This window comes from Anabrus simplex, chromosome 6, assembly GCF_040414725.1.
Source record: "Anabrus simplex isolate iqAnaSimp1 chromosome 6, ASM4041472v1, whole genome shotgun sequence".
Classification (NCBI taxonomy): Eukaryota; Metazoa; Arthropoda; class Insecta; order Orthoptera; family Tettigoniidae; genus Anabrus; species Anabrus simplex.
In genome coordinates this window covers 151,140,731-151,212,819 of record NC_090270.1, presented here as the reverse complement: position 1 = coordinate 151,212,819, position 72,089 = coordinate 151,140,731, and the positions used below count along the sequence as shown (strand labels likewise).

At 41.0% G+C, this 72,089-nt stretch overlaps 1 protein-coding gene across 1 annotated transcript; it reads right to left on the bottom strand.

The window, feature by feature from the left end:
- Positions 1-23,481: 23,481 nt before the first annotated feature.
- On the bottom strand, positions 23,482-58,735 carry LOC136875593 (uncharacterized). Its single transcript, XM_067149135.2, has 5 exons — positions 58,652-58,735; positions 57,059-57,136; positions 49,077-49,211; positions 43,006-43,119; positions 23,482-23,686 (listed from the first exon to the last, which is right to left on the bottom strand). The coding sequence occupies exons 1-5, from the start codon at positions 58,677-58,679 to the stop codon at positions 23,643-23,645; spliced, it is 399 nt and encodes a 132-aa protein (XP_067005236.2). The 5' UTR covers positions 58,680-58,735; the 3' UTR covers positions 23,482-23,642.
- Between the last annotated feature and the right edge of the window lie 13,354 nt (positions 58,736-72,089).

Below are 72,089 nucleotides of genomic sequence, written 5' to 3'. Positions count from 1 at the left end.
GTTTAACTCTCGGGAAGGTTCGAAACCTTTAATATGTAACCTACCACTTTTAAAATGTAAATTCCTCTTCTGCCTATGTAAAAACTACAAATCTCTTTAACTGTAAAGCGGGGATAGAGAGCTTTTCCCTCTCGAGCTCCCCTTCATTTTGAAATTGAGGTGACGACGTTTTCATAACCGTTTCTACGCTTCCTTAATGTATTAAAGTTTTCTCATACGGGTCACCTCCCTAGCTTGGGATTAGCCCCTGTGTATCGGCCTAGAGCCATTTAGGTTTTAAAAAGTGTATTTGGAGTGCAAGTTCACGCCACCAGTCTTCTCTGTACTTTGGGCCAGTAACTTAACCTGATGTTTTATTTTCATTGCGAAGGCCCTGTAGGTTGGGTATAAATACCGCTGTTTCCTTGTGTGCGTTGAGGGCAGATAGAAGTGACATTCGTTGTGGCCTTTGATAGGCTTGAACTTTGAAAGCGGGTCTGCTCTTTCCTAAATTTGATCTCTGTGTGCTTCTAGGAGGCTTAACATTGTAATTAGGAGCAATGGCATAATTGAGGAAATAAGTGCGCTTAAGTGCCACTTTAAGCCATTCTGGACATACAGTTTTTATTCCACTTTCAAAGTGAATTTAACATTTCTTGACTGGCCGTGAATCGAGCCCAGAACTCCGTGTAAGAGGAAAGTACCATTGGGATGCCAATAATAATAATAATAATAATACTAATAATAATAATAATAATAATAATAATAATAATAATAATAATAATAATAATAATAATAAATTGTTGTTTCCCTTCTCTCCTTCTTATTGTTATTATTACAGTAGACGTCCCTTTCCACCGTTCGAGTAAACCAGGGAGTTCTAGCTCGTCTTACAGGTCGACAATATCATGAAAGTGAGCAGACGGCGCATTATTACATGGCTGTATGGCACTTGTATGAGTTCCAAGGAGGCAATACAATCTCCGAGATGTGTGCAGCTTCGCAGAGGAGATTGATCGAGCTTTCCTTCTGCACGTGTTGTTCTCCTCTACATCGACCACTAAGTTCTAATTCTCAAAAGTGAGGGCAGTAAACTCCTCAGTCGCTTGTTTCCTAATCTTTACACACGCTCTTAGAGGCTGCGTGCTCGAAGTAACAGATAGAGGGAGATGTTTCTGGAGTAACAAGTGTTAAAACTACGTAGGAAATGGGAGACTGTTTAGCCTACTCAGTATAACTGATGAGAAGAGAGCTCAGTTAGAAGCAAGGATAAGTAACTAAAAGAAGAGAGATTTTTAAGCCACATCCTAATGTATCTAAAACCCATTCACTTAGTTTTAAAGAAAGATGCAGGAAAATGCTTATAACCGATTACAGTAGATGTAAGCTATACCGCTACTGTCGAAGATTATACCCTTAACAGAGCAATCATCATCTATCTGGTGTAAGATGCAAAGCATATCTTCTATTTATTTCTTTATTTGTTTATTTATTTAATTATTTATTTATCTAGGTACTTATTTAATTCATACGTTTGTGTAGCGAATGCTGCAACAGACACAGTGGTTCGGAGATAACGAAATATGACACTGAAAGGAATGTCAGGGTGATAACCTGACTCAGCGAAATCCTATTAGGACATCTTTTTTAACATGGTTCTCTATGAATTAACTTCGATATAAATAGATCATTATAGTCCCATAGGTATGTGACGTTTTAAAGAAAAAAGATTGTTTTTAAGTCTTTGAAGATATTTTCACAAAAAATAAATTAAATCTTATTTTAACTCCGTAACTTCGAAGCAACAAATCTTCAAAGATTTATACTGATTGAAGAACTAAAGAACAAAAGAGAGACGGAAAAGAAAGAGAGCAAGGAAAGAGTCATGTCTCGCTACCAACAGAGCTATCTTCAAGTATTAACTATTATTTTTTAATTCTAAGTATTACATTGAAATAACATGACCAGTACTGTAGATATTGTGATAATCCACACATATAGAATACATATATCCAAATATTCAACAAGCAGGAAAGTATCATGATATTCTATTAACAATTATGTTTAATAAAATTAAGCTAAATATTAGCCTTGGAAGGTCTTCATAAAACAGATGCATGTAGACAAATATAAAACAAACATCTATATGTTTGCAATGCAAAACTTGTGCCATTAACAGTTAGGACCAGTAGAGAATTTTTTGCTCGACAACCATGGAACGTGTTCGGTAGAACAATTGCTCTTCCCTCATGTTAGTCGATTTCGAACTGACGTTCGCCTCAGCAAACAATTCACTATCATCTTTTATACTATTTATTATTTTGTATAGAAATGTTGCTAATTAAGTTATCTCTTATTACAAAGGGTGCAGAAATTACATTTCTAAGGTATATTTTTGTAAGACTCTTTCCTTCAGTGCAGAACTTTAGCTTTTTATAGAAAAAATTCGAACTAATTACTTCTGAACATTTTGAATATCATTAGTTTATGTATTCCAGACAACATATGATAAGGTTGTTATAGAATCGGACAGAGGTGATCAAGAGCTAAATATAACCATGTCTTGAACTGAAAATAAAACTTGTCGATGGGTAATGTCTCTTAATGAATTGATGGCGCTTGGCATGCCGTAATAAAGGATTCCGTTATCAATTTGTTATTTTTGTTACAATATTGGATGTCTCGTTGCATCAGAGGTTCAGTAACTGTCCTGGTGCGCAAAGTCGTGAAGACAGCCTAATGCTTGGTAGGCTTATACCACGTCATACTTCTTGGTATATTGAAGATATCTATTGGGTCAGTCAGCCTTCGTCTGACAAGATAACGACTCACGAATCATACAGGATGATCAGTTGAGTAACTAGTTACAAAGAAGGGATATTAAATATCCATAATATGGTACTACTCAATGGTGTACTACACCCAAAGATTTTGTTTTTATGTCGATTGAGTGAATTTTCATGATCATTGCGGTGAACCGTTCTTCATTCCCTCCTTGCAGTGCAAGTTAAGTCTGCCGTCATACTTTATTTGAACTCTGACGATGGCTACGTTGAGAAACGTAACATATCTCCTGCAGAACGTCTCCTGTTCCTATAATTCTGCTATCAAAAAGGCTTTTCATTAACAGCTAATATTGTGGCACGTCAACTACATGTTTTGGAGATTTTAACGAAATCTATAACATTGTACAGTCGCTGATAAAAAGAATGAATGCAGGGTAGTATGTAATTTCCTCGTAAGTACACTTTCACCGAGCTCGATAGCTGCAGGCGCTTAAGTGCTGCCAGTATCCAGTATTCGGGAGATAGTAGGTTCGAACCCCACTATCGGCAGCCCTGAAGATGGTTTTTCGTTGTTTCCCATTTTCACACCAGGCAAATGCTGGGGCTGTACCTTAATTAAGGCCACGGCCGCTTCCTTCCCACTGCTAGTCCTTTCCTATCCCATCGTCGCGATAAGACCTATCTGTGTCGGTGCGACGTAAAGCAAAAAGAAGTACACTTTTCTGACAGACAGTTGAACATTCAACGTAATGTGAGTATCCACAGGTTTTGTATCTACATGGGAGATTATTAAATAATATTATACCAGGTGGCTTGCGAGCGCCGTACTTTCTACCTACAAATGTCCCGCATGCACTATTGATGCATGGGATGCCTAATAACATGTTTTCGAAGGAGCCGTACAACGTACTGTATTGTGGATGTGGTGAAACAAACATCAGTCATTTTACGTACCATAACAGGGTGCATTTGTAAATACGTTGCTGAACACACTAGCCATTGCCGATATCCAGACAGCAAATGTAGTGCTGCTGTACACTAGTACATACACCAGCCTAGTACAATGCCGTCGTAAACGAGGTTTAATAATACAAGGGATTGCATTAGACGGGTAGCGCTGAGGAACATGCTGCGAGCTACCGCCCGGTTGTTATCTCTTCATATTTTGGCGTAACCTGCCTGCTGGCAGTAGTGCCACTGTGAAAATCAGTTATTAGATATCCCATTCATCATTTGTGCATGCGGGACATTTATAAGTAGAAAGTAGAGCTACCGCGAGCCGTCTGGTATTTTAATAATAATAAAAATTAATTCCGATAAAGTGTTAAATGTGAGAAACGTACAATACCATGCATTCATTCTCTGGTTTTTGGTGATTATACTTTCCCAACCATGTAGTTGGGTACGCTCCTTTTCAGGCTTTTAAACACTTCCCAGCCTTATGGAGGTGCAATTACAAAGTTGTTATTCATACAGGTTCTATCTAAATGTCATTTGCATTATAAATTAAATATCGGGCCATCCACTTCAAGGACTCGAAATTTCTAACGAAGAAGTTTGTCTGTACATAAATGTTCTCAGTAAATGATATATTTCCTCGTGTAAAACGCTACGTTACTCTACATTTATGAACTATATCAAGCTTGCTGTTGTGTTAAGACATCAGTAGAGACGGGAATTATAGGAACGAATAGGTTAGAATGCAAAATGTTTGAACAAGGTGCAAGTATTATCGAGCCGCTCAACAACTGTGTAAGATGAGTTGCATAAATTTTAGGGGTTCTGATAGTTTAGATCGCTAATATTTATGCAAATCTAATTGCAGGACCGTCGTGCAGGTAGAAAACATTTGTGTCTTGTTCAAACACTTTGCATTCTAACCTATTCGTGCCTATAATTCCCATCTCTAGACATCAGTAATCTCCACGTCAGAAAAGTACTGAGTAAACCGAGGTGCAAGCGTCAGGGAATATTACGTGATAACTTGTAGCTGCAATTTTTAAATACACACGAGAAAAGAAAATAATAATTATATTGTAGAGTCCAATAACTTAACTCTTTTTCGAAATATTGCTCGTCTAAACGTCAAAAGAGAAAGAGAGAGAGAGAGAGAGAGACTGAATGGAGAGAGGAGTAGGAGAGATTAAACTCTAATCAATGGAGGTCACCTTGATGTGGTACAGGTCTGCCTTAATTAACACGTAGTTGGAAGTTGAGAAGTGGGAAAGTGTGAATCACCTTGCAAACCCTTCACACGTGTTGCAGATGACAACAGATGAATACTAATACAGTGGCAAAAGGCCCTGTTATCGTCCATAGCTTGTCCTGTCGAGCTCAAGGCTCTACTGAGAGAAACAATATTCTTCTTCTGCTGCTTTCCCCCACCTTTGGGGTCGCTGGTGCGAACTATGTCACACATATGGATTTGTCCCTGTTTTATGGCCAGATGCCCTTCCTGACGCCAACGCTTTGTGGAGGGATGTAATCACAATTGGGTGTTCCTGTAATGCTTGGCAGCGTAGTGTGTTGTGCGTGTATGAAGAGGGGAGTGTTCGGACAAACACAAACATCGAATCCCCGAGCCAGACGAACTAATCAAATTGGATTGACATGCCCGACCCGGCCGGAAATCGAATCCGGGACCCCTGAACCGAAGGCCTCAACGCTGACTATTAGGCCAAAGGGTCAGACTGAAAGAAACTGTTATTGAAATTACATTTAAAATACAAAGAATGTTGTTGCTTGTTTAATAAAAACATATTTTCATGGCCGATGATCTAAATTTCACAGCAATAGAAGCAGCTTTTGGGTGTGCTTAGGCCGTGTGCGTTTAGGGAGTTTCATCCAGACGTGCCATTATGATCATCAGTTCGATTGGCATCCCTCCAAGATTCTGCTTACCGAGCTCGATAACTGCGGCCAGTATCCAGTATTCGGGAGATAGTGGCTTCGAACCCCACTGTGGGCAGCCCTGAAGATTGTTTTCGATGGTTCCCCATTTTCACACCAGGCAAATGCTGGGGCTCTACCTTAATTAAGACCACGGCCACTACCTTCCCCACTTCTAGCCGTTTCCTGTCCTATCGTCGCCATAAGACCTATTTGTGTCGGTGCGACGTAAAGCAACATGAAAAAAAATCTGCTTATCAGTTGCAGGATGTTGTCAGTGATATTGTTAAATTTGTCTTGTATAATTCTATGTTATTAGCTACCATTGGTCACCATTGGTCAGATGAAATATCGAAAATTGTGCTAAATATGCAAAATATCTCAATAGCTTCGGTCTAAATCGATCAGAAACTACCCCACGCGTTCATGGGGAGTTAGTCCAAGAAATCTGCATCAAAACGTGCCAGCTCAAGAAAGCAATAGCGTTAGCGCAGCTGGTCGTACAGTCCAGCACTCCACCGCGCCTGTTGGACCTGTGGACTGCGAGTCGCTGCAAATGACGAAGCTGTCGCAGGGGACTTCTCGCAGACCATCTCTGAGTACCAGCAGCTCGTGATGGATGATCAGGTCCGAGCGAAAGTGGTCCGTCCGACAGCCGAGTTTGACAGAATTCGGGAAGCTAAAAGGAAGCACTTTGGTGTTGTGGATAACGAATATTGTTTCATTTCAGTCAGAAAGATGTAGTAGGCCTGTTCTGCGCCAGAAACCTTGCAGCCATGCCTCCGATACAGCCCATTCATTATTCCTGCTGTTTAACGTCGCACTGACTTCTGATTTTGTGCAGTGACGGTTGGAAAGTAGTGGCTGGAGCCTGAATTAAGGTTCAGTGTCCTTAAAATCCGGACATGAAAATGAGACACCACGGAAAATGATGGCTGCCGTCAGTGTCACTCGAATTCAACCTCTCTCGAATACAGTTTACGGTTACATGATTCGTACTATGTAGCCAATTGCTCGATCTCCTGTTTCTGACCTGGGAAAAGTTATAAATATATCTTTTATCAATTACTCATATAATAAATCATCTCCAATAACAAGAATGTGTGTGTTCGTCTCTCACTTACCTGTTACCGGTTTTAAGAACCACTGTGGTTGCCCAGATAAGGTGTTCCTTGGCTGGCAGTAAATTTATTGACATGCGTTTCTTGAATTTAAAGGGTGGGGGAGGTGTAACTCTATGGGTAAACATGTAATTTTTAAATTATTTCTTCGGCGTGTAATCTAGTAAAATGAATGTATCCACTACTTCAAAAAATATGTCAGTACATGTTCGCCCTAATTCAAAAACAAATGCAAATATCTAATGTTTTCATGATAATGCATTTTATTTATATGAATAAAATGCTCTAGGCTGCTTACATTGACACTAGTCATTTTAATTTAAAAATTAGCATTATATTCTAAAAAATATGAATATGCATGATAAAATATTTTCTAAACGAATATGTTAGCCATTCTGCAGAACATTTTTGATAGGTGCCGTTATCATATTTCCAGCAGAGGAAACATGAAATACTCCATGGCTTGAAGTATTTATAGAGCAAAACCCATTTACCAGGAGGAAAGGAATATGCAAATTTAAACATTTTTACAGCCATTGAAAATCTGTCCATTATTTCATGAATGGCAATAAATGTATGTTGCTTATTGCTTGTTGTTTAAGGAGGTCTAACATCTAGGTCGTCGGCCCATAAATGTATGTTAGGCATGCAAAATGTTGTTTAAGTAGCACCGGCACTTCTAGTTTTTAAACTATAAAAAACTCATATTATATTAAATTTAAGATAGGGGGAGGTGTTCTTTCTTCCTTAAGCCGTGTTTAAATACCTCAACCCTTAACACAGCGGCTGATGACCTATCTGTGTTACTATACTGGCTTATTGGACTGTTATTGGATTTCAGATGTAAGGAAAATAATAATAATAATAATAATAATAATAATAATAATAATAATAATAATAATAATAATAATAATAACAACAACAACTTGGTTCTGGACGTAGAAGTGCTCATGGTTTTCTATTTGGATATTTGTTATTTAAAGGCAATGTACTTGATCTAATAATATATCATGCTCTTTGCCTTTACAACCCACTAACTACTTTTACGGTTCGGAGACGTCGAGTTGCCGGAATTTATTCCAGCAGGAGTTCTTTAACGTGCCAGTAAATTTACCGACACGAGGCTGAATTATTTGAGCACCTTCAAATAGCACCCGATTAAGCCAGGATGGAACCTGCCAAGTTTGGGTCAGAAGGCCAGCACCTCAACCGTCTGAGCCACTCAGCCCGGCCCAATCCTATGTGGAGAGATGTAATCACTATCGCGTGTTTCTGTGATGGCTGGTAGAGTAGAGTCTTATCCGAATATGAAGAGGAGAGTGTTGAGACAAAGACCCAGTCTCTGAACCAGAAGTATTAATCAGACACGACCAAAATCCCCTACCAGGCCGGGAATAGAACTCAGTACCCTCTGAACCGAAGTACTCAACGTTAACCATTCAGTCAAGTGTTATACATCTGTTATGTTTATTATATTTTATTGTTATAGTTTACGTTTTTTAATTCTCTGCTAAAGTACAGGTGAGAAGTGTTCAGTGCAGCTGTTTATTTTGCCTTGTGATTAAATAAATAAATAATATCCGAAAGCTTACAGTCTGCCTCTGATTCACAGGGTGAGCTGAAAATTAGTTGCACATAACCTCGAGTTAAAGAGATTCCACTTTGACAACTCATCTCACTGTCACACGGATTTCTCGCAAGCACTGATCAAGAAGGACTTCCGACGTCAGCGTCGAGGCCTTCAGTTTAGATGGCGTGGTGTTCAATTTCCGACGAGGTAGGGGATTTTAATCAGATTTGCTCAATTCTTCTGAATTAGTGACTTGGGGGGTTTGTTGATAGGGGCTGTCTCGCCGGGGCGGTAAAGCCATGCTCGGTTCGCCCAGAAGGACGTGGGTTCGAATGTCCGTCAGGAAGTCGTAAAATTTAAGAAATGAGATTTCCACCTCCGTGGGTGCACATGGCCCTGAGGTTCACTCAGCATACACCAAAAATGAGTACCAGTTTAATTCCTGGGGGCAAAGACAGCCGGACGTAGAGCTAACCACTCTACCCCATCAAGTGCCGAGGTTACGGATAGTGGAAGCCCTTACCTTCCACCCTTCCAAGGGCCTTCATGGCCTGTACGGAGATGACTTTGCTTTTCTACACTACACACTACGCTATTAACCACTACACGTAGGTTTATCTCACTTCATACCCGAACCGGTAGAGAAAAGAGATGAAGGTTGGACATACATCTATTTATCTATCCATCCTCCGCAGAAACACGCATTAGCAGACAGATCCCTCCGCAGAGGGTTGGCGTTAGGAAGGGCATCCGACCGCAAAATAGGGCAAAAATTAACACCAAGTGCCGACACAAATAAATTCTAAAAGACCAGGAAGGAAAAAAAAAGACTGCTGATACTTAGAGTTGGTCGTTTATAATGCAAAATACTAAAGATACTAGTGGACCCGCGCTGCTTCGCAGCATTCATTATAAATAGATCAAATAACTCGTCTTGATATGTCTGTCGTAGTCACATTGTTCACCTGACCTTTTCAATAGTAACATTTAGTACCGGTACAAAGTAACTGATTCATTCTTAACGTAGTTTATAACACTTCTCTCGGTACAGTATTCACTGCGCTTTGACCATTCAGGCGTATCTGGATCTCAACATTTTTACATGATCTTGCTCGAGATACTGCAACCTACAATTATTTTTTTTTGCTAGGGGATTTATGTCGCACAGACACAGATAGGTCTTATGGCGACGATGGGATAGGAAAGGCTTAGGAGTTGGAATAAAGCGGCCGTGGCCTTAATTAAGGTACAGCCCTAGCATTGTCTGGTGTGAAAATGGGAAGCCACGGAAAACAACCTACAATTGGTCGTGACTGAATACTGGTTCGAGTAAGTAGACACCCACTTTTTCAAGAATTTGTCTCTGCGCTTTATTACTGGTAATGGCCATACAGAAGGCTCGTCGACTTGATACCTTTCCGTCTGTGTGTACGTCGATGTTTCCTATTGGCAGCATGTAAGTTGTTAGGAAATTTCTGCCACCTGTTGAGTATTTAGAAGCTGAAGGAGGTCAGAGAATAAATGAGTACTGTATAAAACACAGCATAATATTCGTCTATTATCAGAGGAAGTGTATACCCTCTGGCTTGACAGGTAGTAATCAAACATGGCTGCATACAATGATATTACTAAGGATGAAAGTCACATATATCAGGATATTAATGAAAGTGTTGATCGCTTAGCAACCTTCTGTATTGCGGTTGGGTTAGGCCTTCGCCTGCAATTGTTGGAGTCATCATTTATTGATTTGATTTCATGATTACTTAAAGCTGGCTGATCTTAGAGACCTATCAATGCCTCATGATTCAAAGGTAGGTATTTCCGGAGAGAATAAAACAAAAATGAAGCAGATCGGTCCAGTAGAACGGGCGGACGGATTGTTTTAGTAAACTCTTTAAATATATAGGTTGGAAATAAAAATTATGCTACAAAATACTTAAAATATAATTTATTTATATATATAAATCCTACGTATAACCCACTCGGTGGCTGTGATCGTTAAGGCGTGAAGACTATATAGTGTCACACCGTGGTTAGCCGGTTCGAGCCCTGTTGGACGAAAAAATGTTCACCATCAGAATATTGGCGAGCAACTTAGGAAACGTGGTGGTATACAATATCTAATAAGTAAACTACGTACCAAAAGTCTGGATTCACTATCAAACCTCTTTCCAGTGTGTAAATCGAGTGCCGGGCGAGTTGGCCGTGCGGTGCAGCTGTGAGCTTTCATCCGGGAGATAGTGGGTTCGAATCCTACTGTTGGCAGCCTTGAAGATGGCTTCCGTGGTTTCCTATTTTCACACCAGGCAAATGCTGGGGATGTACCTTAATTAAGACCACGGCCACTTTCTTCCCATTCCTAGGCCTTTCCTATACCCTCGTCGCCATAAGACCTAACTGTGTTGGTGCGACGTAAAACAAAATAGCAAAAAAAAAAAAGTAAATCGAGTGAGGGCATATGGAGCTGTTTATGTCAATTCGTCCGTCATATGGAGACGTTAACTCTTTGGTGTTACCCTCTCCCTTCCTACTATCATATATCACGTCATCAGTTTCACCCCACTGACTTCTCTGACGGGGTTGACGTCAGGAAGGGCATCCGGTCGTAACAGTTCGTACCTGACCCCATAGAGAAACGCAACAAGAGTTCTACATACATAATTACCACCTAATGTATGTCCTTATCACCAGCTACATGCATGTTCTATGTTTTCGCCTTCATTGGATTATTTTCCAAATTCCTCTGTTAATGCCATATTCTATTCTTCCTGGTTTCTTTCATGCTCCGTTTGATAACTTAAAATGAGTGTTAAGTTCTATTTCATCTTCAAGTCTGCGTATATGCTTCCCATCTGCACATTTTTATGTGATTTATTCTTTTACAGTCTCTTAGTAGGAAAATGCTATCGAGGGAGGCCAAAAACACGTTCTTCTTCATATAAATAATTTGGAGAAAACTCATCGTAGGGACAAATCAGTTGTAAGACTGAACACATGGTGACGATGGTAGTAAGGTGTTCCACTTTCCTATCAATATTGCATAAAATGCATTGCTGTTTCCCTATTTTCTTGTCCTATGGCGATATTTTTGTACATTCTTAAGAACCAGGATATTGTCTCTCTCATTTCCCTTTCAGTTAACATTTAGCTACGTTTTGTTAACCGAGCTCGATATCTGCAGTCGCTTAAGTGCGGCCAGTATCCAGTATTCGGGAGATAGTAGGTTCGAAGCTCACTGTCGACAGCCCTGAAAATGGTTTTTCCGTGGTTTCCCATTTTTTTGCTATTGGCTTTACGTCGCACCGACACAGATATGTCTTACGGCGACGATGGGACAGGAAAGGGCTAGGACTGGGAAGGAAGCGGCCGTGGCCTTAATTAAGGTTCAGCCCCAGCATTTGCCTGGTGTGAAAATGGGAAACCACGGAAAACCATCTTCAAGGCTGCCGACAGTGGGACTCGAACCCACTATCTCCCGATTACTGGATACTGGCCGCACTTAAGCGACTGCAGCTATCGAGCTCGGTGTACCTTAATTAAGGCCACGGCCGCTTCCTTCCCACTCCCAGCCCTTTCCTGTCCCATCGTCGCCGTAAGACCTATCTGTGTCGGTGCGACGTAAAACAACTAGCAAAAAAACAAATAATAAAAAAAATTAAAAACATTTTGTCATATGATTTACGGAATTCAACCATTGTTCTGTTGCCGTTACATTCTGTCATTATTTATCTTTATGTGTCTTTCGCTCTTTGGACCACTTTCGTCTCGTATCATGCTTCAATAAATTCCTTTCCTAGTTCTACCTCATCCATTTGTCAGCCAGTAGCTTGTTCTCCCCAAGCACCCAGTAGCCCTGATTGTGAATTAAAATAATGTAATGCAAGGTGTACTTATGGTTATAGTGGCTTGTAACTGGGACGCAAACGTCTATCTTTTCAATATCGCCATCTCCATTTTCATATGAACTCTTGATTTTGGAAATAATGATCTGCATTTCACGCTTCTTTTATTCCTTCTCTTTCTATGAATGAAGATACACTCCGAATTTAAAATAACCGCAAGTAAACGACGTAATTTTTTCCGGGAGAGCGCCATATCAGCTAAATAAACGCTGTGCTGTTGAAGGTTTCATGCGAGGTATTGAACATTGGGGTACCGTATGTGCTGGATGAATTTTTAACTGCTTTATTCTTCTCCCATTGTGGAGACTTGCTCCCTACAGGGAATCAGGAATAGCTCCAGGGAGGAGAATAAAGGTGTGAATGTTCAACAGAGGGGCTGCTATCTCCACACACTTCTCCTCTATTGTGTTCCCTCTGCATTATCTGAAGCCCAAACAGATGTGAATACTGCTCAACTCACGAACATAAACCTAACTCTGCAATATTCTTGTCAGAGAAGATGTAAGTTTTTGGGACAAAGTGTAATAACACAACATAATCTTGGCATGAAGTTAAACCGGCCCTGAATCAATTTCTAATATACTGTATGTAAGAAAGCATATTTCTCATTTAATCCCTCCAAAAAGTGACAAGATTGCCATTTTAATTTCGGTGCGGTGAAACTGGCTAAGGGTGCTATAAGAAGTTGTAGAATAAAATACAAAGAGTATGACAGTATTGGGGAGGCTAAGAAGACTTTTAAACATCTAGTACCATCTTCGTCATATTGAAAAATTGACAAAATTCTTCTTCGAGACATTTTGGAAATTTATTGGGGTTGTGTACTGTTTCACGGTTCGATGCCCTTCCTGACGCCAAATGTATGTGAAAGGAATGGATTCACTGTTGCGTGTTTCTGTGGTGGTAGGTAGCGTGTTGAATGTAGATGGCGAGAAGTGTATTAAGACGAATACAAATAACCAGTTCTAGGGCCAAAGGACTTAACCATTCTGAATAAAATCTCCGAACTGGTCGAGAATCGAACTCGGTGCCTTCCGAAACGAAAACCAGTATGCTGACCATTCAGCCAAGAAGCCGGACATAGACTGTTATTACTATGTTTTTTCGGCCACCTGGCTAAATGGTTAGCCTGCTGGCCTTTGGTCACAGATTCAATTCCCGGCCGGGTCGGGGATTCTTTCATTGGTTTTTCTCTGGCTTAGGGGCTGGTGTTTGCTCTGTTTTCATACTTAAAATTCATCTTGGGTAGGATCCCGTCCGCACAGACGCCCAGGTCGCTTACAGATGGTTAACTTGAAAGGGCTACACCAGGCCTCTCTTTTACTACTGCTACTAACAATAAGTGTACTCTCCCAGGATTATACTGTAGTATAATGATATCAGCGAAGGTGTTACAAAGCTACTGTCGTGAGCTCAAAGTTGAGATCAATGATATTTTGTAAGAAGTTAGTAACACGAAAAAAATTATCTTTATATCGATCTGTTTTAGACCGACTTCGCTGCACGGGAGGCAAGGCTGGGTGGATTCAGGATATCTTATTCACAACTTAGAAGAAACAGACATGAAAGTTCCGGGATGAGTGGTTCAGACGGTTGAGGCGGTGGCCTTCTGACTCCAACATGGCAGGTTCGATCCTGGCTCAGTCCGGTGGTATTTGTAGGTGCTCAAATACGTCAGCCTCGTTCGGTAGATTTACTGGCACGTAAAAGAACTCTTGCGTGACTAAATTCCAGCACTTCGGCGTCTCCGAGAAACGTAAAAGTAGTTAGTGGGACTTAAAGCCAATAACAGTCTTCTTCTTCTTATTATTATTATTATTATTATTATTAGACAGGAAAATAGCGAGAATGATCGCTGGCAGGGGAATACTCAGAATGATGATATAAATTCTGTTAGGAATGGATGAAGCTGTACGTACTAACCGACTTAGGGGGTTGGGTCATGTGAGGTGAATAGATTAACAAGCGGAATAATGCACTCAAGGGTAGGAGAAGCAGAGGGAGACCGATGGTTAGTCTCATTTTTTAAATATGATTTAGTGATAAGAGGAGTGACAATATACGAGGCCACAGAGCTATTTGCTAACAGAGAATTGTATGGACGGATGTTTAATTCACAGCGGTTTGCAGACCGAGTGCTGAAATGTATAACAGTCTGTAATGGGGAGTATGTAAAATAAATAAATAAATAAATAAATAAATAAATAAATAAATAAATAAATAAATAAATAAATAAATAAATAAATAAATAAATAAATAAATAATTATTATTATTATTATATTTAAAATAAAAGCTACCATTTTTTAAAAATGAACCGTCTCTCTGCCAACATAGAATTTGTTATCTATACCTACCTTTAGATTTGCATAATCGTTTCTGAGACCCTCAAAGTTATCAAAAGATCTTCCTTGAAAGAATTTGAAGATATACGGAACGTAGTCAATGATGATTATCTGATGCCCTGTAGAGCATTTTGCCTTCGCCTAGTTCGCTGATGTTTGTAAAAATGGAGGAATATTTTTGACGAATTATTAACTTACGCCAGAAACTGTAAATCGACTTCGATCCTCCTAGCTTAATCCTTGCCGAGAAATCCCTATGACAATGAGGTGCGTTATTAACGTGAAATGATTTTCACTGTAGGTTTGACTTGAACTGAATTTTAGCTCTCAGTCGACCACAAGTAGAGTTTTGACTTCCAGATCCTACGATCGCTGGTTCAAACCCGTTAAAGGAAATCCGATTGTTGAAGGGCGTAAAAGTATGCATTCGGCACGCCATGTCGTATGTCGGTAACTTATGTAAAAGATATCTGGCTACACGTTAGATGAAAATGAAAATCCACAGCCTTTTTCCAGTCATTCGACAGGGTCGGGAAAGGAATGGATGAAGCCTCTATGTAGTGGCGAGGATAGAAATTGTGCCGGCTGCCGAAACCTGTCGCACTCCGCTGGAACAATAACTGACAGATGAAATGATACTGGAGAATGTTGCTGGAATGAAAGATGACAGGAAAAACCTCAGTACCCGGAGAAAAACCTTTCCCGCCTCTGCTTTGTTCAGCACAAATATCACATGGAGTGACCGGGATTTGAAGCAGAGAATCCAGTGATGAGAAGCCGGCGCGCTGCCGCCTAAGCCACGGACGTGACACATTACATGTTCATCCAAAAATAATGAATAAAACTGTACGATAAGAATTCTCGGTTTCTCTGTTAACTGGTGGAGTAAAATGAAGCGAGGCGTCAAATTAAAATGCCTGCACACAGTAATTATTGCAATAGTCTTCTTCTACTTCTTCGCCTCTTACTGGTTATCTGGGGTCGGTACTTTGTGTGGATTTCGCTCAGTTTTACGGACGGATGTCCTTCCTAATAACAGCTGTGTGAGTAGAAATGAACTCATTATTGCGTTTCTTTCTAGTGTGATGTGTTGTATGTAAATAAACACTTGTGTGTTAAGACGATCACAAATGCCAAGTCACTTCCTGGATGTATTAACAAAACCAAGACGCTGTTAAACTCTCCGGTATAGCCGAGAATCAAACACACATCCCCCTCAATAGATGACCAGTACACCGACCATTCATCCAAGCAGCCATACTTTATTATTATTATTATTATTATTATTATTATTATTATTATTATTATTATTATTATTCTTTCCGTTAATTTCGACGTGATCCTACTTTGCATGGGTGAAGGAAGTATCTGACATTGGTCTGCTTCACAGTAGAATGATATAATTATCGCAATAAATACGGTAAAGTGCTGAAATTGATAGCAGAGGACAGTTCGACGTTTTGCTTCGGACGCAGCATATATCTTACCGTGACTATAAGTGTATCGTTTAAAGAATCTGTATCGTCAAGTTAAACCTTGAAATAATTTGTTGTCCCTGAAATAACCCTGTACTTCCCTATGAAGTTGAATACCTTCCATGGCAAGTCAGCTCATACAAAATGTGAGACTGCTGAAAATGGTAATGAGGAGTATCTGAAAATGATTTACCCTTTTACTTTCAGATTGTATTAAAAACAGTTTCTAAAATTTGGTGACTTTGCTGGTTTTGATACCAGATGCTGTAACAAAATTCCTTTATCAATTCCGTCTCCTTACAGTGTTCATGTTGATCCTTTTCAATATGTACATAATGCTTTTCTGAAGTGTATTTAATTAGTGTATCTTACTTTATGGATGTGTACGGTTTGTATTGAATTGGATCTAATACGGGAATGAGCTTGCCCTGAAGTGTAGGTGTCGCCAGCCTTCTACATGGAAGCCTCGGGATATCCCGAACAGTCTAGAATATTCAAAATCAAGAGTTCAATTAAGGAGCTGCCCGGTACGAGAGGTAGCGAACTGATTAGTAAACTGATTAGTAGACTAGGCAGCAGTCGCCTTGGTGGGCAAGAATTTTAATTGCCTGAACGTGTTACATGTCAGTATTTCAATATTTTAGTATTTCAAGGAAACATGTTCTTAAGAATATTGTGTTAATAGTAGCTAAGCTCAAGATTACGATGTGTGTGCTTACATGTCTTGAAAGCAGATAAAATGAAATGCCGTATGGCTTTTAGTGCCGGGAGTGTCCGAGGACAAGTTCGACTTCCCAAGTGCAGCTCTGCTGAATTGACACCCGACAGGCAATCAACGCATCGTGATGAGGATGAAATGATGACGAAGACGGCATATACACCCTGCGCCCGTGCCAGCGGAATTAACCCATTACGGTTAAAATGCCCGACCCTGTTGAGAATCGATCCCGGAGCCCATGTGACCAAGAACTAGCACGCAAACCATTTACCTATGAAGCCGGACTAGAGGCAGGAGCGTATATGGAACTCAAAACAAATAAGGAAACATTTCTCTTATTAGGCCATTACGTACACCATGCTTAAACAGTACGGATGCACCATCAGACTGTTGTGTGCACTGCACTTCTCACATTAGGATGGATGGACAAGAGTGTTATTAGTATTTGATTTGTACGTCATACAAGCGGCAAGTGTCAGCCGGAACATGCCTTTCTCTCGCACCACGATTTAGCGGGCTCTTTGTGTTGGGAACCAATATTCGCGCTAGTGTAATGAAAATGGTCCATATGTTGCGCAGGGAGCTGGCGAAACTGATCAGCTTGCAAAGGATCAGTTGCAGTTGTGCAAGAGGACCCTTAGTCAGAGAGCACTCTAATAATACTTGATTGTCTACTACTGGATTACAGGTGTGAAAATTAGCTCACATACCCGTCACCGTAACTCTCATGGGAATATTACATTTTCTCACACTGAGCTTGGGGTATCAGTTGGTAGGTACGTAAGGGTTATTCTGCCCGAGGGCAGGTCCGAACCTCCGCAGAGGTGTTCCTGAGCCGGAGTTTACGTGCGGTAGGGTGGCCGGTTCCTTTCCGCTCCTCCATTCCCTTACCCCCCACCCCCACCAACAGCGCGTGGGAACCCATCCAATTCCTGACCACGCCCAATGTTGCTTAACTTCGGAGATCTCATGGGATCCGATGTTTCAACATGGCTACGGCCGTTGGCGGGTATCAGTTATTTAGAAATAATTGTTGCTTTACAAACTCCAATTTATGTGTTGTTACCTTCCCTGAGGAGACAGGGCTGATCATGATCGTTAGTACCGTAGAAACCTGACTCATACTTCCGTGTTGTCCGCCTCCGAAGCGTAACGGTTAGTGTTATCAGCTGCCGTCCTCAGGGGTACGGGTTCGATTCCCGGTACTGCCAGAAATTTAATAATGGCAGGAGGACTGGTATGTGAGTGAAATGGTACATGCAACTAACCTCCATTAGGGGTGTGCTTGGACAGAGCTACACTACCTCGGGATGAGGACAAGACTATACCTTTTACTTCCTAGTTGGTTTGTGGGAACACTTATTCACTCATCGACGCAACGGTCCTCATAGAACCTTGGTATAGCTCTATATTGATCTTTAGTCCTCCATATCCTGATCTCCACCACTCGAATATCCTCTTCTACATCACCGACCCATCGTTTTCTTGGTCTTCCTCTATCCAAAAATCCCCTTCAGCTCCCAGTGGCATCCATTCTATATACACGTCAAACATATGCAGCACCATTTCTATGCTTCATTTGTTCCAAATATTTTTTGCTAAACGTTCCTTTTTTAAATCATTTATCTTCTCTCATTTGATTGATTTAACACCCATTTATCAAGCCCATAAGGAACTACTGGACTGTTTTAAAAATGATATATTTGTACTTCCTGGAGACTTGCTTGTTTTTAAATGTGAACATTAAGAAAGCACAACATCTATAGTGTTCCTTCCAACTAGCCTAGTTCCAGTTTCCCATTTAATTCCATTTTGTGCAATGATCTGGGAGTCCCAAGTTTTCGAATTCCTGTACCCCTCCATACTGCAGATACCTTTCTTTAGTGAATTTGTTGGTCGAGAGGTTCTACCTCTTAATACGAAGTTAATCACACGTGCACAACCGTTGAAATCTCTTTTGCTTTCGCCTCAACGTTGACCACTTATTACCAGCAATAATTCATTTTTAATTAATTGCTTACTTAATAGTTTATTTTACTAACTTTTCTTATTTTCTTACAGGCTGATGTTTGCACATACTGACTTACTTACGTTCTACTTACTTGTTTAATTCATTCATTCATTGCTTCTAGGCTTTTGTACTTGCTTGCTTATTTATTTTATTTTTCTTTGTCTTCCCATCTGACTTTCATAACTACTTACTTAATTGTTTGTTGTTTAATTGTTTCTTGTTTACTCGCTTGATTAACTGATTGACTGCTTGCATGCTTGTTTCCTTGATTGATTGATTGATTGATTGATTGATTGATTAATTGATTGATTAATTGATTGATTGATTAGTTACCGGGCGAATTGGCCGCGCGGTTAGGGGCACTCAACTGTGAGCTTGCATCCGGGAGATAGTGGGTTCGAACCCCCACTGTCGGCAGCCCTGAAGATGGTTTTCCGTTGTTTCCAATTTTCATATCAAAATATTCTGCTGGAGCTGTACCTTAATTAAGCCCTCGGCCGCTTCCTTCCTAGTCCTAACTATTTCCTCTCCCATAGTCGCCATAAGACCTATCTGTACCGGGCGAGTTGGCCGTGCGGTTAGAGTCGCGCGGCTGTGAGCTTGCATCCGGGAGATAGTGGGTTTGAATACCACTTTCGGCAACCCTGAAGATGGTTTTCCGTGGTTTCCCATTTTCACACCAGGTAAATGCTGGGGCTGTACAGTAATTCAGGTCACGGCCGCTTCCTTCCCACTCCTAGGGCTTCCCGATCCCATCGTCGCCATAAGACCTATCTGTGTCGGTGCGACGTTAAGCAATTAGAAAAAAAGGACCTATCTGTGTCTGTGCGACGTAAAGCAAATTGTAATTAATTAATTAATTAATTAATTAATTAATTAATTCATTCTTTCTAACTAATGTGATTATTTCATTACAACCCTTAAGTCATCGTAGGACCTTACTGTGCATTAGTACCTATTGTTATTATCGGTCGGAAAATTTCTGTGTGTGATTTTTTTACATGGACATGTTGGTGGACTCCAATATTCAGTTGGTACCTAACACATCCTAAGTCCGATTCAGTGGCATAGAGCCCACCACGTTGTCATCATCGTTAAGGCGTCAAGTCCGTCACGGTGGTCAGCCGGTTCGAGTTTCGTTGGTGCGAAAAATGTCGCCATTAGAATGTTGGTGGGCAGGGTAAGAGGGGTGATGGTATACAATATCTGATCACTAGATAGCGTGTCAAAAGCATGGGTTCAATTCCGAGCCTCTACACTGTGGTCAAATGAAACTGTTGATGGTTATATTTTCGCTGAGTGGGGACGTTAAACTTTGAACAGACCCCTTGGTATTATTCGACAGATGTAGGCTATTTGTCAACAATGGGTTTCACCCTTTTCCTACCTCATTATCGCCATCATCCCACATCTAGATACGCAAGCGTCAAATAGAAAGACCTGCACCGGGCGAGCCGAACAAGTCCTCGGACACGCCAGGCACTAACAGCTATACGATAGATAAATAAATAGTTGCACAAAATCGACGGTGACTGAAGCCTGAATACTTCAAAGTGGCATAAGTTGGTCGCACTTTTCCGACATCAGTGGTGTAGATAAACTTCCGTGGAATGGAGTCCTTTTGTAGCTTTGTGTCAGAGCTTGTGCTTCTAGAATTGGTCTCTTCGGTTACATAACAGCTCATAATCGGCAATATTGATACAGCCATGAAATAATCCTGTGAATGCCTATGATGATTTTCACTTTTTTAGTATTCCTCCCTACGTATTAACTCCATGGAAATGAACTCATATTTCGTTTTGTCTAGCGATTTAACGTCGCACTAACATACGGAGGGTTTTTCGGCGACATAAGAATTGGAAAGGGCTGTAATTCGGAAGTGGGAATCGAGCGGCCGTGGTTTTAATTGGCATATAGACGCAGCATTTTCCTGGTGCGAAAAAAGGAAATCCACGGAAAACCGTCAACAGGGCTATCGGCGGTGGGATTCGAGCCCACCTTATCCCCAATACAAGCTCACAGCTACGTGACACGACCTGCATTGTGAACAAGCTCGGTGGTAGGAACTCACTGTTCGAAGAAAAATGCTGGAATGAATCTTTTACGTGCCGTAAAACAAACTAACCATTGTTTTCAGATGAGAGTTTCTCTTCTGCCTTTCAACTGAAGAGACTGGGTCGAGTCTCTTATTCTTCTCAGTTATTGTTACAGAGAGAGTGGACGGGTTTGGTTCTGCAGCCCTGTACGTACCATTCACTAGGTGGGAACGAATCGAAAGACATAAACCACGTATTATCAATCAATCAATCAATCAATCAATCAATCAATCAATCAATCAATCAATCAATCAATCAATCAATCAATCAATCAATCAATCAATCAATCAATCAATCAATCAATCAATCAATCAATCAATCAATCAATCAATCAATCAATCAATCAATCAATCAATCAATCAATCAATCAATCAATCAATCAATCAATCAATCAATCAATCAATCAATCAATCAATCAATCAATCAATCAATCAATCAATCAATCAATCAATCAATCAATCAATCAATCAATCAATCAATCAATCAATCAATCAATCAATCAATCAATCAATCAATCCTGATCTGCATTTAGGGCAGTCGCCCAAGTGTCAGATTCCCTTATGTGTTGTTTTCCTAGCCTTTTCCTAAATGATTTCAAAGAAATTGGAAATTTATTAAACATCTCCCTTGGTAAGTTATTCCAATCCCTAACTCCCCTTCCTATAAATGAATATTTGCTCGAACGTATGAAACCGTTGTATGGTTTAGCGCGAAAACATGTTTAAGGTAAGCTTTGACCATGTCTAGCATACTAAGCCTCCTTCCTACGGTCTTGATATATACTGATGTTGTAGGATGGATCACCCATCGCATTTGTAAATGGCATTTTCTTATAGGGCGACATGGACCCTTCAGTTGGCCAGAAAGATCTCCAGATCTCAATCCAATGTCCTGTGTTTTCACAAAAACCTATTTGTCATATCTCTCCCTCTTTTTCTTTGAATATTTTGTTCTAACTGTGCCACATCGTCCGACTGGTTTACCTGCTTGTGGTTTACGTATAGTGGTGAATCACTTCAAGCTGCATTGCCACTACTACCTACTGTTTCTCCTCTTTCCATGCAAACCACGCAACTTACATTATACACTTTTCACGTCTTTATACTTGTTCCGACATTGGGAACTGTGCGTTATCGACGACCTAACCTCTCACGCTTTATAATGTTGGACAGTATTAAAGGGAAGGAGTTCATTTACCGAGTCTCTCAGTCTACTGTGCAAAGGACCATTGATTCCACTATTTTTTCCCGCCAGGAATTTGATCGATTGAGATTCTTGATCCACATGCGATAATTGTATGCTATTATACTAGGTGCAGTATTTATAAACCGAATATTTTCCGAGTCATAATTAGACTTCAGAAAATATTTATCTCATTATTGAAGAGATCAATGTGTGATTAACTGTTATCATCAGAGATGTCATAAAGCAGGATAGCGCAGTGAGCTGCGTGAGAGATTTTTCAAGGGTACACAGACAACGTGCACGAAGGAAAAAGAAATATCTGACCTGATAATGTAGCAAAACTAATAATTATACAGTATTTATACTTGGGAGTGATAGTATTTTCGTACTGGCAACAACTACCCCGACCCTGTCTTGGAGCAGTCACAAGATCACCTTGGTGGATCCTGCGTGATTCATCAGTAAATTTCAGGTAAATTAATTTGAGAGAAAAAATTCATTAATTTAGTTACATGTTTATTTAAACTTCTCTTCCGATCATCACTTTAGATTTGAAGCAGCAGCTTGATACTGACACTTTGCTAACGTATTTCAACTTACATTCTTTATTTAGCCACATACCCTAAGTTTTGTTAACATTACTTTACTGTTGTTAATCTGGGATTCCTCTCATTTATGCTATATTATTCTACAATATAAGTGCTTCGAGGAAACATATATTTGTATATATTTGTAATAACGTCCTCCTAAAATATTTTCATTCCTCCCCTCAAGTGGGGCCAACGGCCGTAGCCGTGTTGAAACACCGGATCCCGTGAGATCTCCGAAGTTAAGCAACATTGGGCGTGGTCAGGAGTTGGATGGGTTGCCACGCGCTGTTGGTTGGGATAAGGGAATGGAGGAACGGAAAGGAACTGGCCACGTAAACTCCGGTTCAGGAACACCTCTGCGGAGGTTCGGACCTGCCTTCAGGCAGAATAACCCTTACCTTACCTCAAGTGGGGAGGCGGGCCTCCTAGACAGTATCGCCGTCTCTCAGGCCAGGAGATTTGTTACGGTGAAGGAGATGTGCGGAGAAGGTGAGAGGGTTGTCGGCCGTGGCCTATACTATGAACTGTCCCGGCATTCGCATTAGTGCAGGAGAATGGAAAACCACGGAAACCATTCTCAGGACAGCCGAGGATGGGAACCAGCTCCTCTCCGTCTCCCGAATGCAGAGGCGAAGAGCCACGGCCGAGCGGTTGCCACCCCTCCTCTGCTCGGTTGATCGGTCGGAGTGCAGAGCTGTCAGACCAGCCGAAGCGTATCCTTGCAATAACGGTCTGGGGAGGATGTACAGAGCTTACAAAAGGTGGGTATTATGCAGGTGTCAGTTGGGAGAGTACAGGAAGCACTAGGATAGAGTGTAACGTTTGACTTTAATTTTTATTTTCTGAACACTAACAGTATACATAAAGATCTTTAATTCTGAAATATAAAACCATTCCTTTCGTATTTTCTGTTTCATCCACTGTGGAGAAATCCTGAAGTTCTTCTGTGACGTCCTCTAGATTCCTATGGAGATCATTCAGCCGATATAAATCCAGGGAGATTTTGTTGTCGGTTTCAGCACTGAAAATGGAAATTGATGACGCATACAGATTTCATTTAGTTTAAGGATCAACAAAATGCTATAGTTCCCCATAAAGTTGTATATCTTCATATGATTTTGAGGTTAATTAGGAGTGGTAGTGAGGATGAAAAGGAGAGGGTGTATTATTAATTGGTAATATCCCATTTTGAGTATAGTTCCAGTGTATGAGGCCTTCACCAAGGTTACGTGATTCGAGAACTGGAGACGATTCGAAAGACATAAGCACGATTTGGTCTAGGTGATTTTCGACAAAAGAGTAGTGTTACGCAAATGATGAAAATATCGGGCTGGGTGGACTTGGGAGTAAGGAGACGAGCTAATCGACTAAGCAGTATGTTCCGAGGTATCAGTGGAGAGATGCTGTAGAATGATATTAACGGAAGAAGACATTTGAATAGATTTTTCTAAAGTAGGAACGATATTATGAAGGTAAACTTGGAATTCAAAAGGGCAAATTGAGGCAAATATTCGTTTCTAGGAAGAGGAGTTAGGAATTGGAATAATTTACATCGTGCCATGTTCGATATATTTTCAACTTCTTTGAAATTATTTAGAAAAGGGCAATGCAAACAATTCATAGGAAATCTACCTCGTAGACGACAGCCTTAAATACAGATCAGTGGTGGCTGACTGTGACTGATTGAAAATAATATTGGTAACAGAGTTTGTAATTAACTGCTTAAAACTGTTGTAGTTAATAATATTATTGTTCGATTTTAATTAATTATTTTGTGTCTCTTCCTCTGAAATTGGCTTTCAGACATCAGCACCGGTATGGAACTCTGAACTGTTCATTTTGAACATTAAATACCATTAGATACGATATTTTCGACGTAAAAGATTAAACGAATATGAAGCAGTGATAGTTTTACCATCCTGATGAAATATCCTACCAAGGAATCAAATATATTGACAGCTAAAATTACAGTAATGAAAATTGCAAAAAATAACCTCCGAGAAGGGATGGTATGAGAAAAAATCTTTTCAAGTGGCATTTCTAGGTGGAAGTGCGTGAGATGTTCATGCGTGCAACACTGTAGAAAAGTCAGGAATCGAGTATTATATATCGAACACCAGTGGCCGGTCAATAGTTATGTTCTGAAGCCGTGTTGAATGTTGTGGGCACATGATCGCACATTTCTGTTAAAAGGGTTTGAGTGGGGCAATATAGTACCACTGGACAACTGCAGACCGCATCGGAAGAGAAGTTTCAGCAATGCATGGCGCCATTGATCAACAAACATGCTCAAGTCCATATCGACCTGGCTCAGAACAGCAACGATACAGATGCATGTCAATACAGTCACGTCTTTCGAGTGACCATAGGAAACCATTCACTTACTTCAGGATAGATTAAAGGTAGTATCCCATGATGGTTACCGGCAATTGAAACCGTTTGTTTGAAGCTTGGCTACGATCACGTGTTCTTTTTTGCTGAATTCAAACACACCTCACCACCATGGAGTCTTCCTCAAGTGGAGTCGATGGTATGGGGAGTCATAGTCAGTCATTCAGTCACAACATCAGTTCATTGACCAATATGCTCTGCATTCAATCGTCCACCGACAGGTAGATGTGGTATTCTAACAGGATAGTGCCTGCGTACGTAGCACTCCGTCAATCCAGGTGAAAACAAACGAAAGGTGTTTGCCAAATCGGCTGAATTGGACATCGATTGGTCCAATCTTTGAAACTTGCAACATTACCTACCCAGCTACGCTACCATGTAGAATAAGCGTCAAATTCCATTCTGCAGGATGATATTCGTCGCCTTTTCGATAGTTTCCATGAGAGAGATGCTGCCTGACATGCTGCTGTAAATATATACAGTATGAAGTATTGACGTAGCTTTTCGTGATGTTCAGCAGAATCTGAGAATATATTCACGATTATGGCCTCGTGTGAATTGTCATGCACGGTGTACTTCCTATAGTGTGTATGAATACATTATACATCTGTTGAAACAAGGGTTTAGGGGTGTTCTTTTTCACTGTTACATAAATGTATTAGGACAAGGTTCTGTTAAAATTTGGAATGTTTTTGCTTATGAGAAACCACAACACCCCAGCTGTCGATGAGCTTTGGTGTGCTACTACATTGTGTCTCTAACTTTTCATTTCAACGTTCATCAAACAAGCCTAGATACTACTGGATACTAATTGCATTCATAATAGCGCACCACACTTCCTGTTACTTCTTTTGGCATAAGCGAAGTCTCTCACCTCCAAGAACTCTATTCCAGCGACCAGAGAAATCCACACGTGAGGAAGAACAGACTTCAATTTCTGTGAATGAAGAAATTCCTATTTTATATTGCACTTCTAACAGAAGAAAGGAATGGAGCGGAAGCGCGGCTTTTTATAGTCAGACAATAACAGGACAATTTCTCTACTGAGATTAACCGCCTTTACTTTGTGTGTGTGTGTGTGTGTGTGTGTGTGTGTGTGTGTGTGTGTGGCGGGGTGTACTGTTTGACATTAAATACTATCGAATTTTGTACTTTATCCGTAACATATACTGTACATACTATTAGGCACATGAGCGTATATGCATACGAACGTCGTGAAGTTTCTGGTCTGATACTGAAGTTAGTTGAACCACAAGACATGTTCAAATAGCTTGAATCTCTACTCTGTTCATGTTCAGAGAACTGCTGTAGCTCTTCTGCATCATTTAGTACCTCTCCACACCGTTGCAAGGTGCCTCACGGAAACAGAACTCCGTTCTCGACATCTGTCCTTATCATTTCATCACTGAATTTGATTGAAAATTCGAAGTGCTATGGACTCTCTTAGCATGACATCATATATCTCACAGTTTACAGCACATACCGCGCTTGATCGAAGCATGTCTTCTCAGTTCAATAATGTTCCGGTTTCAAATCGTATGCCTTATATTTTCAGATATACAGATTAACTGATGATATTCCTTATTCTCGCTCAGAATAAAGCAGTTCTTCTGTAAAGGAATCATATTTTAATGAAATTTGAAAATAGACTAGCATTGAAACCAAAACTTAATGAAGTCTGAAGGAAGTAAGTAGCAGGTTAATACAGTATTGTTTACTTGGGGCTAATCCAGTAAGATCGGTGGTATGCATATCCAAACACAATGAGACAGGATTGATGGTTGCCAGATTTTCACCGGGTATGCTTATTATGTGGAAGCCTCACAAGTACAAGTCGTGCAAAGGAAATCAACAAATGCATCTGTGATTCATACAACCTGCCTTACTTGCCTGGGCATCGAATGGTGTCATGAGGATTAGCTACACGCGCCGTTAACTTGCGTCAAGAATTAATCAGCACTTGGTGATAAACGACTGTAACATTGCACCCGTCGTTTAATCTCGTACCAGTCAATTTTATTGCTCACAAATCTGGCTATCAGTCAGGCCGTAGCAGGAGTAAGATATTATCAGGCAGGCAATATCAGGAGTAGGATGTTGTCACATGCAACCGCTACATGCTGATTGACCTTTTTTTAAATACTCTTATGACTATGACACGGTCTAGAAAGCCAAGACTAACGGCCGAGAGACTTCGTCGTGCTGACCACACGACTCCTCGTAATCTGCAATCCTTCGGGCTGAGCAGCGGTAGTAGTATAATAAGCGGGTTCTGCGGCACCTCCGCCGCCGCACGCCTCCTCCTCCGCCGCCTCCTCAGCCGCCGCCGCCGCCGCCCGCGGGAAATTTGAATTTTGGCGGGAGATTTGAATTTGTAAACAAAGCCACGTGCTTTTTGACAGCTGTCATCGACAACAACGCATCGCTAACCTCACTGCTGCCATCTTGACGGGCCTAAACCTCACTAGTACCAACTTAACCTAACTAGCGTGAGGTAAACAAAGCCACGTGTTTTTTGACAGCCACGTGCTTTTTGACAGACAACAACGCATCGCTAACCTCAGTACTACCATCTTGACGGGCCTAAACCTCAGTAGTGCCAACTTAACCTCACTAGCGCGAGGTAAACAAAGCCACGTGTTTTTTGACAGCCACGTGCTTTTTGACAGATTTGTAAACAAAGCCACGTGCTTTTTGACAGCTCTCATCAACAACAACGCATCGCAAACCTCAGTACTACCATCTTGACGGGCCTAAACCTTAGTGGTACCAACTTAACCTAACTAGCATGAGGTAAACAAAGCCACGTGTTTTTTTGACAGCCACGTGCTTTTCGACAGATTTGTAAACAAAGCCACGTGCTTTTTGACAGCTGTCATCGACAACAACGCATCGCTAACCCCAGTACTGCCATCTTGACGGGCCTAAACCTCAGTAGTACCAACTTAACCTAACTAGCGCGAGATAAACAAAGCCACGTGCTTTTTGACAGCCACGTGCTTTTTTGACAGCTGTCATCCGCCATCTTTAAACTACAGAGCACCGTGCTGCCCTCTTTCGTCACCTGTCATCGGCAGTGCTGCCATCTTGACGGGCCTAAACCTTAGTGCTACCAACTTAACCTCACTAGCTCGAGATAAACAAATCCACGTGCTTTTTGACAGCTACGTGCTTTTTTGATAGCTGTCATCCACCATCTTTAATCTATAGAGCACAGTGCTGCCCTCTTTAGCTACTTACCTTTGAAATGTGGTGGCGGATAATTTGAAAAATGCTTTTCGACAAGCAGCCATCTTTAATCCAGAGAGAACAGTGCTACCCTCTATGTGGTGGCGGCAAATTGAAAAATTCCACGTGCTCTTGTTTGAAAACACACTCACGTGCTTTTTTGACAGCTGTCATCTGCCATCTTTAATCTATAGAGCACAGTGCTGCCCTCTTTAGTTTGAAATGTGGTGGTGGTAAATTCCACGTGCTCTTGTTTGGAAACAAAGCCCCGTGCAGCTGTCATCCGCCATCTTTAATCAACAGAGCACTGTGCTACTATCATGCGGGCAATTTCATCACCTGTCATCCGCCATCTTGAATCCACAGAACACCGTGCTGCCCTCTTTATGGCTACTACCTTAAGCACGTAGTAGCGGACAATTTGAAAAGTTCTGTTAGCTATCATCCGCCATCTTTAATCAAGAGAGCACCGTGCTGCCATCTTTAGCTAGATACCTTTGAAATGTGGTGGCGGCAAATTGAAAAATTCCACGTGCTCTTGTTTGGAAACAAACTCACGTGCTTTTTCGACAGCTACCATCCGCCATCTTTAATCAACAGAGCATAGTGCTACCCTCTTTAGTTTGAAATGTGATGGCGGCAAATTCCACGTGCTCTTGTTTGGTAAACATAGCCATGTGCTTTTTTGACAGCTGTCATCCGCCATCTTTAATACAGAGAGCACCGTGCTGCCCTCTTTATCGTAGTAGATGTAAATTCGTCACCTGTCATCCGCGGTGCTGCCATCTTTAGCTAGATACCTTTGAAAAGTGGTGGCGGATAATTTAAAAAGAAAAATTCTACAGCAGCCCTCTCTCGACGCTAATTGCATAAGATGGTGGCTATACATGACTCCTTAAGGGTGCTTACGCAAGATGGCTGCTATACACAGGTTCTTATGAGACGCCCTTGGGATGCTTGCGCAAGATGGCAGTTATACATGGCTCCTTATGAGATACCCTAGGGATGCTTGCGCAAGATAGCGGCTGATCTTATGGGATGGCTTAAGGGTCCTTGCACAAGATGGCTTGAGACGCCCTAAGGATGCTTGCGCAAGATGGCGGACACAAGATGGCAGCTATACATAACTCCTTATGAGACGCTTTAAGGGTGCTTGCGCAAGATAGTTGCTACTCTTAGCTTAGAGGCTAACGTGTCGTGATAGTTCGATTCATTAAATTTAGGGCTTAAATGCAAAATGTTAAATATATCGAAAACGGTGCACCGTAGAGCAAAACGGACAAACTTTTTCTGCCTAATACCTAGGTTCGCAGTATGAGGAACAAGAAAATCATAGTCTAATGATGGGATCAACGGTTCGGTTCCTACTTAGGCCCTTTGGCATTCACTCTGTTTTAGCTTGTATTGAAGCGAGTCTTCGTAACATGATCAGGTCTAGCTATGGTAGAGAGTATAACGTACCGTGCAGGTTCGATTCATTAAATTTGGAGGCTTAAATGCAAAATGTTAAATATCTCGAAAACGATGCATCGTAGAGCAAAACGGACAAAATTTTTCCGCCTAATACGTAGGTTCGTAGTATCAGGAACAAGAAAAAACATAGTCTAATGATGAGATCAACGGTTCGATTCCTACTTAAGCCCTTTGGCATTCGCAGCTATCTATTTCTACAAGATGGTGGCTGCTCTTATGAGAAACAAGATGCCTTGAGACGTCCTAGGGATGCTTACGCAAGATGGCAGACACAAAATGGTGACTATACATAGCTCCTTATGAGACGGCCTAGGGGTGCTCGCACAAGATGGCGGCTACTCTTATGAAGAAAGCTAGCTTAGAGGCTACTGCGCAAGATAACAGCTGCTGTTATGCATGTGGTGGAGGGCAATTTGAAATTCTATGTGCTTAATCAACAGAGCACCCTGCTGCCCTCTTTAGCTGAAATGTGGTGGTGGATAATTTGAAAAATTCTTTTGACAGCTATCATCTTTAAAAACAATGGCGACTATACATAGGCTGTTAAGGTCTTATCATTCTCCTCCTCCTCCTCCTCCTCCTCCTCCCCCTCCTCCTTCTCTACCTCCTCCTCCGCCTCTTATGTCAAGGCATAGCTTTATATCGAACAAGTTTAAACCTGCATCGCGAAGGCAAGCGTGTGCAGCGATAACATTATTGTGCATGTTTAGACTTTCGAAACATAAGAAGAGTAGAATCAAACGCTGTACTCGATACGACATGTGATCAGAACATTGATTGATGCGTTCAGAAAAACAAAATAAGTGATCAAGACTAGAATCGAACAATGTACTCAATACATCATGTGTTTAGAATATGTCAGGGGATACGCTTGTTCTAAGAAGATCAGATTGAAACATAACAAGACTAGAATAGAACACTGTAATCGATGTTGTTAACTTCAACATGTGATCAGAACATTGATTGATGTGTTCAGAACACAAAATAAGTGATCATGACTAGAATCGAACACTGTACTCGATACAACATGTGATCAGAACATTGATCGATGTGTTCAGAACACGAAATAAGTGATCAAGACTAGAATCGAACACTGTACTCAATACAACATGTGTTTAGAACATGTTAGGGGGTACCCTTGTTCTAAGAAGATCAGAATGAAACATAACAAGACTAGAATCGAACACTGTAATCGATGTTGTTAACCTCAACATATGATCAGAACATTGTTTGATGTGTTCAGAGCAAAAGTACAATTTTGATGATTTGCTTAGTGTAAAATCAAAAACTATGGAAACACACTGTGCACATATCGCGTAGCTAAATCGCTCAGTAAGCAATATTGCAAAACTACAACTTCAATGATTTGCATAGTGTAAAAATCAAAAACACACTGTACCCATACTGCGCAGCTAACTCGCTCGGTAAACGATATAGCCAAAGTATAACTTCAAATTATTTACCTTCCATCATTCGTCTTGTGTGTAAAAATCAGTCGAACAAGTTATCGCATAAACATGGCTGAAAAAAAATCGTGATAGGGTATGGAACCCAGGGGTTACATCTTATCAGAAGGGCAAAAAGGATGAAAGGACTCTTCCTCCTCCTTACCGCACATTCCTTGAAGGGCTAATTGGCTGAAGGGCTAATGGGCTAAAGGGCTAAAGGGCTAATGGGCTAAAGGGCTAATGGGCTAAAGGGCTAAAGGAGCAACAACCTCGTCGATCGCTATCAGCAAGAACGCTTGTACTTTGTTAAGTGTAGAAAATTAATCTTTATTTGTAAATGGTTTCATGTTCAGAACAAGGAATGGAAAATCCCCGAGGTGCGATGAGTTACGTTTTTCGAACTAGTGTTTGGAACACTGAACTTTTCAAGATGATAGCAGAGAGTTTAGCAATGTTCTGTTGTTGGATTTTAAATTCCGCGCTACAACATGCATAAGGTGGTAGCCTTGAGGTTTACCGCCGTAAAGATGGCAAGAGTGAGGTTAACAATGTTCTGTTGTTGGATTTTAAATTCCGCGCTACAACATGCATAAGGTGGCAGCCTTGAGGTTTACCGCCGTAAAGATGGCAAGAGTGAGGTTAACAATGTTCTGCTGTTGGATTTTAAATTCCGCGCTATAACATGCATAAGGTGGCAGCCTTGAGGTTTACCGCCGTAAAGATGGCAGCAGTGAGGTTAGCGACGCTCTATTGTCCTTCAAAGTGAGGTTAGGGTTCGTCAAGAAGACAGCTGTCAAAAAAGCACGTGGCTATGTTTACCAAACAAGAGCACGTTGTCGTGACGTCACGGTCACGTAATCAATCCTTAGCTCGACGTCGTTAAGAGCAGTATTAGGGTTAGCTATGCTTAAAAGTCTTGGGAACAGAGCAGCAGTATGAATTGCTATGTTTCAAAGCGTGTACACATGACCTATCGATTTTACATGCATCGACCATCGAACTAAACTTCATCCGCTAGATCGTGCTGCTATCTTAGCATAACCTATACCCATAAAATTAAAGTACAATGAATAGCCATGTTTCAAAGCGTGTACACATCACCTATCGATTTTGCACACATCGACTCTCGTACTAAACTTCTTCCGCTAGATTGTGCTGCTATCTTAGCATAACCTATACGCGTGACCTTAAGGTACAAAGAATAGCCATGTTTCAAAGCGTGTACACATTACCTATCGACTTTGCATGCAACAAATATCGTACTAAACTTCTTCCGCTAGGTTGTGCTGCTATCTTAGCATAACTTATACACATGAACTTAAAGTACAAAGAATAGCCATGTTTCAAAGCGTGTACACATTACTTATTGATTTTGCATGCATCAAATATCGTACTAAATTTCTTCCGCTAGATTGTGCTGCTATCTTAGCATAACCTATACCCATGAACTTAAAGTATAATGAATAGTCATGTTTCAAAGCGTGTACTCATCATCTATCGAATTTGCATGTATCGACTCTCGTACTAAAGTTCTGCAGGTAGATTGTGCTGCTATCTCAGCATAACTAAGACGCATGAACTTAAAGAACAAAGAAGAGCTATGTCTCAAAACGTGTACACATTACCTATCGATTTTGCAAGCATCGACTCTCGTACTAAACTTCTTCCGCTAGATTGTGCTGCTATCTTAGCGTAACCTATACGCATGACCTTAAGGTACAAAGAATAGCCATGTTTCCAAGCGTGTACACATTACCTATCGACTTTGCATGCAACAAATATCGTACTAAACTTCTTCCGCTAGGTTGTGCTGCTATCTTAGCATAACTTATACACATGAACTTAAAGTACGAAGAATAGCCATGTTTCAAAGCGTGTACACATTACTTATTGATTTTGCATTCATCGAATCTCGTACTAAATTTCTTCCGCTAGATTGTGCTGCTATCTTAGCATAACCTATACCCATGAACTTAAAGTACAATGAATAGTCATGTTTTAAAGCGTGTACGCATCAACTATCGATTTTGCATGTATCGACTCTCGTGCAAAACTTCTTCAGGTAGATTGTGCTGCTATCTTAGCATAACTAAGACGCATGAACTTAAAGTACAAAGAATAGCCTTGTTTCAAAGCGTGTACACATTACCTAATGATTTTGCAAGCATCGACTCTCGTACTAAACTTCTTCCACTAGATTGTGCTAAAATCGTGTAAGTGTGCTGCTATCTTAGCATAACCTATCGATTTTACATGCATCGACTATCGCAAGCATAACTAAGACGCATGAACTTAAAGTACAAAGAATAGCCTTGTTTCAAAGCGTGTACAGATCACCCTGAACTTCTTCCGCCAGATTGTGCTGCTATCTTAGCATAACCTATACGTATGACTTTAAGGTACAAAGAATAGCCATGTTTCAAAGCGTGTGCACATTACCTATCGACTTTGCATGTATCGACTCTCGTACAAAACTTCTTGCGCTAGGTTGTGCTGCTATCTTAGCATAACCTGTACGCATGAACTTAAAGTACAAAGAATAGCCTTGTTTCGAAGCGTTTACACATTACCTAATGATTTTGCACGAAACGACTATCATACTAAACTTTTCCCACTAGATTGTGCTAAAATCATGTAAGTGTGCTGCTATCTTAGCATAACCTATCGATTTTACATGCATCGACTATCGTACTAGACTTCTTCCGCTAGAGCATGTAGCAATCGCTTTTGTGTATCCCTAACCCATGTGCACGAACTTAAAGCATAAAGATGAGCTATGTTCTAAAGCGTGTACACATCACCTATCGATAATGTATGTATCGAATATCGTACTAAACTTCTCCTGCTAGAGCGTACGAGTATCGTTTGTGCGTGCACGAACTTAAAGCATAACGAATAGCAATGTATAAAAATCTTGTAAACAAAGCAGCAGCATTACGTGTAGTCAAGATTAAATGCGTGCACACATCATGTATCCATGATGCACACAGTACTAAACTTATTCCATTAGAATGTACAAAGTTCGCATGTGTTTGTACTGCTATCTTAGCATAGCCTATGTGCATGAACTTAAAGCATAAAGAATAGTTATGTGTAAAAAATCTTGTGAACATAGCAGAGTGTTAACTACGTAGGTGTAGACATTGACCTTTACATGCTGAGGCAACATACTACGTGACCGTGACGTCACGACCACGTGCTCTTGTTTGGTAAACATAGCCACGTGCTTTTTTGACAGCTGTCTTCTTGACGAACCCTAACCTCACTTTGAAGGACAATAGAGCGTCGCTAACCTCACTGCTGCCATCTTTACGGCGGTAAACCTCAAGGCTGCCACCTTATGCATGTTATAGCGCGGAATTTAAAATCCAACAGCAGAACATTGTTAACCTCACTCTTGCCATCTTTACGGCGGTAAACCTCAAGGCTGCCACCTTATGCATGTTGTAGCGCGGAATTTAAAATCCAACAACAGAACATTGTTAACCTCACTCTTGCCATCTTTACGGCGGTAAACCTCAAGGCTACCACCTTATGCATGTTGTAGCGCGGAATTTAAAATCCAACAACAGAACATTGCTAAACTCTCTGCTATCATCTTGAAAAGTTCAGTGTTCCAAACACTAGTTCGAAAAACGTAACTCATCGCACCTCGGGGATTTTCCATTCCTTGTTCTGAACATGAAACCATTTACAAATAAAGATTAATTTTCTACACTTAACAAAGTACAAGCGTTCTTGCTGATAGCGATCGACGAGGTTGTTGCTCCTTTAGCCCTTTAGCCCATTAGCCCTTTAGCCCATTAGCCCTTTAGCCCTTTAGCCCATTAGCCCTTCAGCCAATTAGCCCTTCAAGGAATGTGCGGTAAGGAGGAGGAAGAGTCCTTTCATCCTTTTTGCCCTTCTGATAAGATGTAACCCCTGGGTTCCATACCCTATCACGATTTTTTTTCAGCCATGTTTATGCGATAACTTGTTCGACTGATTTTTACACACAAGACGAATGATGGAAGGTAAATAATTTGAAGTTATACTTTGGCTATATCGTTTACCGAGCGAGTTAGCTGCGCAGTATGGGTACAGTGTGTTTTTGATTTTTACACTATGCAAATCATTGAAGTTGTAGTTTTGCAATATTGCTTACTGAGCGATTTAGCTACGCGATATGTGCACAGTGTGTTTCCATAGTTTTTGATTTTACACTAAGCAAATCATCAAAATTGTACTTTTGCTCTGAACACATCAAACAATGTTCTGATCATATGTTGAGGTTAACAACATCGATTACAGTGTTCGATTCTAGTCTTGTTATGTTTCATTCTGATCTTCTTAGAACAAGGGTACCCCCTAACATGTTCTAAACACATGTTGTATTGAGTACAGTGTTCGATTCTAGTCTTGATCACTTATTTCGTGTTCTGAACACATCGATCAATGTTCTGATCACATGTTGTATCGAGTACAGTGTTCGATTCTAGTCATGATCACTTATTTTGTGTTCTGAACACATCAATCAATGTTCTGATCACATGTTGAAGTTAACAACATCGATTACAGTGTTCTATTCTAGTCTTGTTATGTTTCAATCTGATCTTCTTAGAACAAGCGTATCCCCTGACATATTCTAAACACATGATGTATTGAGTACATTGTTCGATTCTAGTCTTGATCACTTATTTTGTTTTTCTGAACGCATCAATGTTCTGATCACATGTCGTATCGAGTACAGCGTTTGATTCCACTCTTCTTATGTTTCGAAAGTCTAAACATGCACAATAATGTTATCGCTGCACACGCTTGCCTTCGCGATGCAGGTTTAAACTTGTTCGATATAAAGCTATGCCTTGACATAAGAGGCGGAGGAGGAGGTAGAGAAGGAGGAGGGGGAGGAGGAGGAGGAGGAGGAGGAGGAGAATGATAAGACCTTAACAGCCTATGTATAGTCGCCATTGTTTTTAAAGATGATAGCTGTCAAAAGAATTTTTCAAATTATCCACCACCACATTTCAGCTAAAGAGGGCAGCAGGGTGCTCTGTTGATTAAGCACATAGAATTTCAAATTGCCCTCCACCACATGCATAACAGCAGCTGTTATCTTGCGCAGTAGCCTCTAAGCTAGCTTTCTTCATAAGAGTAGCCGCCATCTTGTGCGAGCACCCCTAGGCCGTCTCATAAGGAGCTATGTATAGTCACCATTTTGTGTCTGCCATCTTGCGTAAGCATCCCTAGGACGTCTCAAGGCATCTTGTTTCTCATAAGAGCAGCCACCATCTTGTAGAAATAGATAGCTGCGAATGCCAAAGGGCTTAAGTAGGAATCGAACCGTTGATCTCATCATTAGACTATGTTTTTTCTTGTTCCTGATACTACGAACCTACGTATTAGGCGGAAAAATTTTGTCCGTTTTGCTCTACGATGCATCGTTTTCGAGATATTTAACATTTTGCATTTAAGCCTCCAAATTTAATGAATCGAACCTGCACGGTACGTTATACTCTCTACCATAGCTAGACCTGATCATGTTACGAAGACTCGCTTCAATACAAGCTAAAACAGAGTGAATGCCAAAGGGCCTAAGTAGGAACCGAACCGTTGATCCCATCATTAGACTATGATTTTCTTGTTCCTCATACTGCGAACCTAGGTATTAGGCAGAAAAATTTTGTCCGTTTTGCTCTACGGTGCACCGTTTTCGATATATTTAACATTTTGCATTTAAGCCCTAAATTTAATGAATCGAACTATCACGACACGTTAGCCTCTAAGCTAAGAGTAGCAACTATCTTGCGCAAGCACCCTTAAAGCGTCTCATAAGGAGTTATGTATAGCTGCCATCTTGTGTCCGCCATCTTGCGCAAGCATCCTTAGGGCGTCTCAAGCCATCTTGTGCAAGGACCCTTAAGCCATCCCATAAGATCAGCCGCTATCTTGCGCAAGCATCCCTAGGGTATCTCATAAGGAGCCATGTATAACTGCCATCTTGCGCAAGCATCCCAAGGGCGTCTCATAAGAACCTGTGTATAGCAGCCATCTTGCGTAAGCACCCTTAAGGAGTCATGTATAGCCACCATCTTATGCAATTAGCGTCGAGAGAGGGCTGCTGTAGAATTTTTCTTTTTAAATTATCCGCCACCACTTTTCAAAGGTATCTAGCTAAAGATGGCAGCACCGCGGATGACAGGTGACGAATTTACATCTACTACGATAAAGAGGGCAGCACGGTGCTCTCTGTATTAAAGATGGCGGATGACAGCTGTCAAAAAAGCACATGGCTATGTTTACCAAACAAGAGCACGTGGAATTTGCCGCCATCACATTTCAAACTAAAGAGGGCAGCACTATGCTCTGTTGATTAAAGATGGCGGATGGTAGCTGTCGAAAAAGCACGTGAGTTTGTTTCCAAACAAGAGCACGTGGAATTTTTCAATTTGCCGCCACCACATTTCAAAGGTATCTAGCTAAAGATGGCAGCACGGTGCTCTCTTGATTAAAGATGGCGGATGATAGCTAACAGAACTTTTCAAATTGTCCGCTACTACGTGCTTAAGGTAGTAGCCATAAAGAGGGCAGCACGGTGTTCTGTGGATTCAAGATGGCGGATGACAGGTGATGAAATTGCCCGCATGATAGTAGCACAGTGCTCTGTTGATTAAAGATGGCGGATGACAGCTGCACGGGGCTTTGTTTCCAAACAAGAGCACGTGGAATTTACCACCACCACATTTCAAACTAAAGAGGGCAGCACTGTGCTCTATAGATTAAAGATGGCAGATGACAGCTGTCAAAAAAGCACGTGAGTGTGTTTTCAAACAAGAGCACGTGGAATTTTTCAATTTGCCGCCACCACATAGAGGGTAGCACTGTTCTCTCTGGATTAAAGATGGCTGCTTGTCGAAAAGCATTTTTCAAATTATCCGCCACCACATTTCAAAGGTAAGTAGCTAAAGAGGGCAGCACTGTGCTCTATAGATTAAAGATGGTGGATGACAGCTATCAAAAAAGCACGTAGCTGTCAAAAAGCACGTGGATTTGTTTATCTCGAGCTAGTGAGGTTAAGTTGGTAGCACTAAGGTTTAGGCCCGTCAAGATGGCAGCACTGCCGATGACAGGTGACGAAAGAGGGCAGCACGGTGCTCTGTAGTTTAAAGATGGCGGATGACAGCTGTCAAAAAAGCACGTGGCTGTCAAAAAGCACGTGGCTTTGTTTATCTCGCGCTAGTTAGGTTAAGTTGGTACTACTGAGGTTTAGGCCCGTCAAGATGGCAGTACTGGGGTTAGCGATGCGTTGTTGTCGATGACAGCTGTCAAAAAGCACGTGGCTTTGTTTACCTCATGCTAGTTAGGTTAAGTTGGTACCACTAAGGTTTAGGCCCGTCAAGATGGTAGTACTGAGGTTTGCGATGCGTTGTTGTTGATGAGAGCTGTCAAAAAGCACGTGGCTTTGTTTACAAATCTGTCAAAAAGCACGTGGCTGTCAAAAAACACGTGGCTTTGTTTACCTCGCGCTAGTGAGGTTAAGTTGGCACTACTGAGGTTTAGGCCCGTCAAGATGGTAGTACTGAGGTTAGCGATGCGTTGTTGTCTGTCAAAAAGCACGTGGCTGTCAAAAAACACGTGGCTTTGTTTACCTCACGCTAGTTAGGTTAAGTTGGTACTAGTGAGGTTTAGGCCCGTCAAGATGGCAGCAGTGAGGTTAGCGATGCGTTGTTGTCGATGACAGCTGTCAAAAAGCACGTGGCTTTGTTTACAAATTCAAATCTCCCGCCAAAATTCAAATTTCCCGCCAAAATTCAAATTTCCCGCGGGCGGCGGCGGCGGAGGAGGCGGCGGAGGAGGAGGCGTGCGGCGGCGGAGGTGCCGCAGAACCCGCTTATTATACTACTAGCGGTCGCTTGGTAGGCCAAGGCCCTTCAAGGGCTGCAGTTCCATGCAGTTGGTTGGTTGGTTGGTTGGTTGGTTGGTTGGTTGGTTGGTTGGTTGGTTGGTTGGTTGGTTGGTTGGTTGGTTGGTTGGTTGGTTGGTTGGTTGGTTGGTTGGTTGGTTGGTTGGTTGGTTGGTTGGTTGGTTGGTTGGTTGGTTGGTTGGTTGGTTGGTTGGTTGGTTGGTTGGTTGGTTGGTTGGTTGGTTGGTTGGTTGGTTGGTTGGTTGGTTGGTTGGTTGGTTGGTTGGTTGGTTGGTTGGTTGGTTGGTTGGTTGGTTGGTTGGTTGGTTGGTTGGTTGGTTGGTTGGTTGGTTGGTTGGTTGGTTGGTTGGTTGGTTGGTTGGTTGGTTGGTTGGTTGGTTGGTTGGTTGGTTGGTTGGTTGGTTGGTTGGTTGGTTGGTTGGTTGGTTGGTTGGTTGGTTGGTTGGTTGGTTGGTTGGTTGGTTGGTTGGTTGGTTGGTTGGTTGGTTGGTTGGTTGGTTGGTTGGTTGGTTGGTTGGTTGGTTGGTTGGTTGGTTGGTTGGTTGGTTGGTTGGTTGGTTGGTTGGTTGGTTGGTTGGTTGGTTGGTTGGTTGGTTGGTTGGTTGGTTGGTTGGTTGGTTGGTTGGTTGGTTGGTTGGTTGGTTGGTTGGTTGGTTGGTTGGTTGGTTGGTTGGTTGGTTGGTTGGTTGGTTGGTTGGTTGGTTGGTTGGTTGGTTGGTTGGTTGGTTGGTTGGTTGGTTGGTTGGTTGGTTGGTTGGTTGGTTGGTTGGTTGGTTGGTTGGTTGGTTGGTTGGTTGGTTGGTTGGTTGGTTGGTTGGTTGGTTGGTTGGTTGGTTGGTTGGTTGGTTGGTTGGTTGGTTGGTTGGTTGGTTGGTTGGTTGGTTGGTTGGTTGGTTGGTTGGTTGGTTGGTTGGTTGGTTGGTTGGTTGGTTGGTTGGTTGGTTGGTTGGTTGGTTGGTTGGTTGGTTGGTTGGTTGGTTGGTTGGTTGGTTGGTTGGTTGGTTGGTTGGTTGGTTGGTTGGTTTTGGTTGGTTGGTTGGTTGGTTGGTTGGTTGGTTGGTTGGTTGGTTGGTTGGTTGGTTGGTTGGTTGGTTGGTTGGTTGGTTGGTTGGTTGGTTGGCTGGCTTCAACTATGACCTAAAGCTGATCTGTAAGAACACAAAGTCCAATGTTGTCAGAGCGACATTGACTTGAGAAGAGAGTAAAAATACTCATGAGAAGTGATCTTCCGCCATATCCAATAGCACTCATTATTATAATGTGCAATGTCTAAATTCGTCCGGATGATATCGCTAAAATGATTGCCACTTGTCGACATGTTACCGAAAGTGACAGGCGATTAATTGAAAATCAGAATATTCTGTTCTTTCTCCTCCCAGTCACGCTGTTCGTGTATCTATTGTTTACCTAGGACAGGGTACCGAATACACAAACCAAAGCATTATAAGCAGCAGAAAACTGTTACAGGAGTCTTTAGGTTCGCCAATATCGACTAAAGCTAGAGATGAATTGGGACAATTAGTTGCTGGTAAACTTACCAGAGAACAGTTTTCAATATTTTCCTTCCATGAACCATTTCTTGCATATTCTCGTCACAAAGAAATATTGCGCCCTCCGACTGTCAAATTTGTCCGAACATAACTGGCTCATAATCCAACAATAAAATCGCTTTGAAACTTAGAAGTTAAGTGTACCATTGTCTTACATGTTGACATGATACCCATAAAGGATTCAACACGGGTAAGCAGCACAGACAGACAAAAATCTGAGACAATTTAATCGATTATGTCCCACTTTACATCATGTGATGTTGGACCATCTGATAACGACTGTGTTGAGACTAATGATAATACAAAGATAATCACTTCATCAATATTGCACAGTAAAGCTGTCCTGTAAATCTCGGACTCTAACCATCGTTTCTTCATTGTGTTCGGATATTTATTGTCACCAGCGTATTGCACAAACACGCTAATGAATAACACTCTGCAAGAGCAAGCTGGAATGAAGGGCTCGGGCAATAGAGCACTGGATTGTTGAGCCCAAGTAAGTGAGTTTGATCCCAGCTCGGTCATTTGATAAGTGAACAAGCTCAAATACAGTCGCTCGCATAAGTATTCGTCGTTCTTTTCATATACTGAACACCAAAACTGCATTACAAGGCTTCAGATACGTTCAGAAACAAATACGCAGTGAATATGCAATATATATGTACTATAATACCGGCAGAATATACCTCTTGCACATCAGTACTCTTTAATAATAAAGAATGAATGTGGTTGGGCTGGGAAATGGCAACGCAAAAGTATTCGTCCGCCTTGTGCATTATCTTGCGTAACGAACACAGCATTGAGAAAGGGGGACATTCACCAAGCTCAGTCCATCAGTGATACGGACAGTGTCGGTGAGACAACATCTAGTGCATGCCCCGAGTACAATGGGAAAGATATGGAAACGAACTGTTGTTGAACGCCAACGAATTATCCAACTCCACATACTTGGTAATTCGTGAAGAGTAATTGCTTAAGAAAGAGGAATACCGCGAACTACAGTCGCAAGTATCATTCAACGATACAAGACCAGTACAACTTAATCAATAGAGCAAGAACTGGGCGGTCGAGGAAGCTGACAACACGCGAAGAGCGAAGCATAATATGCACCGTCCAAAAAAATCCCCATGTGTCTGGACCTGTGCTTCGAACAGAGGTACAAACCTCCACTGGGAAGAACATCAGCACCGACATTGTACGACGTGTGTTACACAGAGCTGGTTTGCAGGCGTACAAGCCGGAAGAAGCCCTGGATAAGTGAGGTGAACCATAAGAAGAGGCTGGCGTTCGACAAACAGTACGTTATGAAGCCACCAGCATTATGGAAGAGCTTTTTATTTACGGACGAGAGCAAATTCTGTTTATTCAATTGCTCTGGAAAGCGACATGTATGGAGAAAGAAGAACGCCGAGCTCCAAAGTCAAAATCTGCAACCAACCGCAAAATATAGAGGAGGTTCCATAATGGTATGCGGGTGTATGTCGGCGGCTGGGGTAGCCAACTGCCATATAATAGCTGAACGGATAGATAAGATAGTATATTTTAGTATATTAAAGCAACACTTAACATCCAGCGTGGAAAAATTAGGTCTTAGTTGTGGGTACTTCTTCCAGCAAGATAATGACCCTAAGCACACTGCTCGTCTTGTTAGGGAATGGCTCCTCTACAATCCACCTCATGTGCTGCAGACACTACCCCACTTCCCAGACTTAAACCCCATACATCATTTATGGGCGGAATTAAAATGCACACTGAGCAAGCAGCGTATTCCAAATAAAAAATCTCTGAAGCAATACTTCATGGAAGAATGGCACGAAATAGGCCCGGAAGTGACGGAAAAACTGGTGACATCCATGCCGAAACGCCTTCAAGCCGTGATTGGTTCCAAAGGCCGTTCGACACACTACTGATATTTAGGAAACGACTGAACATTCCTTGACTTCTTATTGCGGAAGAATACTTTTGCAACGTGACTTTTCTGCAAGCAGTGTGATTGTTTTTAATTTGTTCCAAATGCCAGTGCTTAGAGTGCTATAAATTATGTTCTCAGATGTTCAGATGGCAAATAAAACATACGATTACTTGTTTGCAATCAACTTCTTTATTATATTGGTGCTACTGGCTGTTGTCTTCACATGAAGTGGGCGGACGAATAATTTTGCGAGCGGCTGTACGCCAGCCAGCCAGTAAATCTAGAGACGCGATAGAACACTCCCTTTCAAGACAAAATACCTTCATTTCACCGTGTCAGACAACTAGTTAATTGTACATGTAGTTAATTGGAGTAAATCCAATAACATTATTTTAAATTTAGAAAAGTATATGAGGTTACATTAGACATTATCACCTGAACTGCCGCTGAGAACACACGTAGGTACTGGTCTGCAAGGTTTCAATGAACAGTAGGTCTCGTTCAGGGAACAGTACTGTCCTTGAGGGCATCGCACCTGGGCGCAGCTTGCTGTAAGCAACAAACATTTAATGTTATGACAGTTTATAAACACAAGAAAGTACAGAATATACACTCATTACATTTTAAAATAGCCAGGGTTCATCGAATTCCTGTTACACTAAGGCCATTCCCATAATCAAAATAAAAACAGTTTGATTCCTTGAAATATTTATGACCAATAAACAAGCTCTAAGAACTCATCCTGTTCTCCCGACCCGGTATTATCTAAAAAATATTGAAGAGTAGTCCAAATACTCAGAACCGGAACTCACCTAATGTTTAGTTGAGCAACACGTCTCGCCGACGGTACTGACTAGACAGTCTGCTCCTGATCAACGTGAGCTAGATGCAAGGCGTAAGGCTCCAACAGGTGAAAAACAAAACATAAACAAAATCAAGAATTGTCAAGTGATACCAGGTCGAGAAAACGAGATGTTTCCAACTGTCGAAATGCAGCGTTCACAACGAGGTGAAGGGAAAAAATGACTTCGACACATAATGTCAAGGGAACACCATAGAATCCGGAAGGCCATCATAACAGTGCTATTCATAACGTAGTCTCACAATCTAGAAATAAAATAGGTCACAGTAATATTAATAATAATAATAATAATAATAATAATAATATTGTTGTTTTAAACTTAAATCCATGGCGCTACAGCCCTGAAGGGTCTTAGCCTTCCAAGCAACTACTGCTCAGCCTGTAGGTCTGCAGATAAGGAGGTAACACGTGGTCAGCGCGACGAATTTAACGTCCCTTTAATTGTTATTGTACAATAAATGTTAAGAGGCACAAGGGTGGTGGTGGTGTTTTAAGAGCAAGTACAAGTGGGCAACCGTCCTCTATTAACACTAATCAGAGGGAAAAATGGGAGGACTCCGATTCTTCGCAAATGAAGGTATCGGCCTAAGAACGACGAGGGCCATGAAGGGCGGGAACATGAAAGACTCCCTAGGCCTCGCAAACCTAATAGCGTCGGGGTCGGAAAAGAACAAAAGTTGACCAAGAGAGACAGGATAGATGAAAGTGAAGAGCCTGGTGCATGTAAGTGGAAACAGCGCCAGGACTTACCTAAGGCTCCGTGGTCAAAAATCCATGCTCCAAATTTAAGAGCCCCTGGGACCCCTTTCAGTCCCTTTTTACGACAGACAGGGAATGCTGTGTATGTTATTCTACCGCCCCCATCCACAGGGGGAGGGACTTCAAGGTGACGCGATTTTGTTGCGAAGGAGATTTTTAATGTGCACGAAGGCAACGACACGGAATTTCGTGTTTGTATATCCTGAAAGACCATCGGCTTTAGCTGCGTTTGGACCCGCCGTCCTAAGAAGGGAAGGTCAACGACTATCCGACTTCGCCACTGAGGTCGGCCATGTCAAATGGTTTAAGTAGTACATGTCCTAGACAAGCTCTCAGGGAAGTCGGCATGGCTTAACTGGCTCTTCCGCGCATACAATAGGTAGATATATTTATTTGCTCGCCACACTAACTCAGATACGAGACAATGGGGTAGGAAAGGGCTAGGACATGGGAGGAACCGGCCATTGTCTTAATGAAGATATAGCTCCAGATTTCGCCTGCTGTACGAATAGGAAACCACTGAAAACTCCCTTCGGGGCTGCTGATAGTGTATTCAAACCCACCATCTCCCGCATGCAAGCTCACAGATAGCAGTCAAATCGCTGGGTCTACATGTCTTGTCAAATTTTGCAATATTGGGCAAAATGAGGAAGTTTTCACACATTTACCAATACTCATGCATTTTCCTATCTGCGATTCCTTCTGGACGTCTGCCGTAGTTTTATAGGAACGGGCAGGAGAGAGGCTGATTGTGCTGAAGTAATGCATAGTTTTGTTTATCCTCGGGCTTGGACAGAACCTCCAGGATGTGTCACACGAGACGGCACAATATAACGTTCTTCTACTAAGTGCGTTATCCTGTATCTCCCTGAGGGTTACATCTCCAGTCATGACCAAGGTAATGTACAGAACCAGAGCTTATCTCCAGTAGCTTCAGGAAACTTTTTTTACCGATGAGCTCGCAATACGTTGATCAAATATGGTACAGGACACAAGCAACAACAATGATAATAATAATAATAATAATAATAATAATAATAATAATAATAATAATAATAATAATAATAATAATAATAATAATAATAATAATAATTCCAACTCTTTTCCCCATACCTTGGTGGGGTTGGGTTGTGGATGCGAATACGTGGACTTGGCTATGTTTTATGGCCTTTCCCGACGCCACACACTATGTGGATGGATATAGTCTCAACTGCGTGTTTCGACGGGCTGAGTGGCTCAGACGGTTGAGGCGCTGGCCTTCTGACCCCAACGTGGCAGGTTCGATCCTGGCTCAGTCCGGTAGTATTTGTAGGTGCTCAAAATACGTCAGCCTCGTGTCGGTAGATTTACTGACACGTAAAAGAACTACTGCGGGACTACCTTCTGGCACTTCGGCGTCTCCGAAAACCGTGAAAGTGTAGTTAGTGGGACGTAAAGCCAATAACATCATTATTCTTGTTTTTTTCTGACATTGATGGTAACAGGTTTGTGAGACCTAGAATATCCCTAATTCTCACGGCCATTGCTGACTTGCTATTCCTTTTTCCCGATACTTTCATTTTTAAATATCGGCCTTCTTTCTTTTCTTCTTTCTGATTGTTGTTAATAGCGGATGGGTGCCTTCTTGTACTTCCTCGCAAAATAATAATTACATAATCCCACCACCACCGGCTAAAAATGAGAAATCGAGTACTGGACACGAATAACCGGCTGCGCACTTCCAGAGAGCATAGCCGGTAGTTTTCAGAAACACATGTGAAGACAGCGTGTGTGCGCACTGTTTGTGGAATTAAGGAAGTTTAAGCGAGGCTGTCTTGTGGGACTCTGTGAGGACAGATGGCCATATTGGTCCATTGCACAAGACAGTTGAGAAGAAGCGTGCTGCTGCTGTTGTTGAAAATAAAAAGCACAAACCCGTACATCTGTTTTCGGGCATAGCAACTTACAAGTGTACCGTTACCTTGTACGAGCGTTCACAGCGGACACAGTAAAATTAGAGTTACTGCCGCTCCAGAGGTATCAACTAGGACCATCTGCTCAAAGTAAGGATCAGGTGTTCCTCATGTCCTATTACCGTGCTGCCTGCCTCTTGTGGTGTCGAAAGTTTAACACGCGGAGTGATGACTAAGAAACCGTTGTGTTCAGAGACAATGATATATTCTGCTTCGGTGCTAATTATGGCTGTTCGTGTGTGCAATATCGACCAGATAAGCGGCATCTTCCGCAGTATATACAGCAGAAAATAGTGATCTAACGCTCGGAATCGTGTTGTAGGAGGACACAGTATGTAATGCCTGATTGTCTTTGTTACTTTTACACGAACAATTGAGCAGTACACAGGGCACCTAGAATATTATCTAATTCGTTTTACCACTATTCGTAGAACAACATAGAGATGTGTTTTTTCTAACAACCCAATTCCCGCGTACACATAGTATACAGAACTGCTTGTACAAGTCAATGCACTAGCGCAGGCGTTTATGAAATCCCTGGCCAGCACGATCCCCAGACCTAATTTTATCTCCGTCCGTCCTGGTTGTCGAGACCGATGACTACCCAGTCCTATAAGATGAAATATGTGTGAAACTCACTTCCAGGATGACATTCGTCTCTTCTACGATCTTTCCCATGTGAGAGCCGCATTGCTGGCAGAGAAGGGTCCATGATTGAGACCCTCTTTCAGCTCAGTATGTAGACTGTGTGTTTACAAGTATGGTGAAAATTTGTGTGTGGTATTCTGCCCGCAGTGAGTGTGAATATGACTATTACATCCTGGAGCAATTTGCTTTACGTCGTACCGACACAGACAGGTCTTACGGTGACGATGGGAAAAGGGTAGAAGTGGGAAGGAAGGAAGGAAGGAAGGAAGGAAGGAGGGAAGGAAGCGGCTGTGGTCTTAATTAAGGTACATCCCTATCATTTGCCTGGTGTGAAAATGGGAAACCACCATGTTCACGGTTTCCGTTAAAGGGTTCGAACCCACTGTCCCCCGAATGCAAGCTCACAGCTGCGCGCCCCTAATCGGACGGCCTACTGGCTCGGTGCGAGGAATCTCATTTCAGTTCGTAATACAGTACCTCCGAACAATATAATATATAATATATATAATATAAATATATGGAATTGAGTGTTGCAAATTTAGCAAGCGATTAGTAACCAACTGCATATTATGGAGATACGTAATGCAAAAGTAGTAAATGGACACACCCACATATGACACATTCTGAAAGGGAAACTCCACGCAGCCAGTGGTAAGATCATATAATCCTGCATCTAACTGGTAGTACAGGCAGGACCACTATGAATCCTGACGCGAAGGTGTACATCTGCAACCGAATGACACATATAAAAATGTGAATTCTTTTTTTTTTTTTTTTTGCTTTACGTCGCACCGACACAGTTACATCTTATGGCGACGATGGGATAGAAAAGGCCTAGGAATGGGAAGGAAGCGGCCGTGGCCTTAATTAAGGTACAGCCCCAGCATTGCCTGGTGTGAAAATGGGAAACCGCGGAGAACCATCTTCAGGGCTGCCGACAGGGGCTTCGAACCCACTATCTTTCGATTACCGGATACTGGTCGCACTTAAGCGACTGCAGCTATCGAGCTCGGTGTGTGAATTCTTTAGCGGTGGATTAAGAATAATGAAAATATTAATAATTATATTCAAAATTATGATTTTTCATGTTATCATCTCATATTCCATGGGGTGTATGAGGTACCCAATCCAAATCTAAGTCTTGGAACGCTGGATGCTCTTCCTGCTACAACAGGCTGATATTGGTGAAACTTCCACCCAAGTTACCGGAATTCGAAACCAGGATACCAGGATCCTCCGTTTGAGAGTAGAGTAGCTCGATCTCGATCTCAAAGACATAGCCCCAATACTACTACTCCTATTACTGCTCGTAGCTCGTAGTAGTTGGGGCGTAGCCAAGGGGAGTTACTGGAGGTTAGAACACACCCTCCCCCATGGACATTTTACAAAAAGAAATTAAACAGAAAGTGACAATATACTAAGCATTCAGATACATAATTTCAGAACGAACAGATCTATTGCATATATTTTTTAAGAAGCCTCGAAATTAGATTTTAGATTGTAAACTGAACGTACCATTCGCTGTAAAAATGTTGATCTTGATGGTATTGTTCTTGTTTTGTATTTTAATGCAAGATTTTGTGGTGTACAGCAGTCTGAATATCAACCTAATTCGCCTGTATCAGTGTCCTTAAAATGAAAAGTCTTGCTTGCGCGCACCACACACGCACACGCACACGCACACGCACACGTACACGCACCTTCATTGTGTTCTATCAGCATTTTCTGCCTATAACCCCCCCCCCCCCACCGCCCGCACCATTGGCCGATCCTGGCTACGCAACTGCGTAGTATTATCCAAGTATGTACTTTTTCGTGACTTTTGATATTAGTGGTTACAGCTAGAGGATCTCTATTTCATGTGGAATTGGAGCAACAGGGAAGTGTTTTACAATTTCAAATATCCATTATTCCTTACCATCTTTCGGAACACGATTGCCATTTCCAGAAGTGGTGATGATTATTCGTGTTGTCGTCGTGGTCTAATCAGGTCTAACGTCGTGGTCATCGACCTTCATCATAAGCCAATGACGATATCAATTGGCAATGATAAAAATAATAATAATAATAGAATGTGTTTTGCTTTACTTCAAGTACTAACACTTTTAAAGGTCATGGTAGAATAATCATTTTCACTGAAAAGTGGTTCTTCCGCTCCTTCCAGAAAATATACTACGGCAGGTCTCTCGCAGTTTAGCACACTTAAATGTTAACCGACTGCATAAATAAACGAGTAACTTTGTGGGCTTATGCGGTGCTCTGTACAGGACAGCACGTGTACTTACCGGGAGGCTGGCTAGGCCTGGTCGACTGGCATGTGGGATAGCGGCCGCATGGCCTGGCACCGATACAAGGGTCAGTTCTCAGCACACATATCTCAGACTGCAGACACGTGATGTCGTCACAACTCCGTCCGTATTCTGTAAATAGAAAATCACAGTTACGCCAATGATACACATTAATTAATGTTAATACTGTTTGTCCCATTTGAAATATACAGAATGTGCTTGCCACAGACTGGCAGCTGTATAAATTGAACAACAAGAAATCAAATTAATTAAATGTAATATCAAAATGGAAATAGACTGTCTTCCATCACTGTAACACGATTCAGAGAGATTGTGTGATGCCCTGAGAATATAATACCGATAGTTGAATTTACCTCGCTCATAATTTGGTATATCAATGTAGATGAAAGTATGGATTATGAAGAAATTAAATACAGCTTCATATATTTTCTTAGTATTATTTAAAAAGAAATAATGCTATACAATGTACTTGATACTAATGTATAATCAAATAAATAAACAGAATAATACCTTTCTCTTTGGATCAGTGGTAGTGTGTTGGCTCCGAATCCTAAAATTGCGGGAGCGAATCCGTCAGAGGTAGTCGATTTATAAAGGGCGAAAATATCGTTCCATTTCTGAGTTAAACAAGTTCCATTTCTTGAATGTGTTAAGTAACTTTATATCAGTTGTAGGTCTATATATGTTCAGAGTATAGATTTGAGAGTGGATCTTATAATTTCTCTTCAATCTACTAAATTAATGTATCTCAAACTGTGACTGTATTTACTAGATAATAAAGATTATTCTCATAAAGACTTTGAATATGAAAGATGATATTCCCTTTTATCAGTTTACGACTGAGAGTAATCTTTTCGATAACAACATTCCTTGATGTTCGGTAGAATGTGTTTCAAACAACTATTTATTATCGGAACTAGTCATCGCCCAAACATACCTGTAAATAAAATATTCCGTTGCCTGGAGAAATACGTTATCTAGAACTAGACCGCTTCCATTGCAACAGCATAAGAGAGATTTCAATGAATGACTTCGCATGAAATGTTCATTACTACTCAGAACGTGATATGCAGGGACTGGCACAATATAATATTTCATACTCTAAACCAGGGGATTCCAAATCGTAAGGGCTCGAGGGCCATTTTGGAAACCTTAGTCATGTTCGCGGGCCGCAAGTTTTGTAAAATTCTGCAAGTAGTACAGAAGCGCCATTATGAAATAATATGCATAGTTCGTTTGAAATGAGTGTTTGATCATTTTAATTGCTTAACACATTATTGTAAAATTACATAAAAGAGTGAAATTTGGAGCCGGGCTGAGTGGCTGAGACGGTTGAGGCGCTGGCCTTCTGACCTCTACTTGGCAGGTTCGACTCTGGCTCAATCCGGTGGTATTTGAAGGTGCTCAAATACGTCAGCCTCGTGTCGGTAGATTTACTGGCACGTAAAAGAACTCATGTGGACAAAATTTTGACACCTCGGCGTCTCCGAAACCATCAAAAGTAATAACATTATTACTAGAAATTTGGATTTTAAATGTTTTGAAATCAAAAATAATCTGTTGAGAACAAGCGAATACTTGAAAAGAGGAACTAGTATTAAAGAATAATTAGTTCTGACTTGGGTCTATAAGGTGTATACAAATTAATACGTTTTTGAACGAGCTAATAAATATTTTTATGACTTTTCTTCACATTATTTCTTACAGTGCTCTCGCGGGCCGCAAAAATGGCTTCGCGGGACACATGCGGCCCGCGGGCCGCCATTTGGAAACCCCTGTTCTAAACCATGGCTGCTAGCGCTCTGGAAAGTAGGATAATTACGAATGGCGAAGTTTAGATGAGATTGCACGTCAAAACAGTTCATATTCCATATTATTTTACAAAAAAGTTCATACTTTGTGAAAATCTCCATATTGCTTCATATTTTGTAAGGTTTATACACTTTCCCTCCGTTAATATTTCCATTAAAATTAAAATAGTCTTTATTGGAACTTGTCCCACATTGATAAAGAACTTAATGACGGAAACTTGGAATATTTTAAAGAATCTTTTGTTATATTTGCTGTGATGTTTTATTATTTATTGTGCATTTGATTAATAGTATTTACTCTGAGTTAAGTAATTGTATGCGATTTGCACAGGAGGAATTTCACAGTGAAAAAATGAAAGGAGACCTGGCGTACATACAGGCACATTTTTTCAGAATATCTACTATGATGGAGAAGTTGCCCTTTCTGACATTAGTCGAGTAAGTAGAAGGCCTGACAGAAGAACTAGCTCAAGTCCGAGGGGCACTTGTAAAGGCAGTTCGTATAAAATGTTCTTTACTTATGGGAAATAGTCCATCATACAGTATTACGCTTCGAAATAGTAAGGTGCTTTAAGATAATAGCGGCGAAATACCAGCAAATATAATGCCACACAAATATGCTTCCATTACACCATGTGATGTGGAGCCATCCTTTTTATTGTATAAAACAATATTTAATGATATGTAATCTTTTGCCAGAAAATATTGAAAATCTCCTTGTATCATGCTGTAATTCTCTTTAAATAGCTGAATACACTATGAAGGTAGAATACAATATTATACTAACAATTATTAACTAACTACTAACTAGTGTAAATATAATAGTTACCGCTTTATGTTTTGATTTAAATTCAATAAAAATGATAAAAATTATTGTGATTTATTGCATTTATAATATTGTTAAATATATTTTCATAGTTTCATGTTTATCCCTGGTAAATATATTATTGCAAAATTTTCTTCATATTGTGCCTGTCTTTAGTAATATGTATTTAAACACAGAACTCTGCATACCGCCATGACACCTGCTCCACGTGTATACCAGAAACTGAACGGAATTGGCATGTTTCCCTTCCTTAAACAAAACCCAAGCGTGTTATCCAAATTTCGACGTTGGCGACTTAGTTATCTCCCCCAGTTAGAACAGGGGCGGCAGGTCAGGCATCTTGAGTCGGAGTTTACTTGTTGTAGGGTGACCGGTTCCTTCCTTGCCCCACTTTTAGCTAACATCACATGAGTTATCCATCCAACTTTTGACCACGGCCAATTAACTTTGGAGATCTCCCCCCAAAATCCGGTGTTTGAACATAGCTACGACGTCGGTATTTCCCTTTCTTCAAGTAGGCACAATTCCTGGAATTGCACCAGTAATGATAGCTTTGATTTATTAACAATAAAGTTTCACATTTTTATTTACAGCCAAACAGAAGTCATAGACGTCCTTAAAATGCTAGTTACCGGTTTATTAGCTGCGTTAGCTTCGAGATACGGGTCGTATACCTGTTAGCTTGCATTTCGTGGATGGCGGGTTGAGTTCCCGCCGTCTGCAGCTTTCGAAAAGATTTTTCACTGTTACCCATTTCCACTCCAACCGAATGCTTTAGAGGTACACTTTAATTAAGGTCATGAGTCCTGAAGCGGAGCTTTACATCTGCAACGGAATGATACATAAAAATTTGTGAATCCTGTAGTAACGGATGTAGAGTAAGAATAAGAAGATATAATAATATAGTAAATATCACGATATTCCCCTTTATATTCACGTATTTCCATGGGGAGTGAAACACCTAATCCAGATGTAAGTCTTAGAACGCTGGATGTTCTTCTTTCTACAACACTCTAATCCTAGCCCTTCTCTATCCTAGCGTTGCCGAAAACGTATATTCATCAGTGCAACGTGTTTTGTATATTTTTACTGGTTTAAGGTAGCACTAATGAAGGATTTCGATGATACTGCAATGGGAAAGGTCCGGTAAGGGAGAGACCGTGGTTTTAGTTACAATCTTACCAGTCTTCAGGAGACTTTCAACAAACATACAGTATGGACATCCGAGAACGACCTTAAATGCAAATAAAATTGTGTCAATGACTTTCGGCAGCTAACGGTGTTATAATGTGAAAGAAAAACACAATCAATCGTCACAACAGTATAAATACTTACGAATCACATTACAGACCCATGGAAATGTACACAAAATCCATGTTCGGGAGAGCTGCCTCTTCAACTAAGAACAGTATACCAACTTCACGGAAGTTCTCATTAAATAATGCGTTGAAACTTTTTAAGTCACATGGTTTGACACTAATCTGGGACAAACTCAAAAAGAAGAACCTCAAGGAAATCGAAAAATTGAAAGCCAGCTTCCTGAAAAAGGCTTTATGTATTTCACATTATACATCCTCACGCCTGGTATATGTACTCGCCAGAGAATCCTTCTATATTCAGGATTTGAGATGTGAGATAATCCTGTCATCAACAGAAGCATACCAGCGCCTACTGCAAGAAATGCAAGGAAAAAGGGAGGAAATATTTTCTGAGTTTTACGCCACAGATTCAATGATCAATAGAGAATGGGGAAAAGCCAATTTTGCACTGAGACATATCATGACGCGCTTTGCGCTTCATAGTTTTCAACACCGGATCTGCACGAGCGACATCTACCATCAACCTAACGAACTATGCGTGTACAAACTTTGTGGTAACCCACGCGACAGATATTACGTAATGAACTGTTTGTCCAGATAAATGTCTCTGACAAAATTATGTGAAAGCGCTTAAGATTTAAGATTATGTACCCTACTTTACTTATGCACATTGTGTGAAATTAAATTAAATTAGAAAATAATGCAACGTAAAACTTGCAGTAAGATAAAAGTTGTTCCTTCAAAGACTTTCGTATTTGAGACTACTCTGGACAGCAGCTGGACCCAGCATTGTACCGAGCTTCTGTTATTTTCCTCTTGGTCTCTTCCAACCCTACTGGGCGAGTTGGCTGTGCGCGTAGAGGCGCGCAGCTGTGAGCTTGCATCCGGGAGATAGTAGGTTCGAATCCCACTATCGGCAGCCCCGAAGATGGTTTTCCGTGGTTTCCCATTTTCACACCAGGCAAATGCTGGGGCTGTACCTTAATTAAGGCCACAGCCGCTTCCTTCCAACTCCTAGGCCTTTCCTATCCCATCGTCGCCATAAGACCTATCTGTGTCGGTGCGACGCAAAACCCCTAGCAAAAAAAAAGAAAATAAATCTTCCCACCCTGTCTGCATTAGGTTCAATATGCCTGAAGAGACTCATTTCCTTGTCTTCTATATCCATTCCCATTCTTCTCAGACTGTGCTCTCGTTCTATCTGGAGGTAAGATCGCTTCCCATTTTCTTTGTGATTTGTGTATTTTTACTGGTTTAACATAGCCCTAACACTAATGAAGGATTTTGATGATGCTGGAATGGAAAAGATTCAAGGAGGGAGAGACCGTGGCATTAGTTACAGCTTCACCAATTGCCGAGTCCGGCTCCATGGCTGAGTGGTCAGTGTGCTGACTTCTGTTGCAGGGGGTCACGGGTTTGATCCCCGGCCGGGTCGGTGTTTTTAACCTTCATTAGTTAATTCCGATGCTTCGGTGGCTGTGTGTATGCCGTCTTCAGCACTATAATTCATCATAGGTTGGGCCCTAGTCTCACAGCCACGCAGGTCGCCTATCAGGCGTCAACGTGGAAGACCTGTACCAGGCAGCTCCGAGGCTACACGCCATTATTATTATTATTATTATTATTATTATTATTATTATTATTATTATTATTATTGTTATTATTATTATTATTATTATTATACCAACTCCCGAGCATAATATTGGAAAACTACGAAATAAAATCGTTGGGCCTGCTGACAGTGAGATTCGAACCCACCATCCATTGAATGTAACCTCATAGCTACTCGCTCTGTACAGTATAACCAATAATAATAATAATAATAATAATAATAATAATAATAATAATCGTATGGACTCAGCTACCGTGTGCAGACATTTCAATTTGACGCCATCTGGCTGTCTGCTCGTCAATTTCGACGTTCCGTTTTACTCTAGGCCCCCACTAGATCGCAGACCGAATAAACCGAAACTCTCTTGGGCGTCTATGGCTGAGATTTAATTAATTTTGTCGGGTAAACACCAAATGTGTCACCAGAGATCTTTTACATGCCGACATCGTACGATATGGAGTGTCGAATGGACTTTTTTCCGCCCTTCAAAAATCCGATAACCTCTGCCGGGTTTGAACCCGCTATCTTGGGATCCGGAGGCCGACACTCTACCGCTGATCCACAGAGGCAGCTTACTATAGCCAATATAACCAAACCACTCGGTAACTAATGTTAACGAGGTTTGGTGATATCGTTGTATGTCCCCATAAAACAGCAGTCACCCAGCAGACTCACATCACGTAGATAATGGACCCCAGCTGTGTCCAGGATCATTTCACTTTACTCAGGCTACTCTATTCCATATTATGTGTTCGACTTCCCTCAACTAACTTTTGTCATCTTCCGATCCCGGTGATACTAAGCTTCCGAGGTATAAGGAGATTTCATTTTCTCATTCCTCGTGCTCTTCTTCATTATTTAGCGGATAACATCATTTATGCAGATTTTCCATCTCCTACAGACGCGACGATGTGGGATGAAACAACAGAAGAATACCCGCCATTGTACATCTATTTATTTCCCGTTTGCTTTACGTTGCCCCGGTACACATAGGTCTTATGGCGTTAGTGGGGTGGGAAGGGCTAGGCGCGGGAAGAAAGAGACCGTGGCCTTAATTAAGGTACAGTCCCAGAATTTGCCTTGTGTGAAAGTGGAAAACCACGGAAAACTATCATCTGAACTGCCGACATTGGGTTTAGAAGCCATTATCTCTCGAATACAAGCTGACAGCTACGTGACTCCAACCACTCACCCACTCGTTTTATCATTGTACATTTTTTGCTAGTTGCTTTACGTCGCACCGACACAGATAGGTCTTATGGCGACGATGGGACAGGGAAGGGCTGGGAGTGGGAAGGAAGCGGCCGTGGCCTTAATTAAGGTACAGCCCCAGCATTTGCCTGGTGTGAAAATGGGAAACCACGGAAAACCATTTTCAGGGCTGCCGACAGTGGGGTTCGAACCTACTATCTCCCGAATACTGGATACTGGCCGCACTTAAGCGACTGCAGCTATCGAGCTCGGTCATTGTACATCTAATAATATATGAGCCATAATACAGCTTCGAATTAATCGTCTAACTGTGTGAATGTAGGTTGTGGCAAAGGAGTGCTTTAGAAATTCCACCAAAACTAGAGTGTAATTATACTGGTAGAAGATTCGTATCAGTAAAATATTCTTGTACTTCGCACTTTCTTATAACCTACATATGTGTGAAGCGTTTTACGATATGGTATACTGTAACATCACTTCTGCTCATACGTATTTAGAACTGTATACGTATGAATCTAATGACCTTGACTGAAATTGACAAGGGAAGCTTTAGGAACTCCTGATTGCATTCGCCACGAAACTTCTAAAGTTTGCACAATCGTACGAACAAAGAATCGTATGTGAAGTGATACACTATGCAATCACCCGCAACCCCTGAAACATGAGTTAAGGTTCGGGTAATAGCTTCTCTTTTTCCTTTTTCTTTTTTTCTTTTTGCTTTACGTCGCACCGACACAGATAGGTCTTATGGCGACGATGGGATGGGAAAGGCCTAGGAATGGGAAGGAAGCGCCGTGGCCTTTATCAAGGCACAGCCCTAGCATTTTCCTGGTGTGAAAATGGGAAACTACGGAAAACCATCTTCTGGGCTGCCGACAGTGGGGTTCCAACCCACTATCTCCCGAATGCAAGCTCACATCTGCGCGCCCCTAACCGCACGGCCAACTCGCCCGGTGAGAGGTGTATTCGCATATCATATTATAAAACATTACAATATATTATGGGTTTTCAAACAGAACTACGGTGTTTGGAACCTTCAAAGACACAACTCTACAATACACTTAAAAGTTTTCAGATAACCCAGTGGCATTTGTGGGATAAATTTTGAACATTTACTTTGGTAGTTGGGATGATTTCAGAACTGTGAATGGTTTTCCTTACGGAATTGTTCCACTTACTTGAATATGGTGACGCAAGTACAGCCATACTGGAGAAGATGAGTATTTCTGTCACGTAGAGAGCAATCATTTTATGTCCTGTAACAAAAGTTAATAGTATCTGATGAGCTAGAGGTAGAAACAACAACAAAACATCTCAGGTTTCTAAACATTGACTATCTTCTCAGAAGAATCAGCAGCAGGATGAGAGACAACGTGATGAAACAGGAGCTATATGTCTGTGTGTGAGACAGCATTATTCTCTCAGTAGCCGACGACCTAGCAAGCATCATCGTCAATATTCACTTCAAGAATAAGCAGAGCACAACCGTGCAGAAAACAAGTCTTCAGAACACTTGGTATTAAGTGAACAAGCGCACGTTTGCTACCTCAGGAGTAGTGTAAAGTGTAAGATTTTCTGCATTAACTCTAGTCAAATTATCGATCTGTACTTTGTTTCAGGTGCTGGCATATGTACCCTAGTTCATATCCCAATTGCCTACCAAAACACACACACACACACACACACACACACACACACACACACACACACACACACACACTCACTCACTCTCTCTGTGATAGACTCCGCAATAAGACACGTTATGTATTATATTCGATTAAAAGTACGCAGGTATGATGACGAAATATATTTGTAGTAATTATAATGAGCCAGAGGCTGCCTAGCCAGGTTTGTAAAGGCGTACTCGGTTCACATGAAAGGACGTAGGTTCGATTCTAGGTCAGGAAGTTAGAAAGAGATACCTACCTGTCAAGAGGATCAAGATCAAGACTCTTACGTTCACTCAGTCTACACCAAACATGAGTAACGCGGCCGGTCGTAGAGGCAATCACCACTCTCTCCCACATACCGGGCTAGTTGGCCGTGTGGTTGTGAGCTTGGATTCGGGAGAACATGCTTTTCCGTGGTTTCCCGTTTTCACACCAGGCAAATGATATACCTTAATCAAGGCCACGACCGCTTCCTTCCCACTCTTAGGCCATTCCTATCCCATCATCGGCGTAAGACCTACTTGTCTCGGTGCGATATAAATCAAATTGTAAAGAAAAGAAACTCGCCCACTTAGAGTGAAAGCCTTCACCTTCCAGTCCACCAAAAGCTTTCATGGGCTGTGCAGATATGGCTTTACTAGGCTTTGCTTTCAATAAAAAAATACATGTTATGAAATGCATTTTTATAGGTATGGATGTCCGCGCAAAAACCAGGGAGGAAAACAAGTAATATCTTCACTTATGGTAATATTTAGTGGTTCCTTTCGTCATAGACAGCGTTAAATCTATAAAAAATAAAAATAAAAACATTTATGAGTTTTTTCTTCTACGACTGAAAGTATTAATCATACGTAGAATAGTTTGTTGTCCCTAATACTCCAAACTGTTGAATCGGATAAACATGAGATACATTCTCGATTATGTAAAGAATTCCTATCTTCCTTATCTAGAACTGACAACGCTAATGATTACAAAATGACTACTTTACAGCTTAGTGAAAATAATACATATTTGGTTTTATATTGGTCTTTGACATAAATATCTTACGGCTGGAGGCCATCAGAAAATTTGCATCACGATGTATGACGTGATGTTACCTACCAACCGTGCAGGCTGTGATGTGAAGCATTGAATCCGACACTTGTCGAGTCCATATTCCATACAAAAGTCTCTCGAAATCGGTTCGTTAGATGTAAATAAATGAGTCCTTGTCAATTTGAGTTTCATTTATTGAAAGATATATTTATGATTATTTAATTTTTATCTTGCAATGCTGTTTATTTCGGATAACAACAAAAGTATTTCTTCTTGTGGTAACAGATGAAATTATCTGTAGCATTACAATGTGAGCTCCAGAATTTATCTAGAGAGAATCTGGAGCTCGAGTTGTATTAATTCTGACTAATTAGATAACAATTACAAAATTAAATTACCGGGCGAGTTGGCCGTGAGGTTAGAGGCGCACAGCTGTGAGCTTGCATCCGGGAGATAGTGGGTTTGAACCCCAATATCAGCATCCCTGAAGATGGTTTTCCGTGGTTTCCCATTTTCAGACCAAGTAAATGCTGGGTCTGTACTTTAATTAAGGCCACGGCTGCTTCATTCCCACTCCTAGCCCTTTGCTATCCTATCGTCACTATAAGATCTATCTGTGCTGGTGCGGTGTAAAACAACTTGAAAGAAAAAAATTGAATTAATTGTGTTAAAAGGTACAAATATAAAACAACTCAAACACATAATATTCATAGCCTATAGAATTATCAAAATCGTCAGCATAGAAATATACCATTCTATTCTTTTTTTCATTTAACCAGGCGGCAGAAGATGGAAATGAAGACCTGGAAAAAGATGGCTGGATGAAATGGAGGAGAGTTTAAGGGGGGACCTACACCTTTGAAAATAGAAAAATGGGGTTTATTAAACATTTTTTTCAGCGGGAATTGAAATGAATACTAAAAGGAAACTTAGTATGACAAACAAAGTTTCCTTAATAATATGCCTACATAATTAGAAATCATATAAACCTATGCTATTATATAATATAATTAATTATTCAAATGGCGGTGTATCATGGCCACTATTTTGCTGTTTCACAAATAATTTCCGATCACATGAATATTCTTCTATGATAATTTTTTATTATGATTAGTAATGTCTTAGCTACAATATGTACTAGAAACAGTGAAGTCCATCAAGTATAAATTTTTTTCATGTAGTTATTTTCAAGTAGTCAATTTTTTCATTAAATTTCATTTTAAAATATTATTTTTAACATTAACTAACGAAGCTAGCCAAATAATTCTATTATATATTCTTCTCTATGAAATATACATGCATGCAAAATTTCATCTTCATATCTTAAAAACTTTCAGAGTTACCTGGGAAACGGTTCTAAAAAAAAAACGAAAGTCACGGGAAACGAGTGGGTGACACCGATAAAGTGCTTGCTCGGGTGACAGCGCTTCACGTCTTTCGTTACAACTCCGAAAGTAATGGAGATATTAACAAACATTTTTCACTGTTATAAAGCGAAACGTTCGGTTTTAAATGAAGAGGTAAATTGTAAAATCGCATTTCTGGTCGGTCAAAGGTATTGGTACCCCCTTAAGAAGATGATAATAATAAGATGGAGGAAGCGCGGTGGAGATCGTGAATATTGGGCTACAGTTGTCAAGAGACGTCAAAGTCGTATGTGGGCTGTAGCGCCCAGCAAGCAAGCAAACAAGCACTTTGAACCACAGTTTCCAATATTTCGGCTGTCAGTTTCATCAGAATGACACAGTTACCTCCTGTTGACTGTGTGCTCTGTGGTCGAGTGAATTATTTAAGATGTTCAGTGCACTATTCTGAAGAATTTGTATAAAAGCAAATGCACGTAGGTGAAATAAAACGAATGTGATAACAAGAATATGATATAATTGTGGCGATAGACGGCTGTTGATTGGTTGAAGTTGCGGATATTCTTATAACGGATTGTTCAGCGAAGCCATGAGCTAATTAGTCATCACAATATTGTTAAGAATGAAGCTATGATTCATATCGGTATCAATCGATTAAAACATTTAAACTCTTTACGTCTTTTCACCTTGAAATTTCACGCTGATTATTTCGCGATCGAAAAGGTGTAAGGGACTTAAATGTTTTTAATCAATTGCAATTGAAGAAATTAAATTGTTGTTTCCTTCTGGTAAATTAATTTTTGATGGTAAAAGCAGTGAACGAATTTGTTGAAGTCACTGTTATCAAAGCTGAATATTTTACACGCTCAACTACTTTAATTATTTACAGAATATTATTTTTAAATCAATCTAATGGCAAACCCCAATTTTGGGTTAAATTAGCTGTAAGGGCAGTTGAAGTTTCTGTCCACTATTAGGGGGATGGCATTTGAGATAACTATGTGGACGGATCCCAGAAATTTCTGCTGAAAACTGAGTATCCCAATAACTTCTATTTCAAAGAGAAGGCTGGACGAGCGACGTGGAGGAAAGTGACGCGGAACTTGCAGAATTTCAGGCATCACCTTCTACTTTGGGCCACAATCTATCTGAGAAATCAACTTAGAGTGATCGTGATTACGAGTCTTCTTCTTATACCGCTTCTACAGAATATGTCATTGAAATTCTTCTTCTTTCTGCTATACTCTGTAGGAACATGGCGGTTATATTGCATGCACCGCGCATTCGATCAGCCAAAGAGTCGGACTTCCTCGGTGAGCCATAACTAGAGAAGTCCCTTTAGAGTGATCCTGATCACGAGCCTACTACCTCAGTATCATCTGGGGAGCCATAACAAGAAATACCCCTTTAGAGTGATCCTGATCACGAGCCTACTACCTCAGTATCATCTGGGGAGCCATAACAAGAAATACCCCTTTAGAGTGATCCTGATCACGAGCCTACTACCTCAGTATCATCTGGGGAGCCATAACAAGAAATACCCCATTAGAGTGATCCTGATTACGAGCCTACTTCCTCAGTATCATCCGATGAGCCATAACAAAAAATACCCTCTTAGAGTGATCCTGATCCAGCACACGAAATATTCTCTTATGGTGATCCTGATTACGAACTGCTTCCTCGGTATCATCTGGTGAGCCATGAAAAGAAATGTCCCTTTAGAGTGATCCTGGCTACGAGCTACTTCCTCTGTATCACCTGGTGAGCTAAAGCAAGTAATATACCCTTAGAGTGATCCTAATTATGAATATACTTCCTCAGTGTCACCTGATGAGCCATCACAAGAATTGTCCCCTTAGAGTGATCTTGATTACGAGCCTACTTCCTGAGTATTATCTGGTGAGCCACCGTAACTAATGTACCCTTAGAGTGATTCTGATTACAAGCCTAATTCCTCGACATCATCTGATAAGCCATCACAAGAAATGTCCTTTTAGAGGGATCCTTATATATATAAAATACTATTTATTCGGGGCGTCGACCTATGAAGATCTTCTTCCCCTAGAGTGATCGTTACTACGAGCCTACTCGGCATCATTTGGTGAGCCATGAAAATAAATGTCCCTTTAGAGTGATCCTGACTACGAGCTACTTCCTCTGCATCACATGGTGAGCTAAAACAAGTAATATACCCTTAGAGTGATCCTAATTATGAACCTACTTCCTCAGTGTCACCTGATGAGCCATCACAAGAACTGTCCCCTTAGAGTGATCTTGATTGCGAGCCTACTTCTTGAGTATTATCTGGTGAGCCGCCATACCTAATGTACCCTTAGAGTGATCCTGATTATGAGCCTACTTCATCAGTATCATTTGGTCAGCCATCATGAGAAATGTCCCGTTAGAGTGATCCTGATTTTGAACTTACTTCCTCAGTATCATCTGGTGAACAATCAGAGGAAATGCCCCCGGTAATGTCACACATATATCTTTAGATATACAGTGCACAGCTTTTGGACCAAAGAGACGTGTTGAAGGCCATCTTAGCAACCAACCCACGCTCCCAATACGGGACCCTGAGGAAATTTTTTTTTTTTTTTTTTTGCTATTTGCTTTACGTCGCACCGACACAGATATGTCTTATGGCGACGATGGGATAGGAGAGGCCTAGGAAGTGGAAGGAAGCGGCCGTGGCCTTAATTAAGGTACAGCCCCGGCATTTGCCTGGTGTGAAAATGGGAAACCACGGAAAACCATCTTCAGGGCTGCCGACAGTGGGGCTCGAACCCACTATCTCCCGATTACTGGATACTGACCGCACTTAAGCGACTGCAGCTATCGAGCTCGGTCCCTGAGGAAATACCCCTTTTAGTTGCCTCTTACGACACCAAGGATTATCATGAATGTAATCTATCACCCTAACTCACAGGCGGTCACTAATACTTCTATTAAGATAACTATGAACAGGTTACTCTTGTCAGACGACGACCTGGTGAGTGGCATATCACCAGTTCTGTATTTGTAAGACTTTTTGGATCGTATTCATCTGGAATTTCCGGGTCACTGATCGAGACATCAATGTTAATCTCTATTTTATTTATAAACTCATGTAGCCTTTCACATCCAAGGTTAGCTGGCTGGGTGACAAGGGCTACTGCTCAGTGGTAAAAACTTTGACATATTTACAACGCCAAAACGGTCTAATATTCCAAACGAAAACCAGAACTTATCAGATCTAACTCCATGTTCTTTTAAGTTGGTGATGTTTCTAATGCTGTATATAAAACTCCAAAAGGAATTTTACACGGATCAACAAAATATGACTTACGGTGGATATCTTGGTATCCAACACGCGTTCTAAGATAATTGAAACATGTTGATTCAAAATATGCAAACCATTTGCCTCTATCACCCACTGTTCTTGAGATAAACGACATAAACTACTTGCATATATTTAATATTTTATCAAGGAAAGCAACTCGCAGACAGAAATTTCACTAGAGCACTGATTGCTACACGGAGTACTAATGAACATGGCTTTAATATTAAGATTAGTGCAAGTGCACCATATGGCACATGTTGGATTTGTTTGTTAAACATCCGCAGACACAGCAAAAGAGATTTGATGAATTTATGCAACCTCTGGACTCGATAACGTCCACTGTCACCTGACAATACAAAAGCAAATGAAAATATTCCGTTTTGCTGGAAAAATAACGAAAAACTATGAAAAGAATTCTCGATGAACGCTGTTCCACGAAAAACAAAACTTTGTCTGCATCTTCAAAATCGGACGTGATAGAGCGAAAGGGTTTTCAGATCTGAAATCAGCATGAAAAGCTGCACTAGAAACAGTAACCATCATGTCAGATATCTACCCCTTGTAAATCAGTGTTATATGAAGATTATTTGTAATATGGAGGGAGAGAAGGATTGATTAGGGTCCTTCAAATCTGACGGTCTAGGTTATACTCCCGATAGACCCACATTGGAAATTTGTCCGGAAACCCACGTAGCATAAAGAAAGGCATTTGTACCCTGAGAAAAACACAAATTGAGCCAGGGTGTTGTAAAATTCAGTGAGAAAGCCTTTGAACGTGAGTCGCTTACACAAGAATAAATAATATGTGCTGTAAACTTACCGTGATGAGGAGAGTCACACTATGCCTCACTCACTCACCTGGCTCAAGTCAAGCAATGAAGGCCTTGCTGCTACTGACATCCAGGAAAGTTTCAAGAAACAACGTCATCCAAGACAAGGGCAGATTTATTATTCTGAGAAGCAACAACCTCAGTTAGCTGTCAATGAAGATAACGGTGACGGTGGAATACATTGCCAGTCTCTGTCAGAGGTCCTTACCTGTTAGTTCCAAGCAATTTGTCACCAACATCTATTAGGTAACAGTTGAAGCTCTGACTTGTAATTGAAAGTGAGATCTCAAAGTAAAATAATAATAACTAGCGATATTTCGAAACCACATTAGAAGCACAATACATTATAAGCATAAATAGCGTCGATTGATACACTCAGTGTCGAAATGTGTAATGCCATTTCCAGACTACCAGGTTAAATTGTTGTTCCATCATTATGTGGCATAATTCATTCATAACAAACAATAGATATATTTTTTTTTTTTGCTAGTTGCTTTACGTCGCACCGACACAGATAGGTCTTATGGCGACGATGGGGCAGGAAACAGCTGGGAGTGGGAAGGAAGCGGCCGTGGCCTTAATTAAGGTACAACCCCAGCATTTGCCTGGTGTGAAAATGGGAAACCACGGAAAACCATCTTCAGGGCTGCCGACAGTGGGGTTCGAACCTACTATCTCCCGAATACTGGATACTGGCCGCACTTAAGCGACTGCAGCTATCGAGCTCGGTGATATTTAATTTAGATGGGTATTGTATCATAGTATACTGTATACAAAATAAATTGTAAATATTCCACGTTCGAATTTGCCGCTGTTATACCCGGACGACTCACTCTAGTAAGTGAGCCCAGCACACTCTGGTGATGTCATCGCGGAACTGATTACTCGTATGCGACATTGAGTGCGGCCTCGGAGTCGTAGGAACTAATTCCCGTGATTCCAGGCGTCACATCACTAGGTAGTAATCAAACATGGCTGCATGCAATTATATTACTAAGGATGAAAATCGCGTACGCATGAATAGTATTAATGAAAGTGTCAGTCGCTTAGCAACCTGCTAAGTACAGAATGTATTGCGGGTTAGAGTAAGCCTTCGCCTGCAATTATTGGAGTGATCATTTAATGATTTTATTTTATGATTACTCAATGTTGGCCGAACTTAGAGACCTATCAATGTCTCATGATTCACCGGCTTGTAATTCCGGAGAGAATAAAAGGGAAATGAAACAAATCGGTCCAGTAGAACGTACGGACGAATTTGCCAAAACTGTTTTAGTAAACTCTTTTAATATATAGATAATAATAATAGTAATAATAATCGTCATCATCTTCTTATACCTCAACTACCTGGTGCGGGCATTTTAATTTGGCTCCATCCCGCCTGTCTATACGTCAATTTCAGCGTTCTGTTTTACTGTACTTGATGGCAGAACAAACCGCGAATCTCTGCTGGGTATTCTATCACTGAATTAATTTCGTTGGGTAGACAATGTGTCACCGGATATTTTTCACACGCCGACTAATGGTACCTTATTTATGTCAATTGTAGAATAGCCTGTCTTCGAATTATGAATATACCGATATTGATAGCAAGTGAGTTGCCCGTGCGGGAGATAGTGGCCTCGAACCCACTGACGCCAGCCCTGGAGGTGGTTTCCCATTTTCTCACCAGGCAATTGGTAGGGATTTACTTTAATTAAAGCCACAGACGGTTCTTCCCCATTTCTATCCCATCGTCGCCAAAAAGCCTGTCTGTGTCGGTGTGACGTTAAGCCAATTGAAAAATTAAAAAAAAATACCATTAAGGTTTATATTTACCGAAAGTTAAGTCATATTATAATAATAGACTGCAACTCCTCATTATTATTAATATTAATATTGTACTGTTTAGTGCTTGTAAGTTTTTATTTCTTCAAATTTTCTTTCTCCCTTTCTTAATCTGCTTACACTCCAGGGTTGGTTTTTCCCTCGAACTCAGCGAGAGATTCCACCTCTAGCGCCTCAAGGGCAGTGTACTGGAGCTTCCGACTCTGGGTCGGAGGGTACAACTGGGGAGGATGACCAGTACCTCGCCCAGGCGGCCTCACCTGCTATGCTGAACAGGGGCCTTGCGGGGGATGGGAAGATTGGAAGGGATAGACAAGGAAGAGGGAAGAAAGCGGCCGTGGCCTTAAGTTACTGTAGGTACCATTCCGGCAATTGCCTGGAGGAGAAGTGGGAAACCACGGAAAACCACTTCCAGGATGGCTGAGGTAGGAATCGAACCCTCCTCTACTCAGTTGATCTCCCGAGACTGAGTGGACCCCGTTCCAGCCCTCGTACCACTTTTCAAATTTCGTGGCAGAGCCGGGAATCGAACTCGGACCTCCGGGGGTGGCAACTAATCACACTAACCACTACACCACAGAGGTGGCGCTTCGTATTTAAATTACGATATTTCAACATACGTTTCAATATCCTGCAATTGAAGGTTACGGATGGTTTTTAAAGAAAAGTAAAACAAAGCTTTTGGTACTCGCTATCCATTCCACGGGAGAAATTTCAGGTTTCAATTTTAGTCCATTGATAGTTTTCCTCAAAATTGCTACACTGGCAGTTACACATCCAGTGAGCGAGTGGCTACGTGGCTGTCAAATTCCATTCGGGAGATAATGGGTTCGAACTACACTGTCAGCAGCCCTGTAGATTATTTCCCGTAGTTTGCCATTTTCACACCAGAAAAATGCTTCCTTTCCTGTCCCATCGTCATCACATGACTATCGTGTGTTGGTGCGACGTAAAATAGCAAACAGAAGTAGACAGCCATTTTCCCAATAAGTAATATTCATTGGGTTTTGAACAAGGATTTCCCGAGATCTCATCAATCAATCAATCAATCAATCAATCAATCAATCAATCAATCAATCAATCAATCAATCAATCAATCAATCAATCAATCAATCAATCAATCAATCAATCAATCAATCAATCAATCAATCAATCAATCAATCAATCAATCAATCAATCAATCAATCAATCAATCAATCAATCAATCAATCAATCAATCAATCAATCAATCAATCAATCAATCAATCAATCAATCAATCAATCAATCACCACTGAACTGCATTTAGGGCTTTCGCCAAGGTAGCAGATTTCCAATCGAAAGTTTACCCTTTTTTAAAATTTCATTTCAAAGGAAATGAATCGAACATCTCCCTTTCCGAACTGTTGAGTAGTTCGGCTCCTTACTGTCAAATCTTTTCTTCCCAAATCTGGCAACATTTTTGTAACACTGCTCTTTTGTCGGAAATCACACAGAAAAAATCGTGCAGCTTTCCTTTAGATCGTTTGCAGTTAACAAATCAAGTAATCCTGCTGAGGGTCACACAGCCTACACTGGAATCATACTCTAATAGGGGTATAGGGGACTTTATATCCTTACTACAACCCCCACCTTCAACATATTCAATAATATTGCTTGTGATTCTTCATTTTTAATGTTTATATATATATCAGGTCTTTCAAAGTAGAAAAGAGTCACAGTTCGAGGAGGGGAAATAATAAAAAAATCTCAGATTTGCCGATGATATGGCTATTTTTCCCGAGCGTGTAGAAGATCTGAAGAAATTGCTGACCAGTGTAGAGACAGTCTTGGAGGAGTACAAAATGGAAACAAATTAAAGACAAATGTAATAGAATGCAGTCAAAACATAAGGTGATACAAGAAATATTAGATTATAGAGTAAGGTCTTAAAATGAGTACGTGGATATTGTTTGCTAGGGTAGTAGAATAATTTTCGATAGCAGAAATAAGGAGAATTTGCAGAGTAAAGTAGCGTAATTAGGTTTTACCTTTCTTAACGAGATAAATGTATTCATTTCTAACCTAGATGTACATATTAAAAAAGTAGGAAATGTTCCTGAAGACTTTTGAACGGAGCGTGCAATTTAATAAAAACAATATATACAGTAGAACAAAAAAGAATCAGATTTAAACTTGTTGAAATGTGTCGTTACATAGGGAAGCTGAATGTGGGATGATAGACTGGATCACATATAAAGACATACGGAATGTAGTTGGCAAGAGTAGAATGATTTTGTAAAAATGAAATGGCGTATGGCTTTCAGTGCCGCGAGTGTCCGAGGACAAGTTCGGCTCGCCAGATGCAGGTCTTTTGATTTGATTCCCATAGGTGACCTGCTCGTCGTGATGAGGAGGAAATGATGATGAAGACGACACGTACACCCAGCCCCCATGACAGCGAAATTAACCAATCATGGTTAAAATTCCCGAGCATGCCTGGAATCGAACCCGGGACCCCTGTGACTAAAGCCCAACACGCTAATCATTTAGTCATGGAGCCGGACCATGATTAGGCGAAGTTCGGCCAGGTCTTATTCATTTATTTCTTGAGTTAATGGAGGGGGTAAGAACGTTAGGGAATAGACCATGGCAAGCATATGATAAACAGAATAGAGTAGGTTCAGAATGTAGAAGTTACGTAGAAATGAAGACGTTAGCCCGAATAGAATGAGGTACGATATACTGTAATCTTATATTTCGCCAAGTAACATTATACCGTTTGGCACTACTTAATACATAGCTTCCTCTGAGGATCGGTAGAAGAGTTGATCTCCGGACCTCAAGACCTGAAGAAATCTGTGACTTTTATTTACAACCTCGTTGACGTCTTTATCTCATTACAGATATTAATACCTAGTTACTGACCCCTATCAGAGACTTTGACCCCCATCAGTACAGTAATTAAAAATGAGACGACGTTTCTTCTCGGGGAAACTTACAACCAGAAAACACGTACCGGAAACCTGTGTTGTTATCATATGGGAACATTAGTTGAATGTCATCGTAGTAGCGCACAATAATTCAAAGTACAGTATTTATTCGATATTTGCACTACACAATGGGAAAGAAAGAAGAACAAATACAATGATTACTATTCACCGGGAGAAGTGGGATTAACAGAGCGTAGTAACTAGCACCCATCGCATCTCACTTAGCAGAATCACGTGCTAATATGCAAAACACTTTAGAGTGCCCTCGTGTAAACAAGTGTTGCCGTGTCAATGTGGACACAGGCTTACTTTACATAATTAGGTGGCACCAACTGCGATCAAGTATTGACCCGCGGTTAAATAGTCTCGCTATTGCAGTATATGCACACTGAATGCAGTTTTTAAATATAGTTATTTACCTAAAGGACTTTGAACTGTAGAGTAATTTGAAAACATTAATATGCCAACGGATGGGGAGGGGGGCCCACTCGCATTCTAGCACACAAATGATATCATTAGTTAAGAAACCAAACAGGATTGAAGGCCAGATAGAGACTACGAAATTGGAAATGGCAGATCATTTCAAGTACTCAGGTTGCGTATTCTCCCAGGTTAAGTGGAATATAATAATAATAATAATAATAATAATAATAATAATAATAATAATAATTAAGTTTTCACTATCTTGGAGCACTGTACGCCTCCGTTCAGTTTGTGTTTCGGGCTATTTACTTAACATGTCGTTTCCGCAAAGGCCCTATAGGTTGGGTACGAGATACCCCTGTTTCAATTAGATTCAATATAATTAATTATTATTATTATTATTATTATTATTATTATTATTATTATTATTATTATTATTATTATTATTATTATTATTATTATTATTATTATTATTATTATTATTATTATATAATTCGCTGGGGCCATCAAGGACCACGTTAAGTCTTGTTGCATTTGACACTGAACTTGGCCTTCTTCAGAGCCCAAATTTCCCTCATTCTTTGTGAGTGGGCCTGCTTACGCTCCTCTGTCCAACGGGCACCGTGTCTTCTCTTCGGTTGCTCGTCTCGGTTTAGCCCGTTCGTCAATATTTTCTTGCGGAAGAGATCTCTGTTAAGGGCGTCTTCAGCTGAGATATGTAGCATTTGCAAGTCTTCTTTGGTATTTCGAAACCAGGGAATTGTGGTTTTGGGGTTTGAATCAAAAAAGTGAAAGATTTCTTTAGTTCGCTTTCTTCCTTCCATTCTTTTCAGATGACCGTAAAATCATGCCCGTCTTTTTCTGATTGTGTCAGTAATTTTCTCTATTTTGCTGTAGACTTCCTTGTTGGATCTCTTTTGGTGGATTCCATTTCTGTACTTTGATCCCAAGATTACTCTCACAATTTTGCGTTCTCTTTTCTCCAGTTCTTCAAGGTGTCCTTTTGTTGGCATTTAGAGACAGGGTTTCGGCTGCATATAGAACTACTGGCTTCAGAACTGTTTCATAGTGACGTATCTTGGTGTTTTGGGAAAGGCATTTTTTGTTGTAGATTGTGCGGGATGTTTGGTAGGCTATTTCCAGTTTGCGTACTCGCTCCTGAAGTGCTTCTTTGTCCAGTCCATTTTTCATGATGATCTCACCCAGGTATTTGAATTTGTCTACTCGGGTGATGTCCCCGTATTTTGTATGGAGTTTAGGTGGAGCCTCTATGATGTTAGTCATTACTTCTGTTTTCTCAAACGATATCTGCAAACCAGTTTGTTCTGCAATTTCCTTTAAAATTTCAACTTGAGCTCTAGCGGTTTCTATGTCGTTTGAGAGAACAGCAATATCATCGGCAAATGCTAAGCAGTCTGTTGCGATTCCCTTGGATCTCGTTCCTATTCTCAATGGACTGTAGTCGGTCTCCTGTAATCTCACCCGCCAGGTTCTGATGATCTTTTCAAGAACACAGTTGAAGAGTATCGGGGATAGCCCATCACCTTGTCGGACTCCTGTTTTGATGTCAAACTAATGCGAGAGACATCCGTAGAACTTCACCTTGGATTTTGTGTCGGTCAGGGCGGCTCTAATTAATGCCAGCAGTTTCAAATCAATTCCAACTTCATTTAAGATGTTTAGCAGGACTTCCCGGTCAATGGAGTCGTACGCTTTCTTAAAGTCCACAAAGACAGACACATACTGCTTGGACCTTAGTGTACAATATCTGATATTCGTTTTGAGATTTTGGATCTGTTCAGCTGTTGAGCGACCTTTTCTGAACCCTCCTTGGTATTCACCTATTTGATGTTCGACTTGTGCTTCCAAACGCTCCAGGATGGCAAGTGATAGAATTTTGTAAGTCACGGGTAGCAAAGATATTCCTCTGTAGTTGTTGATGTTCTTCATGCTGCCTTTTTTGTGTAATGGATGGATCAAAGCTATTTTCCAATCTTCGGGTAGGGTCTCCTTGTTCCAAATTTCTTCTAATTGCTATTTGCATATTTCCATAGTTCTGCTACTACTGAGTCTTCCCCCGGCGCTTTGTTATTTTTGAGACGGGCAATGTGGCGCTTGATTTCATCTCTGTCGGGTGGTCTGGAATCTGGGTACCTGAGTAAGGGTTCCTTGGTCTCAATGGCGCTTTGCGGTTTAGAGCAATTAAGTAAATTCTTGAAGTAATCTGCCAGAATGCTGCAATTTTCTTCATTTGAGGTCGCCAGTGTGCCGTCCTTTCGCTCAAAGCATAGAGATGGTGGTTTATAGCCAGTGAGTTTGCGTTTGAAGGCTCTGTAGTACTCTCTGCTTTCATTCTTCCTAAAGTTTTGTTCTATCTTTTCAATGAGAGATTTTTCATATTTACGTTTCTCAGTTCTGAACACCCTAGCTGCTTTGGCACGTTGGGTTTTGTAGGTTTCCCAATCATTTTCTGATTTCGTAGAGTAGTACTGTTTCCACGCATTGAGTTTTTCTTGGAGGACTGATTCGCAGGTACTATTCCACCAGGCATGCTTTTTGCTTCTCTTGATTTCTGCAACGTCTTTGGTGGCCTCAACAAGGAGACTTTTGGCATTGTTAAAGTCACAGTCATTTGGTCTAGCCTTCTCCTGGAACTCCTCGACCCTTTGCCGAAGTTTATCATTGTCGAAGTGTGTGATCTGTTTGGTTGTCTTCCTTGTGTTTGCGGGAATTGGTTTGAATTTGATAAGAGACATATAATGATCTGAGGCCACATTGATGCCTTTCTT

What these genes read in the sequence shown, in the direction of transcription:
- LOC136875593 (XM_067149135.2), bottom strand. Translation starts at nt 58,679, where the DNA reads ATGCTTCACATCACAGCCTGCACGGTTG. An exon ending in CATCACAGCCTGCACGGTTG is followed by an intron (nt 57,137 to 58,651) that starts GTAGGTAACATC and finishes CTTTTGTTACAG; the next exon opens with GACATAAAATGATTGCTCTC. An exon ending in TGTTCTCAGCGGCAGTTCAG is followed by an intron (nt 23,687 to 43,005) that starts GTGATAATGTCT and finishes TTCCATTTTCAG; the next exon opens with TGCTGAAACCGACAACAAAA.